The sequence below is a fragment of the Spea bombifrons genome, chromosome 2, assembly GCF_027358695.1.
Source record: "Spea bombifrons isolate aSpeBom1 chromosome 2, aSpeBom1.2.pri, whole genome shotgun sequence".
In the NCBI taxonomy this organism is placed as follows: Eukaryota; Metazoa; Chordata; class Amphibia; order Anura; family Pelobatidae; genus Spea; species Spea bombifrons.
The window spans coordinates 139,367,662-139,439,750 of record NC_071088.1 but is presented as its reverse complement, the minus strand read 5'-3'; the positions used below and the strand labels follow the sequence as shown (position 1 = coordinate 139,439,750).

Below are 72,089 nucleotides of genomic sequence, written 5' to 3'. Positions count from 1 at the left end.
TAATACTTAACGGCCACAATTGGGAACCATCATGGTTTTATCGACGTTGGCTTACAGGGGTTCGATGTCACTCAACAACTCCCCAACACTCAACTAGTCAACTTGAAGAGTCGATACCTTTGCTCTTAGGTTGCACACCATGAGTCTCTTGTCCAGTTGGGCCAAGTCAGAGTCAAGTAGAAGAGATTTTTTGAGTCAACGGTTAGGTCTACCAGCCATTCGAGGTTGTGATCGTGTCGATTGTCACGTAGAGATTGTTTAGGTCACCGGTTGAGTCTATCGGCCATTCGAGTTTGTGATCGTGTCCATTGTCAAGTTGGGCTGCCCAGTAGGGTTTAAGAGAGTACTGGGTCTCCTCTTGAGGAGCAGAGTTGATCTTGACCACCTCAAGCCCTCAATATGTCTTTAGTAAATCAAAAAGCAAACTCAGCAAAGACACGATGGTCAACTTTACAAAACTGTCAGGGTTTTACCCCAATGTGGCAATAAATGGGCAGATTCTGAGGGTAACACATTTTGGGACAGAGTCCTTCATGATCTTCTTATGATTTCATTATATCTGAGGATCTCGACGGGTGCTTTTCCCACAGCCGATTTGTTTGGGTCGACAGCTGCTTTGTCTCATCCAAAATTGTTGACAGCCGCCCAGCGGTACACACAACATGTGACAGGTGCCAAATTGTGCGCATAATAATTCACAGGTACCAACTCCTGCACCGAATGACCAGCAGCTGCCAACTAGGGGACACGACATCTGCCGGCTGCCAACGCGTTTTCTCCGGACTCTAATAGGTACTTAAGACTCTAAGAACCCAATGAAGCTTTTAATATTTTAGATCAGATTAAAGCTGGCGCACATAAACAGTTTATTCCATTTTTCCATATTAATCCTTTCTTTGGTTCGAGAACTAATCCCGTTTTTTTGGCAATCGCTCCGTATTGTGTAAACGTTTCTTTCAATGGCTGCAGTCATGAGCGTGTAAGGTATGGGTTTAATTACCCGTTCCTTAAATTAAAAACTTCCAGAGTAAATCACAGAGTTGGTTAACGTAACTACTGGCATCCGAGGGATGGATCTGACCGGCCCTCGGCGGAAGGAAGAAGAATTCTTCTCAAAAGATTTACGACCAAGTCTCCGTGACTTCATCTATGCACCAGTTACATTGTAACAGTTTATTAAAGGGGCGTCCAGCCTGCGGCCCTCCAGCTGCTGCAGGACTACGTCTCCCATAATGCTCTTTCAGCTAAGGGGCTGGCTGAGGAGGATGGGAGATGTAGTCCTGCAGCAGCCGGAGGGCCGCAGGTTGGACGCCCCTGGTTTATTAGATACGTCGGCCCAAAATGTAAAACTGTTAATAGATAAATAGACGTTAAATCGATGCTGAAATTCACTTCTGACGACGAGCAATATGTCCAATATCACGATCTTTTTTTCTGGTTTCTCATAAGTTTTAAGGCTTAAAAACCTTAAAACGTTAGCGCGATCCTTATTATCAAATGCCAGCGTTTAAAAAAAAAACAAAAAAGGTAAAATAAAGTTATTTGGGAGGAAAAAATGGGATTTATCACTTTCCCGAATCCTACATTGTATAGTTTGGAATATTTCATGAACCCATGTCAGGTAAATAAAAAACACAAACAAAAAAAACAAACAGTGTATGATGTCATTTTAACTTCCTGTTACGCCTCCCGGCAGACTAGCCGGGCCGAATGGGGCCGGTCTGCCGGCAGATTCTGTGTTCTGTTCTCTTCACGGTGGTTCGTTTTTGGAATTTTGGCGATTTTACTAACAAAACTCCCGCTATTTTGAGCTCATTTTCGTTAATAGGTTCTTTTGTTCTGCCGAATCTTTGGAAGACTTTTTCGGAAGCCTCGTCGAAGGCGGATGACGCCGAATGATGTAAAATAAACAGAACTCCGGGGGGGGGGCACAAATGTCACCCAGCGGAATGGCAAACATTATAAATAATGGGCTTGGTTTTGTGGAGCTGAAATCCGAGGAGCATACCATACCTATGACAATACGGAGCCGACGGCACCTTCCGCGCCAAACACTCCTGCTAACAGTCACAGGATTACCATCTCGGTACGGAGATTTGCAGGCAGCGTTGCACAAACGTTTAATAAATAACAGACCCGGCTATCAAGATGACGGCCCCTCGGGAGCAGCATTTTTATATTTTTTTTTTTTTTTTTTCAGGGAAAGTATTTTTTTTTTTTTGCAAACGCAATGGCAGAAATCCCAGATTCTAAATGATACAACGAAGGCGATTATTTAAATGTTTCTCGCTGTCTGATAATGCAAGCCAATAATTCTTTGCATATTGAAGAAATAAATCAGCTTGCTTTTCGATTTTCATCACACGGAGAGCTGTTTTCAATAGCAAACACCCTCGCTTATGACATCGATATAGGTGCGTTCTTCATCGAGTCATCGAAGGCAGAGAATTCTTCATTTCATCCAAATGCTACGGTCTGGCCTCTCAATGAAGTGAATAAAGCATTATTATTATTATTATTTTTATTTTTATTCTCTTTTATTTATATAACCCAAGCAACTCCCACTTTTGACAGACTAAGACGAGCCAATACGTTGGGCATGGAGGCTCCGGCTCGCAAGGCATTAGATCACTCTTGATGGTTCAAGTTGAGTTTTTTGACATTTTATAAATGGACATTAAGGGGTTAATTGATTGCTATTTTAGCTTTAGGTTCCAGGGAAATTAACCAAGATCTATACCTTGCCAGCCAATTGTTTTGGAGATATTTAGTTTTAGCTTTAACCTCGCCGAATGTCACCACTGAGAGTTCCCAGTCTGGATGGAAGAGGCTCAGGACGCTGCTTGGAGCAGCTGGACTCATAAGTCTCCAACTGAAGATGTTGTCCAGATGTGCTGGTCGCAGACTGTGGGCAGCAGTCGGTTGCAGCCTTAATCTTCCTTTTTGGTGCCACCTGCAGACAAGGCTAGGGGCAAATTCATAAGCAGAGGGCAGAAGAACGAGACTGGGGTCAAAAGGAAGGCTCTGAAGACAGAGGTCTCTGTGCAAGTGTTTCTGGGTGAACGTAAGTATTCAGGAGATCCTCTAGAACTAGGGATGGAGTCTCCAATACAGCTGGCCTGAAGTCTAAAGTGGATGACAGTGCGGGTCTCAGGACTGGAGACTGCGGCAATTGGTCTGAACGAGGTCTGGTTACAAGTAGCACAGGCATCAGATAGTGGAGAGACCTATGAGAGGGTAGATTAGTGAAGGAAGGAGTGAGAGGGTAGTGGAGTTAGGTGAGCAGTATATGTATGTTAGAGTGAGTGTGTGTGCATTAACATGAGTGTGTATGTGTGAGAGGGAGTGTGTATGTGTAAGTGCATGTGTATGTTAGTATGAGTGTGTAAGTGCATGTGTATGTTAGTATGAGTGTGTAAGTGTGGGTGTTAGTATGATTATGTATGTGTTAGCATGAGTGTGTACGTGTAAGTGCATGTGTATGTTAGGATGAGTGTGTAGGTGCATGTGTATGTTAGGAAGAGTGTGTAAGTGCATGTGTATGTTAGTATGAGTGTGTAAGTGTGGGTGTTAGTATGATTATGTATGTGTTAGCATGAGTGTGTACGTGTAAGTGCATGTGTATGTTAGTATGAGTGTGTAAGTGCATGTGTATGTTAGGATGAGTGTGTAAGTGTGGGTGTTAGTATGATTATGTATGTGTTAGCATGAGTGTGTACGTGTAAGTGCATGTGTATGTTAGGATGAGTGTGTAAGTGCATGTGTATGTCAGTATGAGTGTGTAAGTGCATGTTAAAGTGTGTGTTAGAATAAGTATGTTTGTAAATATGTGCCAGGGGCTGGAAGGGGCCACTTGGCTTTACCTGCCCCCCGGGCCAGAAGGCGGCAGCCCTCCCCTGTCAGCAAGCTGTAACTATTCCTGTTCTTATAACTCATTATACCCCTGTACATTCTTCTCCCAGCCCGCGTTTAAAGGCATCTATGGGCTCTGACAGCACCACCTCTGCGGGAAGTGAATTCCACATCTTCACGGCTCTTATTGTTGGCCTTCGAACCCCAGCTTATCGCTCTGAGATCAGATGGAGAGCAGGCTTTATCGAACACTAAATAAAAACGTAAACAGGCTGATGAAAGCGGGAGAAGTCGGCTCAGTTTACGGAGCGGCAGCAAAAACGTGACATTTACTTAGAAACAAAGTACAAAAGCATCCAGAGCGACCACATCGTCTCCGCAGCAGATGCATCGATAGAGACCGCCACTTCTACTCATACGCAGCGCCGTCTGTCGCCAGCGAAACCTTCACACATTATGCCCAAAAAGGCGCCTTAGATCGAAGAGTTAAAAAAGTTTCAAACTCAAAGATCAGTCATTGGAAGGATATTCTGGGTTTTAAAATAATGAAAGCAGCAGAGACTTTTTACAGGAGAGACATTTAAATACATGAGGGGCAGGAGAAAAGAGACTGGAATCGCAGAGGCTGAGATGGAATGGGAGGGAGATTCACTTTACTGAGAGGGAGGTAGATAAGTGGAACAGCCTCCCAGCAGAAGTGGTAGAGGGTAATACAATGAGGGAATTTAAACATACATGGGATAGGCATACGGCTCCTGAATCTAAGTACCCACGGGGGGCGGGGGGTGTCTGGTGTTATGAGTGGGAGTCCAAGATGCAGATGGGTTGCAGTAGTTGGACCCCAGTATACAACACAAGGATAAGTCAATAAACCCAAACTGTACCTGCAGGACTCATGGTCAGGCCTGGTCTGATGGCACTGTGCCGATGGAGATTCGGATGGGAAGGACAGGGCAAGAATAAAACCACAGTATGAGAGGAACAGGCGGGCACCTCTAGGACCGGACACTGACGCTAAACCTGTGAAGATTTAGTTGATCGTACGGCCACAGGATGGAAGCTGCCATCCCTCCACGGCACTTTACACTTTACTAACCCGGACCCAGAAAACAGACCCCAAAACGAATCCAGCGGAAACAGAACCAAGGTTCCTCTAATCTTTATCAAATAGCAACCAAACACACGGGGCAGGTTAAATACAACGAACAGAGAAACATATACTGGGGGCTGGACTTTAGATTCGTACAAATTGCAAATTAACCAAAGAAACAGAAAACAAGGCAGAAAGCTCAGAATTTTCATATGAAATCTGTGGGCCCCTTCACTCACACTTTCACTCACTCTCTCACATTCTCATTCTTGCTCACTCTCATGGGCGTAGGAACCCCTAAAAATCTGGGGGGGATAGCATTTTTTCTGGTAGGGTATACCTGACCATTTCACCAAAAGGGACTTTATGACATCACATTATAAATACATAGACATTAATATGAAGTTGGTCCCCCTTTGCCTCTATAACGGCTTTCACTCATCTGGGAACGATTTCCACAAGATTTTGGAGAGTTTCTGTGGGGAATTTTTGCAGCCATGCCTTTATGGGCCTTGTTTTGTACACTGGGGCAGTCATGATGGAATAGAAAAGGACCTTCCCCAAAACCGTTCCCACAAAGTTAGAAGCATAGTGCTGTCCAAAAAGGTATATCACCTACAGCTCATAAAACGTTCTACTGGATGAATGGGAGAAAATTCCCACAGAAACAGAAAAATCTTACAACCACAGATGGACCCCACTGGACACGGCCACAGAGACTACTATGATGTATTGAAGGATCCATCTAAGACTCCTAACACGTCATGCACACAGGAACATATCCACACACTTAGACACTTGAATAACATACATACACACACTAACAAAAACAATCCCACCCTAATATACCTAGACACATGCCCACTATAACACACCTGGAAACATACTAACATACCCATAAAAAGAGATGTGCACAATAACATACCCACAAACATACACTATCACACCCAGACACGCATTCAAACACATCCTTCACTTACTCTGCCTACCCCTAGATTAACTCGTGGTGCTTTGTATTAGTGATGCCCCAGACCAAGTAGCACCCCGAAATATTCTCTTGTGTCCGAATGCTGTGACATACAGTGACACACACACTCATTTTAACCAGAAATAGGCCTGGATTTAACCCTAGGTGCCCCTGAGTTAAACATGTGTTACAGGGAATCATAATCTTCCCTTTAAGTACGACATGCCTGCTCATACACACATATACACTATCCATACACACATATACACTATCCATACACACATATACACTATCCATACACACATATACACTATCCATACACACATATGCACTGCCCTTACGCATGCCTGCCCACAAAAACACACACATACACTGCAATTGCCTGCACATACACACTTGCCAGTACTCACACATATGCACTACCCTTATACACGCCTGCCCAAACATACATAAACTGCTCACACACACACACGCCTCCCCATAAATATACACTGCCTTTGCACATACTTACACAGACGTATACACTATAAGACAAATACACTCCTTATATACACACACATATACACTGCCCATACAGACGTACACATATACACTGCCCATACACACGTACACATATACACTGCCCATACACACGTACACATATACACTGCCCATACACACGTACACATATACACTGCCCATACACACATACACTGCCCATACACACATACACATATACACTGCCCATACACACGTACACATATACACTGCCCATACACACACATACACATATACACTGCCCATACACACGTACACTGCCCATACACATATACACTGCCCACACACACGTACACATATACACTGCCCATACACATATACACTGTCCACACACACGTACACATATACACTGCCCATACACATATACACTGTCCACACACACGTACACATATACACTGCCCATACACACGTACACTGCCCATACACATATACACTGCCCACACACACGTACACATATACACTGCCCATACACATATACACTGCCCATACACATATACACTGCCCATACACACGTACACATATACACTGCCCATACACATATACACTGCCCATACACACGTACACATATACACTGCCCATACACATATACACTGTCCACACACATATACACTGCCCATACACACGTACACATATACACTGCCCATACACATATACACTGTCCACACACACGTACACATATACACTGCCCATACACACGTACACACGTACACATATACACTGCCCATACACATATACACTGCCCATACACATATACACTGCCCACACACACGTACACATATACACTGCCCATACACATATACACTGCCCATACACACGTACACATATACACTGCCCGTACACATATACACTGCCCATACACATATACACTGCCCATACACATATACACTGCCCATACACACGTACACATATACACTGCCCATACACATATACACTGTTTTGCACATCAGACCGCCCCCTCGTCTTGCACATCAGACCCCCCCTCGTTTTGCACATCAGACCCCCCCTCGTTTTGCACATCAGACCCCCCCTCGTTTTGCACATCAGACCCCCCCTCGTTTTGCACATCAGACCCCCCCTCGTTTTGCACATCAGACACCCCCCCTCGTTTTGCACATCAGACCCCCCCCCTCGTTTTGCACATCAGACCCCCCCCCTCGTTTTGCACATCAGACCCCCCCCTCGTTTTGCACATCAGACCCCCCCCCTCGTTTTGCACATCAGACCCCCCCCTCGTTTTGCACATCAGACCCCCCCCCTCGTTTTGCACATCAGACCCCCCCCCTCGTTTTGCACATCAGACCCCCCCCCTCGTTTTGCACATCAGACCCCCCCCCCTCGTTTTGCACATCAGACCCCCCCCCCTCGTTTTGCACATCAGACCCCCCCCCTCGTTTTGCACATCAGACCCCCCCCCTCGTTTTGCACATCAGACCCCCCCCCCCTCGTTTTGCACATCTCTTACCTTTCTCTTCTTCTCTTCTGCTTTCTGCTTGCTCTTTCTCCTCCCCTTCTGGTGGTTTGCCGCTCTAGTGCAGTGCAGCTGCGCAGAGCTGTTTCTGCTGAGCGCCGGGGCTGGGATATAAACGTCATATCCCATCGCCCGGCACTCAGTGACAGACAGCACACCGGTAAGTGTTGGACTGGTTAGGGAAATCCCCAACCAGTCCTGCACGCTGCAGCTGCTGATCGGGCAGCTGTGCACCGAGGGCACTGGGGGGGATTGCTCTATTATCGGTCCCCCCCGCATGATTTCCTGGGGGGGATCTGTCCCCCCCGTCCCCCCCGGTTCCCACGCCCGTGCTCACTCTCTCACATTCTCATTCTTGCGCACTCTCTCACGCTCTCCTAATTTTCCCCTACCTTCTCTGCCGACCAATTCCGCATCCTCGCGTTCTTCATCTTCTCATCTTTCATCTTCTCTCTCCTTTATCTCTTTTATCTTTCTATCTTCTATCTCCACGGACAACACCTAGACGGGCCGGTTGGGTCTGACCTGCCGGCGGGTTCTAGGTTTCGGCGCCGGAACGTTCTTTTATTAGAACCAGGCTGGAATAATGTATTTACTGGCTGTGAAAAGAAAACAAACATCGTGTTCTGCATCTCACGGCAAGGAAGGTAAGCCGCTGGTTAATAAACGGGGAGTTATTGTGTCTTTGCGCGCGGATTGGATTGTTTAATTGCGTAACACTTCATTCCGGATATCTGCTGCAGCAACGATATCGCCGATAGGTTTACTAAGGAGCTAACAGTACGGGCCGAGCACCGAGAGGAGCCGCTCCGCTTATCCCGACACACAATATATTCAGAGGAACATAATAACCGAAGAAAGGCAGAAGTAAATCACTCACGGCTGATGTTCCTGCTTCTTTCCTTTTTTTTTTTTTGGAAATACAAATAAATTAATGATTTTAAGATTATTTAAAGATTATTGTGCCATTATTTTTAGCTGTATTTAAAAACCAAAAAAAAACAAAAATATCCGCCTTATTTTATACGCAAAAGAAAAATTGGTTTCCCACAACATCAGAATATCTGCGATACCATGATATCAGTTGAAGTCTAAGCATTATCTTGAAATGCCGTACTGATAGGGTGGTAAATAAGTGGAACAGCCTCCCAGCAGAGGTGGTAGAGGGTAATACAGTGAGGGTATTCAACATGCAGTTTAAAGACTGCTACTTTGTGACGACCTGATCTGGTCCCGCGGCGTGGTCTCTTTGGAGACAGTCCAGCGATGTCATTTGCAACGGGCAGGGAGAGAGACAGCTGATGGCTAGGCCACGAGTAGGAACCGACGGTGGGTTTTTCTGGGTAGTGGACGGGGTTAGGTAAAGTAAATGGTTAACGTTGAATTAACCTGTTAATGTTCTCGAAGAGTGTTCTGATTTCTGTTGGTAGAATAATGGAAAATGTCTAAGTGGCAAGGAAGGGGTTAAAACTGCCACCCTTTTCTCTTAACCCTTTTTTGCATTGTTCTACCCAGAGAAATCATAATTAAGAGTTAAGTTTTAATTTGTCTGTTAATGTTTCTGGTTATGTTGTCAGTGTCTGGGTGGGTATGTGTTAGCGTGAGTGTCCGTGTGTCTGAGTATGTCAGTGTGTCTGGGTATGTTAGTGTGTCTGGGTATGTTAGTGTGTCTGGGTATGTCAGTGTGTCTGGGTATGTTAGTGTGTCTGGGTATGTTAGTGTGTCTGGGTATGTTAGTGTGAGTGTCCGTGTGTCTGAGTGTGTTAGTGTGTCTGGGTATGTTAGTGTGTCTGAGTATGTTAGTGTGTCTGGGTATGTTAGTGTGAGTGTTTATGTGTTAGTCTGAATGCGTGTGTCTAGCCGTGTGTTAGTGTCAGTGTGTCTGGGTATGTTAGTGTGTCTGGGTATGTTAGTGTGTCTGGGTATGTTAGTGTGAGTGTCCGTGTGTCTGAGTGTGTTAGTGTGTCTGGGTATGTTAGTGTGTCTGAGTATGTTAGTGTGTCTGGGTATGTTAGTGTGAGTGTTTATGTGTTAGTCTGAATGCGTGTGTCTAGCCGTGTGTTAGTGTCAGTGTGTCTGGTTATGTTGTCAGTGTCTGGGTGGGTATGTGTTAGCGTGAGTGTCCGTGTGTCTGAGTATGTTAGTGTGTCTGAGTATGTTAGCGTGTCTGTATATGTTGTGTGTGTGCATGTTGCTGTTAGTCTCTGGATGAGTGCGTTAGTGTGAGTGTCCGTGTGTCTGAGTATGTTAGCGTGTCTGGATATGTTAGCGTGTGTGCATGTTGGTGTTAGTCTCTGGATGAGTGCGTTAGTGTGAGTGTCGAGGTGTGTCTGCTAGCATAGGTGTGTGTGTGTGTGTGGATATATTAGTGTGTGTGAATATGTGAGTGTGTGTCTTTGTACACGTGTGTTAGTGTGAGTGTCCAGTGTGTGTTAGTGTGAGTGTGGGTATGTTAGTGCCTGTGTGCATGTGTGTTAATGTGTCTATGCAAGGAGGCAAACTGGGGCTTGAGCGGCCTTGAAAAAGACCCTGAAGGGTTGAATATATTGTTTTTTTGTGGTAAGATAACCATGTAATGGCTTAGGATGATAGGGTTTAGAGTACATAGAAGCTTGGAGTGCTATAGAAGCTTTTTAGACGTTTAAAAAAATCCTAAACAGTAAAATTCTAACAAACATACCGCATTTCTTTAATGTTTTACGGATTTTTTTATTTTTATTTTTTTTAAATGGTGACAAAATGTTGCTTTTCATCTCTGATTTGATTTTATTATTATTTACATTATTATTCACTTTTTTGGAGTTTGAAACATTTTTAAATAATGACATAGTTATTTGCAAAATGCATAGCTTTACAGTATGTTGATCAGTATTTTGGTTTGGGGCATTCTTAAGGAGTGATTCTGTTATACGCACGTGATTAATTCATAGCTTTTTAACCGAGCGAAACTATTAAGGATTGTTTTAAATTAAAAATAATAATGATGTCCCCCACAGATCCAGTTGGCTTAGAAAATCCCTGGTTATCATTTATCGGTTGTCAGTTATTATAATGAGGACAGAGCAGCCAGGCGGTGGCTTTTGGAATACACAAAAAAATAATTACAATTTTTTAAAGAAAAAAAAATAGATTTTTTCATTTTTAAATAGATTGATTACGGAAAAAAATCAATAGAATGGGGAAAAAAAAATAGATTTGCGTAACGGTTTAGAGATGAATGTGGAAGATTTCCTTAAATGTGATTGTAACTGAGGGAACGGTTCTTGGGATGGGACGTTTAAATCGTTGGCTCGTGTTTTATCGGGGCGGCCGTTGTCTTGTTATTCGGTAGCCTTGATTATGAGGGTGAATTCCATTGTGAAGAGATCATTGTGTCCTCCGGGAGAGAGACCAAAAAAGAACCTATCTGAAGCATTCTATCCCCCAAAAATACGTCAGCACTTTAACCAAATGGCCAGGGTCTTTAAATTATGGTTAAATGACGTCCCCACGCTTGCTTTCTATTGGTCCTCGGAACTGTCCAATGGAAACTATCCTTCAAAATCCCATTAGTGATACAAATTCTTTATGTTGATATCTCAGACAAAATGAGTTGATTCCTTGATTACAGATACATTCCTTTCCCTCGGAAGCTGTTACATTATAAGTAATATATTGGGGGGGGGAATAGCGAAGGGCTTGTCCTGAGAGCGACAGAAGAAGTCTATTGTTGTGCGTTATTCAAGGGGACCCCCTCCATCGTGTGTTAGAAGAAAGTGTAAGCTAACCCTTTCAAATTGGGGGCTAAAAGTTTGGGTTAGCGTTAACGGTTAAAATAAACTGTTTGGGGGACACGTTTTTTTATTATGTTTTCATTACGTTTATTTTGCGCAAAAAAATATTAAGATGCGTCACGATGTCTGTTCTATTTTTCAATGAAGGGCAGCATAAAAATTCAGGATTTAAACACAAAAAAACTATTTAAATTTTATATTTTGGATCTCAAATTATTCTCTTATTGTTAACTTCTTATTTTACTTTCAATAACAGAACATTATCTAAAAATCCAGAAATATAAAGCAGTTTATTTTTAAGCATTTTTTACATTAAATTAAAGAAAATGTAATGGACATTAAAATTAATTATAAATGAATTATTTATTTATTTATTTGAAAGGGAAAAGTTAAAACGTACTCAGAGAATAAGCAGATGCTGATAAAATCATTGCATTTTAAATACTAAATACTAACAAATATAATATTATTGTTTTATTATACCTTCAATGAGCTTTGGCTTACATTCTGGAAAAAAAAAATCCGTCATTGAAAAATATTTTATAATTTTTTTATTTTTTTTGTATTTTCATTGTAAATTTTCAATGTTATCGCTACATGTCTGAATCCTTTTGAAAAATGGGACACAATTTCATTGTACGGGTGCAGCTAATTCATCTGGCTTCTGTTATCTGATTCACTTTAAGTGAGAATGGTGGGATGCCATCTACAAATTTGCTCCGGCTGACAAGAGATATCAGTCAGGCCCCCAAAAAATACTAAGCAGACGCAGTCCATGGGAAAAGACGCAATCAGTCCATCCTCTTCAAATAATCTTCCTTTAAAATGCCCGTGGCCATTTAACATTTTAAGATGGTATTTTCCCTTTAAATCCCAAGGGGGAGTAATGACACATACAGAAGCCTGGTATCCTTAAAAAAAAAGAAAAAAGGAAAAAAAAAGAAAAAAAAAAATTCTTAATGCTTTCAGACACTTTGCTAATGTTTCTTCTCGGATTCCCGGAATATTTATCGCTTGTCACTGGGGTAAAAATATTTTTCTCCTTTTCATTATATGATAATGATTTCAGAAAAAATAATCTGCCCCCTGCTCCTGTTCTAATAAAAACTCCAGAGGGGATATTTTCTGTTTTTGTCCCAAAAAATATTTACTGGCAAATATACAAAAAAATTTTTTTGGAAATGTAACTTTATTAAAAAAAATTTTTAACTGCTACCCTTTTAGGAGAAGGAGCTCGCTTAGAAGAGTTATCTTGCGACAACAATCAGAGAGCTAAACTGACCTTATTATAGAAGCTGGCCAGCCATTTCTGTCTCTTGAGGAAGAGCGTTTGCGTAGGTTATCGAGTTAGCTCCGTAGGTTACGTCAGCTGGGTTAAGGATTCTGGAATAGACATTCGGGGAAGACCATGTTTCTTGCAACAATGTCACCAGTGGAGGTCAAGATAGGCCTTAGACCCCAAGGAGTGTCCCTATGGGGGGTCTTCTGGAGCACCCTGTCCAGGAGAGAGCTGCCGGTGTTGTGGATGGGCAGCCTAAAGCTTGTAACGAACAGCACTGTTGGAAAACCAGAAAGCTTTCATACCAAGTTCCAAGAGACCACATAACAGGCACATAGGTAGCTTGACTAATGGGTAGTAGGTGCACATCGTTAGCAATCATGGGCAACCTGAACCGCCACAGCCGAGACAATCCTAGATACACAACTCATCAGTGGCTGACCTTGGAGATCAAAGCAGAAGGACCCAGGGTTCTAGATCAGCAACATAGATAGGATTGTATACTTACTGACCGGACGTGCCACCATCATGGTTGACCTCTTCCAGAGTTGACTTGGTTTGTGACCAGTTCATAAATAACTGGGAGACCACCCATGGAGATATTGGGGAGACCTAATGATCAGATGAACATTTGTCGACGGGAGCTGGAAGCAAGTTCCTTCAGAGTTCCGATGCTGGATAGAACTAGAAAGTTTCATAAGGTGTTCGGGGGATCCCAGGGTGATAGACTTGAGCTCAAAATAAGTAAATATTTAAGAGTGGAATAAATTCGGGGTTAGCTGAGAAGGATTTCAGGTCATTCCGCACCTCACGGGATTTTAGCAGCCTTTGTAGTCCGCTCAGTTCCATCTGCATTCCCGCGACGAGGTCATCACGGAGATTTCCCCTCGTCTAATCCTCATCTATTGGAAAATGAGCCTTTTAAATTTTCCTAATTGCGTGCACCTGCTTGTGAGTTTGACCGACCTTGAACGCGAGTACCCCTTACGGTAATTTGATGATATCACTCTATAAACAGATGCCTTTTTTTTTTTTTTTTACCTTACATTACATAACCGTTTGGAAAGAAAACAAAAACGATAACAAAAAAAGGATATTTCAGACAAAAAAAAAAAAAAAAAGAACTTTTGTTACCAAAGCAAAACTTTTAAACCAGAATAATCTGCATCGATAGAAAAATAAGTGATTTGAGAAAAAAATGTTCCTTTCTCACAAACTTCTAACCACGGCCCGATGCACACGGTATATTCTCGAAGGTCTCTAACTTAAAATTCCGGGGCAATTTGACCAAATTCTTCCGTTGCCATTGATTATAGAACGCTGACGGCACTTCAAACGGCCCAAAGAGGAGCGCTTTAAGGGAGAGGGGGTATTTAAGTGGGGCAAAACGTGGCAGGTCTCAGGAAATAATGAAATTGACTCCGGGGGGGGCTCTGACCCCACCACCAGTGTGACTGTGAATTTAAAAAAAATGAGCAAAAATGTGCATTTACAGCTCTAATTTTGTTCTAGCCCTAAGGGGTGGCAATGGCATATTCTGGCGGCTAAGTCTTCGGGATAAAAAGACGAAGGGCTGTTGAAGAAATGTTTACATTTCTAATTAATAGAGTCTCCGCGGAGACATCTGTGCCGTATTTTCACCCCTCTTTTGCCTCTTTTTGTTGATTTTTGTAAATCTCGCTGGCTGTTTTCACAGCGGAGCGGCCTGAGCGAGGAATGCGCCGAATTATTTTCCTCAATAAGGAGCAGCGGGAGGCTTATTTGGCCGGGGTCCAGTTCAGAAGCCGATTCGGAGATCAGAGGCGTCAATATACTCCGGTTACTATACGTCGGAAATCAACGGAACCGAGACACCTACAGCTCAGTAAATGTGATGGAATGTCGCCCCCCCCCCCCCGCGCGCGTGAAAATAAAGTCTCCGAAAACACTGCTGGCTTTTTACCCCTAGATTATGTTCATTGCCAAAAAGCATGGCCCGTTTTGGTTTATGAAACTATCCAAATATTTCCCGTCTTCCCATCGACGCCCAAGATTTAATCCTGTAATCTTGCTTTAAAAATGGGGAATTTCGCTTATATTTACCAAAAACGTAGTATTTCCATCGTACTCAGCAAGATTCTAGAAGCCAGGGGGTCTCCGCCATATTCAGCTGTCGCGTCTTCTGCTAACTAGCCTTTGGATCATTGAAGAATTTAATAAATTTTACCCAAATCAATAACCAGAGACTAAAAAATGGATTTTCTGAAAGGAACAGTCCAGGTTGGTCCCTCTGTGAGCCCTAAATACGTTTTGCCTCCTCCCCTGATGCCCCTCTCCCCTCCCCTGATGCCCCTCTCTCCTCCACTGATGCCCCTCTCTCCTCCACTGATGCCCCTCTTTTCTAGGAGGTCAGAATGTTTGCTGGGTATGAGGGGATCGCAGGGTTCTACAGCCCTAAAAGCCCCGATAATGTGTATAGAAACAGCGGGAAATAGCGTATTAAACTGGCCCTTTAAAGCCGGTGGCCTCCAAATTACGTAAGTGCAGCCGACGGTTAGAAACGAGTTCTTATGCCACATGCTGCACCACTTGATCTGGCGCTAGGGTGCCACCCGACCACCAGGAGTTTAGGCCTGGCACAAAGTCACATAAAAAAAGGGAGAAAGCCCCGCCCTTAGTCCCGCCTCTCACCACACCCCCTTATTAAAGTGTTCCTCGGAAATGGGAGAAGTTCGGGATACAAGTCGGAAATCTATAAATCAGGGGTCATTGATGTTGCTGCCGACCTGATTTGAGAAAAACAAATTTAAATAATACATGAAAAAAAATGATAATAAACACGATAATAAAATGATAATAAATGAAAATAAAAATGATAATAAAAATGATAATAAATTAAAATAAAAATGATAATAAACACAATAATAAATGATAATAAAAATGATAATAAATACGATAATAAATGACAATAAAATGATAATAAATGAAAATAAAAATGATAATAAACACGATAATAAATGATAATAAAAAATGATAATAAATGAAAATAAAAATGATAATAAACACGATATGAAATGATAATAAAAATGATAATGATAATAAATGTAAATAAAAATGATAATAAATGATAATAAAAATGATAATAAACACGATAAGAAATTATAATAACCATTTAAATAATAAAAAATTAAACATTTCTGTATCTAGAAAACTATTTCTTTGAATTAATTATGGATTTGCCATTATTCTGGAATTTTTTTAACCAACCAGAGCTTTCTTCGCAAATGAATCTAATGTTTTCACGTCTCGTACTAATTCCACATAATGCACTATTTGACGAGTATATTTAAAGCAAACCTTTTTTTTCCTGTAAAATGGGTTCTAAAGCAGACATTCTAGAAATGTGGCGGCGAAGGTTAATTTATCAAAGTAATTGTCTTCCCTTCAGCCTGGTGTATCTCACAATTTGATTTTTTTTTGGGGGGGGTGGTAAGGAAGCGTTTGTTGTCAATACGAGATGAGTGATTCACGTAGCGTCTGCGCTGGGAGTCGGGATGAAGGACCTTTCACTTTGTCTACTGTTTGTCTGGATACATTGTATCCGCTGATTATTCACGAAATAACAAGAATTATCATTGCAACCTGAAAAATAATGCAATGAAAAATGTTAAAAAACTAAAATTGGTTACAGTCCTATGCAAAATAAAATAACGCATAGTGTTTACAGGTTCAAATAAACAATATATATGTATTAACCCCCCCTTATGTGTATCCCATGGGAGCAGCCATCTTTATTTCCCATTTTCAGCATCCGTATCATTATTCCTCCCCATTAAGTTATCTCACCCCTGTTGTTAAGTTGCTGATTGGTTAAGGTCATGAGAGGCAAAGGGAGAGAACTTCAGGATAAAATATTAGTAGGTAGACAGTATTGGCAGGAACCCTTTACACCGTGGGGTAATTGGCACATCACACGTCCTGATGTTGGAAAAGTCTGAAAGGAACTTGTTTAGGGGGTGTGGTTAGGGGTGTGTCTGTGGGTGGGGCTTTACCCAGACTTTTTATGTGGCTTTGTGCCCTATTGTGGGGTATTTGTGAGCACGGCATTTAGAAGAAGAATAATGGGGTTTATTTCCCCCGTTTAATTTATAAAGCCGCTCCCTGCTGTTTCTATACACATTATCGGGGCGTTTAGGGCTGTAGAACCCCGCGATCCCCTCATACCCAGCAAACATTCCGACCTCCTAGAAAAGAGGGGCATCGGGGAGGAGAGAGGGGCATCAGGGGAGGAGAGAGGGGCATCAAGGGAGGAGTGAGGGGTATCAGGGGAGGAGAGAGGGGCATCAGCGGAGGAGAGAGGGGCATCAGGAATTTGAGGTACTGGCTAAGCTAAATAGGGACACGAGACTGATATCTGATGGCCATGCCGGTTACCGTTTGGTTATATGTGTCATATGGCTTCCAGTTCCCAGATTTGTGACCATTATTACTACTATCTTTATTTATATAGCGCCAACAGTTTCCATAGCGCCTCCTACGATACATCCATTCAAGGGGTCTGACAAACCTAGAACTCACAGACTAAGACCAAAAGGGCACGGCTCCTAAGCTTACAATTTAAAGTAGGTAGCCATACGCGGTTAAAAGACACACCGGAACTCATATATAATGATATCAGATTAATCTAATTTACTAATGTGATCTGGTGTAGGCCCGGTGGGCTGGGGCGCTGGCCTTAAAGTGAAAGTGCAGCTTTTATTCCTAAATCTAGGCCCGACCACCATCCCCTATCTTAATACCCAGACCCCCTCGAGCAGAGGTAGCCAACTTCTGCCCCATCATTTGCCACAAACACTTACTCACATCACCTCAGCCAAACCGCCAATGGAGGTTCCCGCCACAAGCTAAAATATTTTACCTTATATATACATTTTCATATTATATCTAGGCCAATATCTATGTAATATGTATAATTTAAAAGCAAATTGTTTTCGACGTATTTAAATGAGGCGCGCTTAGGCCCAGATAAAGGTATTTACTATTTATATCGGGAGAAATATATTCACAGATAATAGGAATTGTGCCTTTAATTACCTGCAAATCCTCTTTCTTTTATAGACACTTAAAAAAAACAAAAATGACAAAAAAAAAAAAAAGAAGAAATTCTGGGCTTTAACACCGAGACATGTGGGTTTAATAAAGGATTCTGTAATGACTGGGCTTTCGGCCCCTGTATATTGTTCTGCATGATGGATCTTTTCAGACTGTCATCTTTGTCTAAAATTGGGAATAGAACGGGACGGATTTTTAAACAGCACCATATGCACCGTACATTAACGCGGGACGCAGGAAGCAATTACGGGACAGATTTAAAACCGTTCTCTTTTACATTAAGAGTATCGCTTCCCAAAGCTTTTCTGCACGTATCCAATAAAAAAAATAATAATAAAAAAAATATATATATATATATAAAAAAAAATATATAAAATAGGCATCCAAGAGACTCAACTCATTAGCGAACCGTGCTATGGCGGTACTTGGCCCTCTAGCCGAATTATTTAGTGACGGTTACAGCTATTTACTATAAAAACCCCCAAATTCCATCTCATTTCCCGGGGTATTGTCAGCCTCGTGGATCTTATCCAATGGGAACGCTTCGTCTCCGCGAAAACCGTTTTCCTTCACGCCCGTTCGCAACAAAACCCCCTTTTTGTTATTGTTAGAGAAACAATAAATCCTCAAGCGTTGGCGAAATGCTCCTTATAGACATCGCGGGTTTCTGTAACGACGCGGCTTCGAATAAAGGAGAAGGGGAGGAAAAAAAGGAGCAAAAAAAAACGTTAGGGAAAAAAAAATGGTAGATCGGTCGTAAAATCTGTTTTTTTTCTTCTAACAAGCAATGTCTGACTAACGAATACATTGTAACACGAGCTACCCACCCAAGCTTTAGACGTGGCTTCCTAAAAATACGTTGAAGGGGTGCATTGTTACACGACTAAGTCACCGTGTAGCAGTTTAATATCATTTTGGATACATAGTAGCCTTTTTTTCGGCAATCTAGCTCCTTCCCAGAATCTTCCGACCTCTCTACGTCTCATTAATATCATGTAAAGCCCAATTGTTGGGTTTTTTCATTTTTTTTTGGCATACTCACTTCTATGGACTCATTTTATTATTTTTTTAAGTTAAAAAACATACTTTTTCTCCCGAGATCAGGAGATGCGTACCAACTTTTCAGCATATTTAGATTACGCCGTGAATTAAAGGTGCGACCGTCAACGCTTGAAATCCCGTAGTAATTAATTCTTTTTTTCTTTTTTTTTTTTTGCCAGCTGAATTGAAAACCCGGGTTTTGGGCCAAGGAATTGTAATCGGCTCACCATGTCCCACCTTAACTACTGTGACCTCTGTCTCGTTGGCTTAATTCAGTCCGTCCAAAATATTGCTGCCAGACAAAATTAGCTCACTCCGTATTCCTTTTCTGCCAAACCACTATTTGGATTCCTAAGCTGACGATAAAATAAATACCCCACAATGTAACCGGTTCCCACTTTATAATAGCCTTTGACTTAAATGCCCTTTTTTGACTTTTTTTCCGCAGTTCTGCTGCTGCCATCGCATTTCTCACTAAACGCATTCACTGCTGCTATGTAAAGCTTGTGGGGGGGGGGTCTGTTTGGCCGGTGTAACTATTTTGGAGATAATTTGTCTAATGAATCAGTGGCAGTCTGTGGCAGAGCCAGTATCATTTAATCAATGTCCTGTCCTTAACTTCTCCATGTTCTCCTGTCCACCTACACGCGTGTCAGTTACACGTACACATCATTGTTTTATGGCGTTTAATCAATCCATCTTTGACCTCTCTGTGTGCTCTTTGTGCACATGCGCAGGTTTCCTTCTAAGCCCCCAACACACCTGTACTGGTTGAAGTTGCAGCATGATGCCCCATTTCAGTTAGAGTCACCATTAAAAGGGGAGGTTTGGTAAAGGGTTAACAGGGTTACTCCTGCAGGAGCACATTTCCACTTTTTGCCCATTTCAGGGAAAGCAAAATTCTGACGGATCCACTTTATTAACAGGAGAACAATCACTTAATGAGGAGGAATACTCAGAACGGGAACAAAGCCCCTAATGTAAGACAGCTGGCAGATATTGTTGTGCGCAGGAGTGTTGAGGGGCTGCCAAATAGCATTGTGTGCGCAGGGTGAGGAGGGTGAATCAATAAAACAGATACAGAGAGAGAGAGAGTAGAGAGAGACAGAAGAAAGAAGGGACAGGGGGGCCAAGGGAAAAAATAAACCGGGAGAGAGAGAGAGAGGAAAGAGGCAAGGAGGGATAGAAGGAAAATAAAGGAAAGGTAAAGAGAAGGGAAAAGAGAGAGACCTAGAGAGAAAGATAAATGATAGAGGGAGAGAAGAAAGAGAGAAATAATGAGAGCGGGATATAAAGAAGATAGAGAAAATTGTGTTTACGCAATGAGGGCCAGTGAAGGGATGCTGGAGAGCGTTGCGTGTGAGGGAAGGAGAGGGGCTGCTGGCTACTGTTATGTGCGGATGGAGGAGAGGGGATGCTGCATAGTGTTCTGTGTGAGGCGGGGGGGGGGATAAAAATGAGACAGAGAGAGAAGAAAGAGTTAAAGAAGGGGAATAGAAAATAAATAGGGATGGTAGAAAAAGAAAGACAGAAATAGAGGGAGCAAGAGAAAGAGAAGGAGAGAGAAATGCAGAGGGTGAAAGAAGTGACAGAGAAGAAAAAAGATAGAGAGAGAGAGGGGGAGAAAATAAAATATATACTTTGTATAAACATAAAAAAGCAGAAATTTACAGAAAATCTGGTACACAGGATTTCCCAATAAAGTGTAATTATTCCTATTATTCAGATATTATTCGTTATAATATTTTTTTATTACAATCATACCTGGGAACTCTGACCTGGAGTCTCCGGGTAAGGCTCAGATTCTCCATGTCTCTGAGTCAGTTTCTTCTTTCTGTGGGCCTGGACCAGTTTTTGGCTACACCCACTCGCCACCCATGTCCCGCCTACTCCCTGCCCACTTTCCTTGCCTGGCTCCACTCCCACATTTAAAGAGCTAGCCACACCAAGACACAAACCCAGAATACGGGCTCCAGGTAGTTCACCCTGTAAAGTTCCAAGGCATGCATTTAACAACTATGTCCAAAGCGTGTTAAAGCTGCTGTCCCACCATTAGACAAAACCATTAGTATCCCTTCTTCTGTGTCACATGACAGCTAAGCTTGTTCCCTATCATTAAAGAACCCGATCTGCATTGCATTACATCATCAGTTTAAGCCCCCCAGTGCCAGGCATTGTCATTATTCAATCATAGAAAAGATGATTGAGGATTTAATTAACCCCTCAGCTGCCAGTGGAGGAGCTGGCCGCTTTGGCATCCGTTCCGTCTGACTCTCCTGCCAACGGACATTCTTATTTCGGGAGTATTTTTTTTTATTTTTTATCAGCCCATAAATTCATCTTTAGTTCACCCGAGTTAATGATTAAAACTTGGCAGCATCCGCATGAACTGAACTAATTGTTTTCCTCCCTCTTTATTGTGTCGTGACCTGCTTGTCAAACTCTTACTGCTCATCTGTTCTACACATTCCAACGCAGGTTTTAATAAAAAGACATTATGAGTCATTTTTACCACCGTGAAGAGCGAGGGTTAGACTTTCCCCTCAAAAATCTGACAAATTTCCTTTGATATTTAACTTTTTTCCTGTTTTCCTCTTTTTTCCCTCCTTTTTATGGCTTCAGGGTCCCTCTATCACTAGTTCCCTCTCCTCTTTATCTTGTTGTCCCATAGAAAGGTTGGAGACCAAGCCTTGTCCTAGGATCCTGGTCAGTAGCGTCGTCCGATGTGACCGCAAGAGGTTCTAGATCAAGAGGTGTCAATCAAGAACAATAGACGATGATAAAGCTGGAAGCAGGAGGAGAAGTGGATGCAGCCGACAGCTGGACGTGAGATGCCGTATGTCTTAATGCTCATATAGTGTGTGGCCAGCCATTTCTAGCCGGTACTTGCCCGGTGTGACATATGGCCCATCCGGGTCTCCTAGAAACTTCCTAGGTCTCCCTCTACCAGGAGAGTGGTTTCGCTAGCAGGCAGGGCTAGTTGCACCCATGGGCGGGGCTATCCCTAGATAGTCTGAAGTGGGCTGGGAGTAGGAGTGAAAATGGGTGGGGAATGAGGATGGCCACTCCCCTGCCCGGAGAAACTGAAATGTTACCTGGAGACCCCGGGAAGCAGGGCTTCACCCATAGACTCCAGGTCAGACCCGGAGAGACTTCCCAGGTGATAAACCGACGTCACAAGTGTGTGAATCTCCATGACAACCCTTTGATTATTTTACATTGTGGAATATGAGAAATGTGGCAAAAGGTGACAAAACTTTCAGTTTCCAGTCCTGTCCAGTTTTTTGTTCTTTTCCTTCCTTCTTGAGCCAAACAGCTCCCAGTAACATAAAGGGGAGGAATAATGAGACAGAGAGTGATTTGGTGGTTTAAGCGCATGGACTTAGTTCAGGCGGGAGCCGTGAAGGGGATCGTTCCCATAGAAACAGCAGTGTCAGACTACTTCGGATGTGTCAGACTACGTGAGAAATGTGAGGTTTGATCTCAATTCATCACTCAGTTGGCTTTCAGCCTCTAAAGAATGACTCCCAGCCCCCCTTCTGGTAGCTTCAGAGGGAGCGCCATTTAATAAATAATGCCCGCTGTCGTTAGCCGGTGTCCCACCCCGGAGACAGGTTTCAGCCCCTCGCGTCTATAAATCTCCTCCGAGGATACGGTTTGGGGAGTAAAGTGCTCCATAAATCCAGATTCCATTCATCCCTATTGTAGTGAAAATCATGGCCTGGCCGGGGCATCGCGTCGGATGCTCGTTACACCAGTTCGCAAGCACCGGTTTCCAGTCCTCTATGATAAAGGGCCCTGTAATTCTTCTTTTTTAAAGGCTATTAAACCGGCGTCTGGAAAAACTGAACACGGCCGGAGCGAGAAGCTTCCAGAACGCTGAGCCCCGCTTCCAGCTCCGGTCCGGAGGACTCCATGACTGATTCCATAAGAAACGAAGGACGGTTTCCTGAGCAACGGGGGGGGGGGGCACCGAAAAAATAAAAATAAGAAAGGCCGGGGGATTATTGCGTCCGACCAGCAGATAACTTTTCTCATAAAAAATTATCTTTAAAGGTTATTTCTAATTATAAAAACATCTACTTTTTGAATTAACGCTGAAATATGAAAGGATACATTTGTCATCTCACTGATTTATCTATACATTGTACAGGGGCCGGTCACTGATTTATCCATACATTATACAGGGGCCGGTCACTGATTTATCCATACATTATACAGGGGCCGCTCACTGATTTATCTATACATTATACAGGGGCCGGTCACTGATTTATCCATACATTATACAGGGGCCGCTCACTGATTTATCTATACATTATACAGGGGCCGGTCACTGATTTATCTATACATTATACAGGGGCCGGTCACTGATTTATCTATACATTATACAGGGGCCGGGTCACTGATTTATCTATACATTATACAGGGGGCCGGTCACTGATTTATCCATACATTATACAGGGGCCGGTCACTGATTTATCTATACATTATACAGGGGCCGGTCACTGATTTATCCATACATTATACAGGGGGCCGGTCACTGATTTATCTATACATTATACAGGGGCCGGTCACTGATTTATCCATACATTATACAGGGGGCCGGTCACTGATTTATCTATACATTATACAGGGGCCGGTCACTGATTTATCTATACATTATACAGGGGCCGGTCACTGATTTATCTATACATTATACAGGGGCCGGTCACTGATTTATCTATACATTATACAGGGGCCGGTCACTGATTTATCTATACATTATACAGGGGGCCGGTCACTGATTTATCTATACATTATATAGGGGGCCGGTCACTGATTTATCTATACATTATACAGGGGGCCGGTCACTGATTTATCTATACATTATACATTATGGTTTCTAGTATTAATAATATGGATGTGAGTGCGGCGGGGGCCAGCAGGCAGCACTCCCTGAGCCCCCGGCCTCGAAACACAAAACCCTTCCTCGATTCCATTAATATTTCAGCGCAAAATGAAATGCAGCTGAATGCACAGAGAATAAACAGCATTACGAGGGTCTTCGTCGTATAACTGAGGAACATTAGCGCGTTTTTACTTTAATTTCACAAATTGGCCATAAATTTAGCGAAGGCGTCGGGGACCTCGGAGAGTCATCAGAACCCGAATGTACGCGGAATGAACCCGGCCGGGCTAAACCTGCGCATAAATTATAACCGCGAACAATAAAGGAAATCTCTGGAGGGCGGATAATGTGAGGAGGAATAAATACAAATAAATGAGTGAATCACACAGTATCCAATTACTTTTAATTAGATGCAGCGGAGAATATAATAAAGTGCAAACAAAGTGAATATTAAAAGTGTTGAAATTAATTGTTTAAAGGGGCAGCAGCATATTTCCCAAAATTCCAAATGACCAAATAAGGGCATTTCTGTTGCAGGTAGCTGGGGGGGACTTTTTAAGCGACTGAATGAGGCATTAAGATGGCCCTTTGGACCTCATTCACCAGTTAAAGCCTTCATGACGTTCCATATGCCAACAAATGTGCCAGAAAACCTGCCACGAAGGCTTGGTACGCGCCCATGCGCGCCGCTACTCTCACCCAAAGCAGTCCCCGGGAACCGGCATTCACCCCTCGCAACAAGATGTGGTGATCGACCGAGGGTTAATTTATGAACGGAAGCCTTGCGTATAAAATGAATGTGAGGCTCCTTTCATGGGGAGTGAGTGCTGCTGATCGGTCGCCGACTGATCAGCAGCCTCAGAAATGTTTATTTATTTATTTATTTTATTGGTGCCTGAAAGATAAAACGGCGCAATCACTGCCTGCTATCATGTAATAAAAAGTAAAAAAAATAAAATAATAAAAAAAAATAAAATGTAAAAAAAAAGTGTGCCAACCGATTGCCAGCTGATCTGTAGTTAAATTGTCATGCAGGGCATCAGGCATCATGCCACCGCCAGCCACCCCTCCGCTAATTTCATCAATCAATCAAAATCAATCACAAATAAAATCAATAAAACTAAGAAAAAAATACCCAAGGCCCACATTTTATTAAAAAAAAATTATTATTATTTTTTTTTTGTTTTTTTAGATACGGTCTGATGCAGGCGCACGAAGTGAAAAACAACAAAAGGGCCAATATTGCGCCCATCATCCACTTGCAACCCCCGATTAGTCAAACAGAAATAACACGGGTTTTCCGAACGAAGAAAGACAGGTTTTTATTTAATTTTTAATTTTTTTCGCTCTAAAAAAAAATAATAAACAGAATTAATATCCAATTAAACAGTAAATAATGAATATTCTAGAATTTCTCAACTTATTGTGTAAAACGCAATCGTGAAATTTAAACTATTCCGTTCTATAAGTAAAAAAAATCGTTATATTTTTATAATTTTTTTAAAATTAATTTAAGGCTTTTTTTCCTGAATATATTTTGTTAAATTTATCCGGAATTTTTTTTTCGGTGATACAAATTCCAGTGAAATGTTTGGCAAACAGAGAACGACCTTTAACAGTTAACACGAGATAGTCGGCCGCTATCTGGAATCTGTTTCCTCGCAGGAAACAATGCTGAGCCTTCAGAGACTCTTTCATCATATCTCTGACATAGGCATTTTTAATTGTTTTTAGGGGGGTTTTTTTGTATTTTTTTTCTTTTTGTTCTTTCATGGCTGCTTAAACGTGATTGCTTTCCACCCAGCAAGTCTGTATAAACAGAACTACCCGCTATAATGAATGTCTTCCGCAAACGCAAGAACCCTACCGCATTTCAGCCATTTTTAACCCCTCCTGTGCTTCCTCCGCGAGCTGTGAGGATTTTTTTTAAGTTATTTATATATATTTATTTATATTCTTCTCTATGTAATACGGTTAAATTATTAAAATTAACCAATTGATTAAAAATTTTTTTTTTTTTTTAAAAAAGGAAATGGTAGGACTTGGGTAGCATTTTAATATTTTTTATTATTTTAGTGTCATTTAAAAAATTCTGTTAAAAGTTAATAAAATTAGATTTTTTTTATGATATGTCATTGTACTGCGTACCAGAATATGATGGCGCTACAAAAATCATAAATAACATACTTTGAACTTTTCATGCCCTAATTTTACCCAGGGTGCCATAGTTTGTTTTTTGGGGGGGCGAAGGTAGATCCATCCGGCCCCCGTCTAGTCGCCCATTGCTCCTGCTGTAACGACTCAAACCTTAATCAGTCGTTGGTCTCGTCTTAGATTCAGGAGCCGTATGCCTATCCCATGCATGTTTAAACTCCCTCGCTGTATTACCCTCTACCACTTCTGCTGGGAGGCTGTTCCATTTATCCACCACCCTCTCAGTAAAGTAAAACATCCTTATATTACATCTAAACAATTGGGAATTCCTACTTTGCTCATCCCGATGAAAATGGCCGTTCCCTTAAAGAGAATTCCCCCTTGAACCGCTGAATTATATTAACTCGGGCCCTGGGTTGCCCAGGGGCAGGAAAGATGCCCAAAACAATGATTACACCTTGGAGCTTTATAGCTCTGGCTACCATCAGTGGGTGGTCTTGCTGACATCGCCGGTGGTCCGCTGACATCCATGGGCCGCCCCGCTGACATTGAGGGACACACAGTCGTTGAAGTGGGAAATGCGCAGGGAGTGGAGTGGGAGTGGAGTGGGAGTGGGAGTGGGAGTTTTCTCTCAAGGTTTCCCAGGCATGAGCATCATGCCGCCGACTTGCGTTACTTCATTTCCCCAGTTGGGCCCAAAAACATACATTCCGTTGCTTTACTCAGTGATATTTGTCAGCCCATGTAAAGGGTTTGTGAACAGACATTCCTAAATGACATCATAATACTTAAATGACATCATAGAGTGAGAATTTTCAATCTTCATGTTTAGGGCGCTTTTTATTTTGATTTTTATTTTAATTATTTCCAGATTTCGTTTATTTTTTTTGTTCTAATTAATCCCAATGTATTTTTATTTGCCAACCAAGCATTTTAAAATTTACCCAAGTTCACCTTTTTTTAAAAAAAAAAAAATAATATATTAATAATATATAATAATAATAATATTAATGAAGTTTAAAATAAGTGGTTTGGAGAGTCCATTCTCTTGAGATAATTAACGCTGAGTTATGGTCAGTAATGAAAAACAAAAAAAATAAAAATGATTTTCAATTTTTTAGTTTTTTTTGCGTGTTTTCATCCCGATGTTTTTGTCCTTTCTACGCTTGGCTTTGCCATCACATCGTCATTTGGCAGGATCTGGGGAGATGTGAAGCCTTCCTCGCCTCTTCTGTTCCTTCCAGGGTATCTCGCCCCCCCCCGGGATTCTCCATCTCCATGACGATAATGATACGTCACTGGGGGCCGAGAGACACTTATTTGTCATTCGGACGTTATTTTAATAACATCAGACTGATTTTTTTCCTGCAGATCATGTTCAGAAGATATACGTTTCTATCTTTCCATACGACATTGTCGGACTCCCCGCAGGTATTTATATATTATGTATAAAGCTTTAGTGAATGAGGACGATGTAGTTTTACTTTATATGATAAGATCGGCGTTCGGAGAGATGAAGCCCATGGAGCAGCGCAGCTTAGTGGAGCGGGCCTTCACAGAGCTAGTGGGTGGGCTTAAAGGAGTAGTTTGATTGGTGTAGGTTGTTGTGGGTGGGGTTAAGGGTGATAGGTGTATAAATGGGAACCATTTGGATGAGGTTTTTCCTGACCTGGGTTGTCCCACCGGCCCTCCGTTTATTTCACGGTGGGTCTTTTAGTGGTTTGTTACCCCCGTTGTGTCTCAGCAGCGGGGGTAGGTTGGTAACGGTCGCTTGGTGGAGCGGGTTTTGGTTTGGAATAACTCATTTGACTCGGTTCAGGTTGTTGTTGGTAGGTTTGGAGCTGGCCTGTGGTTCAGAACCTGGGGGGTGTAGGGGGTCTTGGGAAGCCCCTGCGTTGGTTCTTTGGTTAGGTTGGTGGCGCTTTGTATGTGGTGGGGGTGCCAATAATGTTAATATTCTTCATAATATTGGGGGTTAAATGTTATTGTTGTTCGGTTGAATGTCTGTTTTCACAATGACTTTGGAAAATTGTAAATTGTTAATAAAACTCCCAAGAGGATCTCCGCATTAATGAAATAAACGGAGATTCACAATAATTATGTCGAGTTTTATGCATTTTACAAGAGACGTGAAAAAAAAAAACTCTTCGTAGGTTCTTGGGGTGAGTTTTGTGTTTATTTGTGATCAGAGGTCCGTGATCAAGACCCCCAGCGCTGTATACAGTAATATAACCCCCCAGCGCTGTATACAGTAATATAACACCCAGCACTGTATACAGTAATATAACCCCCCAGCGCTGTATATAGTAATATAACCCCCAGCACTGTATACAGTAATATAACCCCCAGCGCTGTATACAGTAATATAACCCCCAGCACTGTATACAGTAATATAACCCCCAGCGCTGTATACAGTAATATAACCCCCAGCACTGTATACAGTAATATAACCCCCCAGCGCTGTATACAGTAATATAACCCCCAGCACTGTATACAGTAATATAACCCCAACGCTGTATATAGTAATATATCCCCCAGCGCTGTATACAGTAATATAACCCCCAGCGCTGTATACAGTAATATAACCCCCCAGCGCTGTATACAGTAATATAACTCCCCCCAGCACTGTATACAGTAATATAACCCCCAGTGCTGTATACAGTAATATAACCCCCAGCGCTGTATACAGTAATATAACCCCCCAGAGCTGTATACAGTAATATAACCCCCAGCACTGTATACAGTAATATAACCCCCAGCGCTGTATACAGTAATATAACCCCCAGCCTTGTATACAGTAATATAACCCCCCAGCGCTGTATACAGTAACATAACCCCCAGCACTGTATACAGTAATATAACACCCAGCCCTGTATACAGTAATATAACCCCCAGCGCTGTATACAGTAATATAACCCCCAGCGCTGTATACAGTAATATAACCCCCAGCGCTGTATACAGTAATATAACCCCCAGCACTGTATACAGTAATATAACCCCCAGCACTGTATACAGTAATATAACCCCCAGCGCTGTATACAGTAATATAACCCCCAGCGCTGTATACAGTAATATACCCCCCAGTGCTGTATACAGTAATATAACCCCCAGTGCTGTATACAGTAATATAACCCCCAGCGCTGTATACAGTAATATAACCCCCAGCACTGTATACAGTAATATAACCCCCAGCGCTGTATACAGTAATATAACCCCCAGCGCTGTATACAGTAATATACCCCCCAGTGCTGTATACAGTAATATAACCCCCAGTGCTGTATACAGTAATATAACCCCCCAGCGCTGTATACAGTAATATAACCCCCAGCGCTGTATACAGTAATATAACCCCCAGCGCTGTATACAGTAATATAACCCCCAGCGCTGTATACAGTAATATAACCCCCAGCGCTGTATACAGTAATATAACCCACCAGCACTGTATACAGTAATATAACCCCCAGCGCTGTATACAGTAATATAACCCCCAGCGCTGTATACAGTAATATAACTACCCCAGCGCTGTATACAGTAATATAACCCCCAGCGCTGTATACAGTAATATAACCCCCAGCACTGTATACAGTAATATAACCCCCAGCGCTGTATACAGTAATATAACCCCCAGCGCTGTATACAGTAATATAACCCCCAGCGCTGTATACAGTAATATAACCCCCCCAGCACTGTATACAGTAATATAACCCCCAGCGCTGTATACAGTAATATAACCCCCAGCGCTGTATACAGTAATATAACCCCCAGCGCTGTATACCGTAATATAACCCCCCAGCACTGTATACAGCAATATAACCCCCAGCGCTGTATACAGTAATATAACCCCCAGCACTGTATACAGTAATATAACCCCCCCAGCGCTGTATACAGTAATATAACCCCCCAGCACTGTATACGGTAATAACCCCCCAGCACTGTATACAGTAATATAACCCCCCAGCACTGTATACAGTAATATAACCCCCAGCGCTGTATACAGTAATATAACCCCCAGCGCTGTATACAGTAATATAACCCCCCAGCACTGTATACAGTAATATAACCCCCCAGCACTGTATACAGTAATATAACCCCCAGCGCTGTACACAGTAATATAACCCCCAGCGCTGTATACAGTAATATAACCCCCCAGCGCTGTATACAGTAATATAACCCCCCGCGCTATATACAGTAATATAACCCCCCAGCGCTGTATACAGTAATATAACCCCCAGCGCTGTATACAGTAATATAACCCCCAGCGCTGTATACAGTAATATAACCCCCAGTGCTGTATACAGTAATATAACCCCCCCAGCGCTGTATACAGTAATATAACCCCCAGCACTGTATACAGTAATATAACCCCCCAGCGCTGTATACAGTAATATAACCCCCAGCGCTGTATACAGTAATATAACCCCCCTGCGCTGTATACAGTAATATAACCCCCCAGCGCTGTATACAGTAATATACCCCCCAGTGCTGTATACAGTAATATAACCCCTAGCGCTGTATACAGTAATATAACCCCCAGCGCTGTATACAGTAATATAACCCCCCAGTGCTGTATACAGTAATATAACCCCCAGCGCTGTATACAGTAATAACCCCCAGCGCTGTATACAGTAATATACCCCCCAGCGCTGTATACAGTAATATAACCCCCAACGCTGTATACAGTAATATAACCCCAGCGCTGTATACAGTGATATAACCCCTCCCAGCACTGTATACAGTAATATAACCCCCAGCGCTGTATACAGTAATATAACCCCCAGCGCTGTATACAGTAATATAACCCCCAGCGCTGTATACAGTAATATAACCCCCAGCGCTGTATACAGTAATATAACCCCCAGCGCTGTATACAGTAATATAACCCCCAGCGCTGTATACAGTAATATAACCCCCCAGCACTGTATACAGTAATATAACCCCCCGCGCTGTATACAGTAATATAACCCCCAGCGCTGTATACAGTAATATAACCCCCAGCGCTGTATACAGTAATATAACCCCCAGCGCTGTATACAGTAATATAACCCCCAGCGCTGTATACAGTAATATAACCCCTCCCAGCGCTGTATACAGTAATATAACCCCGAGCGCTGTATACAGTGATATAACCCCTCCCAGCGCTGTATACAGTAATATAACCCCAGCGCTGTATACAGTAATATAACCCCCAGCACTGTATACAGTAATATAACCCCCAGCGCTGTATACAGTGATATAACCTCTCCCAGCGCTGTATACAGTAATATAACCCCAGCGCTGTATACAGTAATATAACCCCAGCGCTGTATATAGTAATATAACCCCCAGCGCTGTATACAGTAATATAACCCCCCAGCGCTGTATACAGTAATATAACCCCCCAGCGCTGTATACAGTAATATAACCCCCCAGCGCTGTATACAGTAATATAACCCCCAGCACTGTATGCGGTAAAGGGCCTCCCCGACAGTAGGAAAAGGGGAATATGACTGCTGGGCCGGTTTAAAGGATGCCAGCAGTTTAGTGATTGGTGCCGGTAACATTGTTTCAGGGTTTTAAGGGTTCATAAAGGCGGGTTGTTGGTTAATGTTTGCGTTGGTTGTTTTTGCTGGCATGGGGCAATAAAGCTCTGGCTAATGTCCTACCCACATATTGGTGTCTGTCTTTATTTAAGGGGTTTTATCTCATTTTGCCCCAATAAACCCCCTTTATCTGCAGATCTGGAGCCGCCGTTGCTGTCAGTCATGCGATATTTTGGGTGACTTTCCCGGCTCAAACCCCACACTGAGCTGATGCTTTATGGCGATGAAGTCCGTTCCTCCATAGACTTTCATTAGTCAGAGAGTCTGACTGGGTGATTAAGACCGAGCCGTTCTATTGTTCCCCACAGGCAGTATGATAAGGAGTCGGGAGGTTAGTAGATTGGGGGTCAGATAACAGAGCGAGAATCATACAAACGGCTAATATGCAGCTGCCTGAAAACTTTCTATTATGGGGTAAAAACTAGATCTGGTTTAAAAAAGAAAACAATAATTGCAATATTCTTGGAAACGTATTTTTGATCTGATACCAGGAATAAGAAAAAAAACTGTTAGGAGTTCCCTTTTAAAGAATGACCTCTTGTCACACGCCAAAGCCAATTCATCAAGTGAATAAAAAGACACATAGCGATTGTTTCCCCTTAGATCTCGTTTCCGCGTACAATGCTCCTTTCTTTACCCGAACAGCTGCCCCAGACACCGACCGCCGCTGTGTTGATTTTAAATTAAACGCTTGATGACATTATTAACAATTTTCTGGAGTTAAAAAAGAAAAAAAAGAAAGAAAACCCTCTCACATGCGCGTCTTACGTTTCATACTTAAAACATACACCGTTTAAGGGAACATTCCAGGAGATTCCCAGAAAATAACCGGTTAATATAAAAAATATAAAGCCATATGTTTCTTATCGTCTAAACACCAAAAGCCAGCCTCGCGGAATTTCAGCGTTCGAGAGGATTCCGTACGACAAGAAAGCACAAGGTTGAACAAACTTTTCAAGCTCAACCAAGGTTATAAAAATTTTTCCGGAATTTGCCATCCAGGAATTTTTTTTTAGACTTTTTTTTTTTTTTTTTTTTTTTTTTGACAATTCACATTTTTTTTACATATCCCGGTGATGTAGAAGTCAGTTATTTTTTTTATTATTATTATTTTTTTTTTTAAATCCTTTTGGAAAGAGCAGCAGGAGGTTTCTAAGCGACTAAAGATAGTTTTACAGCCTGCGTACGAAAGAAATAATGATTTATTTTGCCTTTTCAGTCTGGTGCCATGAATTTAAATAGCGTCCGACAACAAAAATTCGTATTTCCATTTAAATTCAGCGGCTAGATTTTTTTAACATTTTTTTTTAAGGTCTATATATGTCCCTGTTTTTATTCAAGTCTATGTTTTGACTGCTATGTTATTGGAAAGGGGGATCCGAGTGTCCGTGAAACAGAGGAGTTCTTAGTAAAAATGCCAAAACTGCACTCTGGATGCCATTGTGGTTTCGTGGAAATTACCCCAAAATCTTACTTTTTCAGTTTGATGAGAAACTCAAAAAAAGTTATTTTTAATCCAAAAGTCATGGATAATTAAATGCTCGGCTATATGGGGGGGGGCATTCAATAGCCAGGGGAGTTTTTAATATCATCTGACGCGGAGAGTTGGCCAAAACACCTTCTCTGGAGTGAATTTCTAAGACAGTCGGAGTCTTTTGTAGAAGTCGATTCCTCTTTATGGGTCCAATAGGACGAAGACGTAGTCACATGAGCATACCTGAGAACTCTCCTGGGTTTAGCGCCACTTCTCTGGATCTCCGGGTCAACACCCGACTCCTCTGGGTCACAGGAGAGGGGTCCTGACACGCCCCACTCCCCGCCCATTTCCCCCTTAAATGACGGGTTTCCTGCGATGTCAGCGGCACCGCCCACTAACGTCAGTAGGCACTACTCGCCGCGTCCCGCAAGGATAGGCTCCGGGTAGCTGGAGCCTACAAGCTTCCAGTTATGCACAAGAGCTTTGGGGACCCCAGATAATGGCGTATTTACCATCAGCGTTGCCCTAATCCAGGGCTGCACCACTGTTCTTACTACTGGGCGTCAGGATATGATGTCATATCCTGGATCTCCACTTTTAAAGGAAACCACACACCATGCCGACTTGGCGTAGCCCTCCATAGTATGAATGGGCCGGTTGGGGAGATCCGTGATCTCCATTTTAACTGCTCCATTCAGTAGATGGCGTTATGAGGAGCCTGATCAGCCAATAAGAAGCCTGGCGCTCCCCCCTCCTGGACCTGCTACCCTACGCGACCTAAGTCAGAGTACGCCACCTACCCCAGTCCCCAAAGACCAATAAAAGGCATCGACTTCTAATATAAGCTGTTGTTCTATGAATCAGGGACTGACGGGGTTAATTGGGTGTTGAAATTGTTGCATTGCCCTCGTGTCAATTTAAATGAAGCGTCAGAACTTTAACCTTCTCCTCCCTCTCACTCCCACCGGAGCGTCTGTTGGAGGGGTGAAGCCTGACGTACACCCAGAGCCCCCGATTGATTAAGATCTGAGCTCCAATAGGAAACGACATTTGCTTCTTACCCAACATAGACGTAAAGCAGACCCCCTAACATCCCATAAGTTCCTGTAACGGAACCTCGCGGGGGGCATATAGAGGGCTAACAATTTCATATATATGTCACAATCTAAAACTAGACGGTCAGAGGCTTAGTATGTTTACTTAGCACTTTTCCGAGAAGGTAGTAGGTAAGTGGAGCAGCCTCCCAGCAGAATCAGTAGTGGTTAAAACAGTGAGGGACTGTTGAGCACAGCAGCTGCCCCTTGGCTAAGTCAAGCTAATTCTCCTGGCGTTGAATGATCCGTCAAACGAATTCCGTGCCTGGCTGTCGCTTTAAATAAAACCTAACACTGGATCGAAATTAGTTATTTTCACGAAACTATTCCAAAGCGAGCCTCGGTAGTTAACCCTTCTTTCTAATCACCGTCACTAAGCAACCGATTTCTAACACAAAAAACGGTTACTTTCTGAAATTTAACAGGCTCCGCCGTACCCTTCCCCGGCCCCATTAGTAACCCCACGGGGTGAAGGCGTAAGGCAGATTGACAAATTCTGCTTTATTTTAGTTAAATCGGGGTACTTTTCTCAGTAAAGAGTGAGAGAGAAGCAGGAACCGATTCTTCGGGACAATTCTAAAAAGGGGCAACCGCCATCATCTTCCATCATGGACGCTCCAGACCATCAGCCCTCTTGTAGTGTCATTGTTAAGCGAGTCGGTCACTAATTTCCCTCTCATTCTAATGGGGGCTTCCATAGTTGACTTCAGCTGAGTGTAGGGGACAAAGTACTTTAATATCAGATAATCTGTCAATAAAACTGTGTTTTGCCAAAATCTATGACTCTCCGCACCTGACTCCCCCCCCCCCGGAGTAAAAACATATAAAACATATAAAGAATTCTAGATCCCTCCTCGCCTTTGGTGTCTGTAGGTCCCAATTATATGACGCGCTACTTGTTATGTCTCGTTGAACAGCCGGCAAAATGCGACGGCGCTATATAAATAACGAACGTAAAAATACGGTGTCCACCAAAAAAACACAACATTATTTTATTGACATTTTGACCTCTGGGAAGAGTAAACCTGACGCGTCAGGAGCGTACATTTCGAACAATGGAAGGTCATACAATGGTCCGTCTTTTATGAACAATGGACGTTCGACCCGCTGATACCGGAAAGGTGGCCGGTTGATCATTAGTCGTCCAAAAATGATCTTCCAGGAGCGAATCTCCTTTGGAATTCAGCCGTTTACGTTAAAAAAAAAACAAAAAAAAAAACAACTGCGTTTCAGTGACACCCCCAAGAACTAATTTTTTTTTTTAACCAAAGTGAACACCTCATAAAATATTTACAAAGCTTCGTTTCATAAAATATTATAGAAAATTAATATAAAAATATATTGTAAAAACCGTTTTATATATTTACCTTTAGCATTTTTTTTCTTACAAATTTTGAAGCTATATACTTACACTTTTAATTATATATATATATAAAAAAAGGTAAAAGTAACAGAAAAACAAATAAAATAAAATAAAAAAAAAGAAAAAAAAAAAAAAAGAAGCAAATGCTATATTTATAAATATCTCTGCATGTTATGCATACAAAAGAAAAATTTGTACATCCGCCGACAGTGGGTCAACGCCGTCGTCAGGACAACCGGCTGAGATGCTTGGAACTTGGCTGTTCACACATAAAGTCTTCTTCTGTGGGATTCCGAAGGTCGCAGAGGACCCCCCTGGTAACGTGAGACCGAATGGGACTGATTGCACCTTTCCTTCATCGCTGCTACTCCCCGTGTCTCTTTTCGAAGTCGTATCTCCGATTGCCAATCCCCCCCGGAACATCCGTCTTAAAAATATCATCTTTTTTTTAGTATTGGTGCTGAAAGCGAGCGGTTTCTACGTGACTATTTACAATGTTGGGTACGTTTTCCGTAATCTAGAGTAGCTACAGGTCTATCCGTCCTTAAAAACCAGAGTTCATGTAAAGAATGTTCTCGAAATTCTGTTCTAAGCATTTTCCCCCCACCTATTCAGCATTTTTGGCACATATATAGTTTTCCTTTTTAGTTCTGCGTCCATTAAAGTCGGTCGAGGAGAAGTCCTTTCCGGTTCTGCTTTTCGGTTGATTTTTCTGGAGCCCAGGACTAAGAACCTCCTTTGGCACATTTAGTTCTTTTTTTTTTAAGGTATTCTTCCTTGAAAGTTGGTGAAAGAGAAGTCCTTTCCGGATCTGGAGCGCGCTTTATGGATTTTATTCTTTTATTCTTTTTTTTGTTTGTTTGTTGGCGATTCTGGAGCAGACGCTTCATTTGCAGACATAGCGCTCGACAGTCCTCTCGCACTTTTTGCAGGTCACGTAGCAGCACCAATGGTATTTGCAGTGACATCTTTCCACTACTTTGTCCGTGTACGGGTTGTATCCGCGACCGCAGCACATTAAATCGCAACTGTCGCTGCCGTTGGACGTTTTATTGCATTGTCTGGAAGAAAAAGGAGAAAAGAGAACATTAATCCTTTGAGCTTCAACATGTGGCATTATTTGTGCACAAAAGGGGGGCTTGGAAGAAAGCTGGCAGGAGATGTATCAACGTATCAAATAAAACAACCACATCAGGACGTATAAAATACATTGTGTGTGGCTTAAATGTCCTCGCGTGCCATCGGAATAAATAACGCGCATGTCCAGAATACAGCGGGATTCCAGCGCCAGATGGAACATGGGGGGGGTACCATAAATGTATTTTTTTTTTAACTTCCAATGGCACTGATACTAATGTGCTCCTAAAATCTCAAGTAAATTAAGGTTTTTAAAGGTAAATATTTAAATACAATCCGGCGTCGCAAAATCTCACTCTAAAAACAAAATCCCCCGAATTATTACACCGACTGAAAAACAAATAAAAAATCCACGGAACTTTCAAAGATAGTTGGTTGTTTTCTTTTTTAAACCGGAAGCAGTTCTTGCCCCATAATATAATGTTTTTCAGGCAGCTGCCTTTTAGACATTGGTATGTCCCAGCAAGCTTGGTTATCAGAGAAGTCCGACTGGGTGATTAAGACTGAGCAATTCTATTGTTTCCCACAGGCAGTATGATAAGGAGTCGGGGGGGGGTTGTCTAGTAGATCGGGGATCAGATAACAGAGCGGGAATCAAACAAACGGCTGATATGGGTATATTATGGGGCAAAAATTACAACTGGTTTTATTTTTATATTTTTTTAACCTGATACTAGAAATAACTCAAAAGTGAACAAAATTAGAGCTTTACTAGATTTATTTCAAAACAGAAGTTGGATCATAGCTTCCTAGGATTGATGAATTTTATTTTCTGATCTAATGACCCGCAGTATGAGACAAGAAAAAAAATTCCTCGCTTGAAGCCAACAGTTAATGTTCCATGCTATCTCTTAAAGAGTCCAATTTTTTTTTTAACATCTAGATAATGACCCAAAACATGCAATAATAGCAGTAATTTGCTAAAGAAAAAATGTAAAATTAGGTCTTCAGTACAAGAACAGCTACGTAAAAAAAAAAAAAACCAGATCTCGCTAATCCCGAAAAGCGGTCTGGAATTCTTTGGATGGAAAAATATGAGAAAAGACTCCAAACAATTCAGATGATCTGTGGAATATTTTGGAAAGAAATCCTGAATTGAATTCCGCGAGGTTTCATTACAAAATTGTTTAGAAGAATTTGTTATGGTTTATGAAGTGAAGGGGAAAAATACTCACAATTAAAGCAAGGCATATTTTGTTTAATTTTGGTTTTTTGAATAGAGCTTATTTTCCATAAATATGCAGTTTTGCGGCACATAATTTTAGTTCCTTTATGCTCCAGCAAACACGACTTAAATGAACTCTTAAGGGCATGCATATTCATGTCTGTATTATTCTAGCCTGAGATCTTACAAATGAATAATGTATATTCATGGATATTAGATTTGATATATTTTCTGGAATGCCAAAAAATGCAAACTTCTTTTATTCCAAAGAGATTAAAAATTAATGTAAGGCTACTGGGATAACTGGTCTGATATTGTTTTTTAATCTTTTACAGTCATAATATATAATAATATTTTGGAGTTGCCACCTGGACAGTATTTTACCCGCGCAGCCAGTAATCGTTTTTTTTTTTTTTGAGTGAGTAAGAGTGAGTGAAAAGATGAGTTGGGAGTTACGCTGTAGCACCATCAAAGTCTGGCTTAGTAATGGAAGCTATGCTGTACCACCATCAATGCCTGGTTCAGTATATAGTAATGGGAGTTATGCTCTACCACCATCAATGTCTGGTTTGGTATGTAATGATAGGAGTCACACTGTACCACCGTCAATGTCTGGCTCAGTATATAGTGTTAGGAGTCATACTCTACAACTGTCAGTGCCTGGCTCATTATATAGTCATGAGACTTACTGTACGTTGTACTGCTGTCTGCCTTGCTATATAATAATAGGAATCATGCTGTACTACCGGCTGTGTCTGGACTACTGTACAATGATAGGGGTTATATTGTACACGGTCTGTGTCTGGCTCACAATATAATAAGAGTTGTGCTGTACCACTGTCAGGCTGTACCTGAACCAAGGAGCCTGAAGGTTTACCCTCACCAATTTACAACTATGGCTGGTATTTTTTTAGGAAAAGGTTGCAACTCTAAATCTGCAAAACCTTGCTATCATATCTCAACTGAAATGGACATTCTGGGAGTAGAACAGAGAAAAATGCCAAAATTGATTCAAGTAGAATAACAAAGAAAGGAAAAAAATATCTTTCTCCTTGAGTATAACCCCCAGCGCTGTATACGGTAATGACCCCCAGAGCTGTATACAGTAATGACCCCCAGCGCTGTATACAGCAATATAACCCCCCAGCGCTGTATCCAGTAATAACCCCCCAGAGCTGTATACAGTGATATAACCCCCAGCGCTGTATACAGTAATATAAACCCCAGCGCTGTATACAGTAATATAACCCCCAGCGCTGTATATAGTAATATACCCCCCAGCGCTGTATACAGTAATATAACCCCCAGCGCTTTATACAGTAATATAACCCCCAGCGCTGTATACAGTAATATAAACCCCAGCGCTGTATACAGTAATATAACCCCAGCGCTGTATACAGTAATATACCCCCCAGAGCTGTATACAGTAATATAACCCCCAGCGCTGTATACAGTAATATAACCCCCCAGCGCTGTATACAGTAATATAGCCCCCAGCACTGTATACAGTAATATAACCCCCAGCAATGGGGGGTCTGACATCAGCAGCCTGTGCACTCAGAGGGAACCAAGAAGCGAAGATACCCGTCAAAATTTTCACACGGCCTAAACTAACACTAGCCAGCTAAACACAACATTATGTACCCTACGAGCTACGCAGCCATACTAACAAAACAAAATGGTGAGTGCCCCCCCCATAAGGAACGGGAACCACAGGAGAGAACGAGCTAAAAAATTACAAGATTCTATTTGGTTTTACTAGTTTTTAGGATTTAAATGTCTGTATTTTTGTTACCCAGCATGATTTGCCAATCTCATGCCATAAAGGTAACCGGTCCAAAACATGCTCTACATTTTCCATTCCGGTAGAGGACTGAAAACCAGATACAGCTCTGGAAAAAAAAAAGAAAGAAAAGAAAAATCTCCCTTTTTTATTACTTTTTTTTTTTTAAATAAATATAACCGAGGCAGCTGTTTTGAAAGCTAGAAGTTTTGACAAGCGCTTCACGTATATTTTATGATAATGTTAATCATATCGTGTAATATCGCGCACATGTCTCCCGTGTAATATGTTGGGGTCGTAAAAAAAAAATAAAGGCTTGTCAAATCAAAGGCTCTCCGTAAGATGAAACGCAGGCCTATATATATATATATATATAACAGATTTACTATTCACTTATATAAGTGGGCAGGGTGGGAGATAAGTGCTTCAATCTCTCAAGCCGTGTTCACAACCGCGATAACAAGATGTTGGCTGCGGACGTCCGAGTCGTACAAGAAAAGCGAGGACATCCATCTTGATAAACGCCGTCCAAAAGCGCAGATGATATTTGAGAAACCGAGAGAGACGGCAAACGCGGCTTTACTCTCAAGTATTTACAGCTCCTTCCTGCCGCGGGAGGAAAACAGAGACAGGTCGACGTGTCTTTCGCCTGCGCGATGTCTGGAGAGTCCATTCCAGAGTTGGCAATCATCGAGCCCGAGCGGTTAGCCGACCGGGGGGTTAACGTATCCAAACGACGAGATCATTAATCACGCCGACCGAGCTCAGATCGGTGCATCCATAATGGCCGCTTCGCCTATACACGTGCTATACGTGCTTATACTTTGTTTAATAGTTTCATTCATTATAAGACTTTGATTTTTTTTCGGGTAAAAAAAACTAATTCTACATTTTTTTTTAAATTAAATAAATTATATAATTTATAAATTATATAATCGATAGTGGGGAGAGCTGTGCTCATAGGTTGCATAGCCCTCTGGCACCATTGCTCTGCACAGCCAGGGGCTCTGGAGAAGGAACGGCTAACTGGGGGGTAGTAGGGACCAATGATCCGTTTGGGGTCTTGTTAAAAAAATCACTCTTTTCACTTTGATCCCCACTGTAACCCCAACACACAGCCTGGCGAGGGGGTCATCAGAGGTCCCAGCAGGTTCTGGATAGACCCTCTGGGAACTGGTGGCTTCTGGAGGTGTCTGCGCTGCCGACGGAGGATTCACGAACAGAAGTCTGGGCATTTATCGCTATTAAAACTTATCTGGAGCGTGCGACAAACTCTAAACTCTCTTATTTCACCCTAAATTCCCGCATACCGGCGGAGAAACGTCCTTGATGGTGCAAAGACCTTAGGACGTACAATTACATCATCTGGGTCATCTAGCACACGATCTAGATCCCAATAATTGTACAGCCCAAGCTCATTAATACATTCAAATATATCAGTGAAATAGATACCTTAAACTGCTTCTCGTAGACAAGAAAGATCTAAATCTTTGAAATAACATCAAATTCTCAAATTTCAACATTTTTCTGCTGCACTTATGCACTGAAGTTTGGTTTCTGGACTAAAATCTCTACCCATTTCAACCCCCTCTCCTTACAGGAAGAACAGGAATGTTACAGTCCATACATCCAAAGGGTCTGACAAACCTAGAACCGACAAAGAGCGATACAAAGGGCAATTAATTCCGACTCCCAAAGGCCGCGTTCTCCCTATCAAGATTGTGCCTTTTAATCACCAAAGACACCAAAACAGTTTGGATCTATCAACGTTTTTTTGAGCTTCAGATTGCCGTACACTAGAACATTATAAATTATAGAACATTATAAATCAAAAGTGCCGTCAGATCTAGAAAAACGCGCTTTTCCCAAACTGAAGAAGTAAAAACATTTAACGACGGTTACAACGTATCTCCCAGATTCCGTTCTAATGAAACAAGACACGCCACCAACGTTCCTCGAGAGCAACGTCCAAATCCACAGCCATTATTTTACTTTTTATCAAACCTGATAATGTGTTTTGCAGGCGAGGGGGGGCTCTAGAACCTCATTAAAGGTAAGTTATGGGGTGTTTTCCTTCAAAGGTGCCCAAACATTAGCGTAGAAACCATTCCCTACAGCAGTAAGATGTACTTTAAGCGTTGACCAGCATAAATCCAGAAGGGTCTTTCAACGTACAAATCCTTTGGGTTCTTCTCAAGATCGGTTTTCAGAAGAAAATACAATTCCAGAAAAAGTTAAATATCTTCATAAATTCGGCTCGCTACGGCCAGAAACAAAGTTGCCTTTAATTGTCCAATTTTGAAATCATTATTTTTGTTTTTCCCCCTAAATATTAAATTGTTGGTGTTTTTTTTTTTTTTTGAAGCAATTTTAATTAAATGAACTTGTGAAAATAAAAAATCTATTTATAACATTTATAACACTTAATAAAGTGCAATGTCGGGAATAGGAAATTATTCAGCTCAAATTTCAAAAAAAAAAAACAGAATAAAAAGAAAAAAAAAATAATTTCCAACTGCAAAATATTTTTAAAAATTAGCAAAAAAATGTTTGTAAAAAAATTGTTTGTCTAAAAACCTGAACACTTATAAGAAATTCCAAGGAATTTTTTTGAGTTGGGAATGTGGAAAAACCCATCTGAATAATAACACAGAGTGGATGTTCCACGCCAGGGCACGTGCACTCAAATATGGTGCATATCGCTCGTTGTTATGTTGCTGATTACTTCTGATTGGTTCAGGCAGCCCTTGTCAGGGTTGGGGGAGGGGAGGCAAAGGGGGAGACCCTCAGGTAAGGATAATTCTGGCTTTGCTACAGGCTGCTGCCAATATCAACATCACAGTCACATCGTCATCTAGGTTGAAAAAGAGACACAAGTCCATCAAGTTCAACCTTTCTGTTGATCCAGAACAGTTTCCCCCTAAATTTTCTCTAAAACAATGTTAAAACATTAAAAGTTGTGTAAGCAAAAATTCTACTTTAAGAAAAACCCTGGTATGTTCACAAAAAAACCCCAATAATTATCCAATATCATGCTGTACTTTGTGTTTTTTATATTAACATGTTAACAACTCTATTCTAGACTTTGAAATTAATTCTAGAATTTATATTAAAATGTTAACAACTCTATTCTAGACTTTGAAATTAGTTAATTCTAGAATTTATATTAAAATGTTAACAACTATATTCTAGACTTTGAAATTAATTCTAGAATTTATATTAAAATGTTAACAACTCTATTCTAGACCTTGAAATTAATTAATTCTAGAATGTATTAAAATGTTAACAACTCTATTCTAGACTTTGAAGTTAATTAATTCTAGAATTTATATTAACATGTTAACAACTCTATTCTAGACTTTGAAATTAGTTAATTCTAGAATTTATATTAACATTTTAACAACTCTATTCTAGACTTTTAAATTAATTAATTCTAGAATTTATATTAACGTGTTAACAACTCTATTCTAGACTTTGAAAATGTCCTTGTAATAAAGGATTCCTATTCTAGTCCAATAAAAACATGATTTCCAATCCCTTGGAACAACTCTACTTCTGAAATCTATTTTACACTAACCCTGTTAATGTAAGCATGAATCATACGCGTTCTAGAATGTTTTTGCTTTCTCAGGCCGATGAAAATGTTCATTAGCATAATGTATAGCCACAAATCACTGGATCTGATTACGTTAGACACTGTTTACACATTTCTGAACGCAGAGAAATATACATGTCTTTAACTCACAAAATAAAGAGACGCTCTCTATAGCAACGTAAATCGATCTGTCAACCGTATCCCAAGAAAAGAAAAGAAAAAAAGCCACATTTTTCAAGAACAGATCCACAGAAACCATAACAAAGACGACAACAAAGGGTATTCGGAAGTTCTAAAATACGTCGGCTGTATAACAAAACAAAAGAAAAAAAAGTATAAAAAAACACGGTATTCCTAAATGTGTAGTTTTTCTTAAAAAAAAAAAAAAAAGAAAAAAATCATTGAAATCTAAAAGGAACCCAAGATGGGAAAACACAACCAAGAATCGCATTGCAAGCGATGATTCCAACATTTTTAACATATATTCATGTTGATCTATACAATCACTAGCCGTTTGGTTGGTATAATGCATAGATTGTTTAATGTGTTCTCAGGCTACACTAATACATTTCCTTTAGAAGCCTATTAAGACTGTTTAAAAATCTAAAATGTTTGTGTTGTTTGTGTTTTTGATGGATACATTTGATCTATGCGGACAGCATAATTCATCGATCAAATAGCCAACTGAAGTGTTCCCATGCCCTAATGATTATTTTTTTTCTTTGGAAGTCATGGAGTTATTGTGAATAAATCGTAGGACATCGTGACAGCGATAAGGACCATCTGAATGTTTTTCTCACCTGTCATGCGTTCCTGGTGACCCCAGCTTTTCGTTCTTCAAGCAAAAATCGGGTGAGCTCTGAAGGTATACAAGTTCTGTTTCCTGCACTGGACGTATGTCGATATCCTTTGGAACCAGCTGCTTTCGTGTGCCCATTGGCCGGTGGACAACCTTCGTCGCGGACAGATACTTTGTTTTGAGGTCCATCGCGATTTCCCGGAGTTCCTGGAGTCCTCTCCAGCAGGTCTTGATAGAACATGATCCAGAAACGCCATGGCACTTACACTTCATCTCTAGGGAGGCTTTCAACACCTATATAAAAGGAGGAGACATGTTCATATCCACCAATAACAAGACTGCCGTGTAAAGCAGAACTTTTCAGTGTTGACCCAATGGGTCCACAAGTGGCTCTTGATGTGTGCTCTCCAGTGGTTGTACCAGTAGATTAAGAAACCATGGACAGTTAGCGGGTATGAGAGAAAACACTAAGGAACTCTGATCTTTAAGCAATAAAAGCTTCATGTTATATAAATAACAGATCCAAAAATGAATTGTGTAAAAAAAAAGTGGTCGCCTACAAATGTTGAGGCTGTCAAGACCCAAGACTTAAACATGACAACATGTGACATCCCTCCAAAAATCATGATAAATATTAAACATGGTTATATCGAGGAGAAGACAATGTTTTTGTTCATAGACATGATTCGAAGACTTTGTTTAGATCGCGCAAGGAGTTTACCTGTCTTCCGACTTCACTGTTGTGAAGATGCATGAGCTTATTGGCCTGCGATCCTGACTTTTTCATCTTCATCGGGGCGTCGGAGAACTTGGATCCCATCAGAAGACCGTAGTTAAGGTTATCTGCACAGCCTCCCCACCGATAACCAGGGCCAGGTGACTCTCCAGGGATGGGTCCGCAGGAACACCCTGGGATGTCCCCCGTGGTGCAGGCCCTCGCGATAGTGTGGCTGATGGTGGCAGCGGACATGGCATAGACAAACGCAGACTCCCTCGTACCTAGAACCCACACAGAAATACCCCAACTGTTAATATGGTCTGTTGGTCCTAGAGTTAAAGAGGAACTTTCTCAGTCCCAACTCTTACTATACCTACGGTAATTACATTTATAGGACGCTACCTATAGCGTTGGTCAATCAGTGCCATTTTGGGGGGGGCATTGAGTTTAAAAGGTGACCTCGTGGATCAGTGGCAACCTGTGGCAGAGTCAGCATTATCTAATTAATTGAATGTCCTGAAGTTCTCTTCCTTCTCCTCCCCAGACTTAATGAACCAAGGCACATGTTTAATTACATGGTACATGCATCAACTAATTCTGAGTTTCTATTGGTTGGAACACCAACCAATCAACAACAAATTTCCAAAGATGCGTTTCTTAGTTCATGTAACAAATTTCATATCTGGAAAACCTGTGAAATTCCTGTGATTAATTTCACGGAATTTACCAAGAAGTTAAGAAGGAAGGATTTTTTTTTTTTTTTTTTTTTTTTTTTAGCAAAAATAGGTTTCTGTCCTAAAGTGAGGAGCAACATAATTTAATGGGGAGGAAAAATCATGCAGATCACAAGAACAGGAAGTTAATGGCTGTAGGGAACGGGCATAAAAAATAAATTAAAAAAAAATTAAAAAAATTTAAATAAAAAATTAAAATGTAAAATACAAATTTAAAATAAAAATTTAAAATACATTTTTTTTTAAATAAAAAATAAAAAGGAAAAATAAATTGTAGTCCCCACCAGTGCCGTATACAGGAAATGATACCAGCAATGCCAGGTATGTTATTTTAGTGCTGAAATTATAAATATTATAAAAAAGCACAAAAAGGAGGTGCTGATATTTTTGTGTTCCCTGTGCAGGAAATGTTACTATTTCCTTGTGATGTTTAACTCCTGTTAACCACATAATGAGGAGGAATAACAGAAAACGGTATGTTCGGGCCTCGTTTTCTTCATTTTTGTATTTAATGCTAATGAATGGCCGCTTCCTCAGAAAGCTCATTCATTACTAATTTCCTTTCAACCCCGGCTTTTATGTCCCCGTTTCTCACATTTCCAGCAGTTAAGAGCACAGAGAGGCATTCAGAGGTTTTTTTTTTTCCGGCGAGTGCCGTCTCCATTTCTTACGGAATGTCGGTGATCTCTTTGTTTTTCCATCTTTTCTCGCTTTCGTTTTAAAATTAGTTCCATTTGTATTATTTATCGATTAGACCATCACATGGATCAGCCGGAATCGAAAGTTACGAAATTCCCATCTTTAAAAAAATTAAAACTTTTAATAAATCTACCGACAGCTTTCCCTTTTTTCAAATATTTTATAGAAATATAAGATTTTTAGCCAAAACTAGCACAATATTCAGCTTCCAGTTTTAAACTCCTCATTGTAATCAGCTGTAACTAATAAGGAGAGATAACTCAATGGGGAGGACTAATCATGCAGGAAATAAAGATGGCTGCTCCCATGGTATACACATAAGGGAGGTTTATAATACATGTTGTTGCCCAGATTCAGCCTTTTCCCTCCCTTTTTGGGCTAGATTCCACAAATCAACCCATTTGTTCTGACACTACCCATTCACCCCCAAAAATTGCCCATCTACCCCCCCAATACCCTGCGGTCTAACAGTCTTTTATAGCTGGGAACTTTATGGCTCCGGCAACCTGGAGCACCCCCTTGTGCGACGTGGGCAGGAAGTCCAGCTGACGTCAGTGGGCGGTCCCTCCGATGTTGGTGGGCGGTCCCGTTGATGTGACGGGCTGTTTAAGGGGGAAATGGGAGGAAAGTGGGACGCGTCACAACTCCACTCCGATGACCCGGGGTTTTCCTGTGTCGTCCCGGGGACCCAAAGAAATGTCCCTTCTCCCCCCCGGAGTCTCCGGACAAAACCCGGAGAATTCCCAGCTATTGGTGGATCAGGGGCGGAAAAAAAGACTTCATGAATGGGATGTATTCCTGTGTAAAATTGTTAAACAAAAGAAACCTAGAACCTGCCAGCAGATCGGCCCCCGTCGGCCCCTTTCTCCTTAATCAGTCGTTGGTCTTGTCTTAGATTCAGGAGCCATATGCCCACCCCATGCATGTTTAATACCCTCGCTGTATTAACCCCTGCTGCTTCTGGAAGACATTAGTAAGCTCGTAGCTGCTCTCCCACCCTCCGTCTTTGGGACTCGCGGCTGACGGCATTCGCTGAGGTCCCACCGAGGTGTTTACATGGACGCGGCTCATGTATCCAGCGTAAGCCGCACAGGAGGCTCCGGTAAAGAATCCGCAGAATTCGGCGACCGTGCGCCGGCTTCTCATCTGTAAAAGTTCACCGCCGCATGCTGGGAGGGTCATGTGACTGCCGTCCAACTCCCTCATTCTTGGCTTTCCTTCTGACGCTCTCTGTGTGCCCACCTGGAACGCCTGTCACTCTGGCTCTTAAAACACACTCGCAAGCTAATGCCATTTGGCACCGACACACGCGTGTCCTGTGCTGCTTAACCCCTTCCGAGTAATAACGAGGGACAGATCCATCTAGACACAGAGTTTGTAGAAGGGGCTCAAAGAAGCATCTATCTGGCGTTGCCGTGGTTACAAGGCAAACCTTGTAAAAAATCCCAAATGTCAAATATTAATGTATAATATATAATTCAAAGACCAACGTCCAAGAACAATGACCTACGAGGTAGATACAGATATGGTGGGTTTTGGGGCTTTACCCAGACTTTTTATGTGACTTTGTGCCCTATCGCGGGGTATTTGTGTAGCGGGGCATTTAGAAGAATAATAATGGGGGTTTTTTTTACCCCGTTTAATTTATAAAGCCGTTCCCTGCTGTTTCTATACACATTATCGGGGCTTTTAGGGCTGTAGAACCCTGCGATCCCCTCATACCCAGCAAACATTCTGACCTCCTAGAAAAGAGGGGCATCGGGGGGGGCATCAGGGGAGGAGAGAGGGGTAACATGGGAGGAGAGAGTAGAGAGCATCAGAGGAGGAAAGAGAGGCACAGGGGAGGGGAAAGGGGCATCGGGGGAGGAGAGAGGGGTAACATGGGAGGAGAGCGTAGAGAGCATCAGAGGAGGAAAGAGAGGCACAGGGGAGGGGAGAGGGGCATCGGGGAGAAGAGAGGGGTAACAGGGGAGGGGGCATCAGGGGAGGAAAGAGAGGCACAGGGGAGGGGAGAGGGGCATTAGGGGAGAAAAGAGGGGTTATCAGGGCAGGAAAGAGGGGCACATGAGTTTGGAAACCAAAGAGGGACTGGACAAACTAAACAAGGACACTTGGGACTCACGAACCTGCCCTGTCGTATGATCCTTTGGCACCCAACAGGGGTAAATGTTTACGGCCGACATCAATACAGCCTCCGCTGTTTAATCGTCGATCGCCTGTTTGATGTCACAAAATCCCCATGCGCCGGGTCAGGAGTTCACCGCGCGCCGCCAGCTATCGGCTTGGAAAACGCTGGTTTAATAAATCGCGCCAATGATAAATAACCCCGAGCAAACCACATTATTTTCTGTTCCTTATCAAAGGAATGTTATTCTGATAAAAACAACCAGATTAAAAAAAAATGCAAAAATTTTAATTTCATTAAAAAAAAAACGGGGAGAAGGAGGTACCTGCTATCAGTTATGGGTGAAATCCATGCTGATTAACCCTTATTGCCCCTGATGTATGTGAAATGTATTTCAAATATGTATAGCGCGTAAATGGTTAATTTATAAAATCCTTTTTTAAACATTTGTGGTATAGCTTATATATATATATTACTCAGTTAAAATCACTGTCAATTTGATCTATACCATTTAACCCCATCAGTGCCATGGGGTAAAGAATATTGCATAATTTTGCTTTTCTATGTGACCATTAGGGCAAAACTAGCAAGAAAACAGGAAAATATTCATTTGATGATGTCACAACCTATGCATCGACTTACATGGAACTTGAAAATTGCCATTTTTAGTTTTCACCCCTCCCCCTCTAGTTAAATCTGATGAAACTAGATAATTTATGTTTATACTTCAACGTTGTTTTAAAAAAAAAAACTATATATATATATATATATATATATATATACATAAAAAAGAGTTTTCATCAAAACAGCAACACTGGGGTGGGTTGTTAACCCTTTAAGTCCTGGGGGTGGTTTATATTACGTCTTTGCATTGCTTCAAAGTACCGTATTACACCGAAAGCACGCCAGCCAGCCGAGCGATGCCTTTGAAGTTGGGACGCGTTAGGATTCTATTCTTAGAATCTGTTGGACTCTCCGCTTCTCGGAAGCCAAATTTCAAGCAGGAATCACCCCCCCCTCGCTGCCTTTAATCAGCAAATTACACGACCGTCCCTTTAAATCTTTATGCGGAAAGAAGAATCTCGTCGCGTTATAAATGTTCCCATTTCAGAGAAAGTATCACACGGCATCATTCTTTTTTTTTTTCATTGACGTTTTTTTCCGACGACATTTAGAAATATCGGCCCTGCATGGAATCGGTTTATGGAATTGGGGGCAATGGTGCCGAGCCATGACCCGTAATTACCTAGGGTGGCAGGTGCAAGGAGTGTAAGGTGGCCTATTTATACCATGAACGTAGAGAAGCGGCCCCTCTCCCAGAGTCTCCGAGTGAAACCCAGAGGGTTTCCAGTTATGGATATGACAACATATGACATCATATCTGAGCACTCTGAGCACATGTAGAGCAAGTTACAAAGTATCATGGGGGGGTTCTGGCTGGTTACAGGCGTCCATTGTGTAAAGCAGATGGTTACGAGGGAGATCTTTTATCTCCCCAGCCGGTCTATTGAAAAGCCCACCCCGAACCTCCCACCTTAGCCCCCCATTTCTTAGCCCCCCCCCCGTTTATGTGGCGACTAAGAAAAACATCAAAGTAAAATTATCATGATTTAAAAAAAATCTGATATTTTAATTAATAAAAAAAAAAAATATGGAATTTGCACAAATTCAAATTCCATATGTGGCATATTTTGGCCAATTTTCCCGCGCGATAAACTCCTATTATTACATCTTCTGGGAGCCGTACAGCTGGAGGGTCCGCGGCTGCATTATAGCGTTAAGGGATTTAAAACAGAAATAAGTGTGGGGGTGGGGGGTTAATATTTAATTGCCGGGTTTTACCTCTCTCTAGATCCTGTTGGAAGTTTGGTGCCAGCTCGATGGTGGAGCAGTTCCACCTCATGTCTGAGAAGGCCTTGACGCACGTTTTCTTCACCTCCTTGGCCGCCTGGACGATGGTCTGCATGAGCTCCAGGTTGGTCCGGCACAGCTGCATTTGGGAAGAAACCAACCCTTCCAGCTGCTTGCAATGCTGGGTCTGGTTCAGGGCGAGCGACAGCGGGGTCTTCGACAGAGCTCTGCGGGAGGAAGCAGCGTAACAATTTAACAATTCGGCTCTGAAAATTTCATTTAAAAAAAATAAATAAAAAGATGAGAATTTTTCAATTAAACCAATCGAGGAAATTTACCAACAAAATATGAATTTAAAAATCAAGAGAAAAATTAAAAATGTATTTTTAGGGATTTTATTTTTTTCCCTTCCTTCATGTAGAGCGTTAGCAGTTCTATCGCCGCACTTCGCCCCAAACCCTGCATGTCCAGGGTGCACCGAACTGCAATAATCCAGATTAAAAAAAAACAAAAAAAACTAGAACCCGTTTAATGCGCATGCCAGGTCTTAACTGGTCCCTTTGGGACCCCAGGATCAACCACTTACTGGAAGAGCCTCCCAGAAGAGGTGGTAGAGGGTAAGACAGTGTAACCATGCAAGGGATAGACATACGGCTCCTGAATCTAAGACGAGACCAACGACTGATTAAGGTTTGAGTCTTTACAGCAGGAGAAACGGGTGACTAGACGGGGGCCGAATGGGGGCCGCCATTTCCTTTTTCATTATTGCCTTTAGAACCAGTTAGAAACGCAGGAATAAAACAGGAGGAATAATCGGGGTAGGAACTGTGTGCTTATTTTGGGGTAATGTCTACCAAGATTGATGGAGGTGGCCGGTGGGGCACACAGACTCATGCCGGTGAGACAAAAACAATCGTTTTTTTTTTCCACGTCGCGTCTCACCTTTTCATTCACGCGTCAAGGTGGCGCGTATCGGGTAACAGAGAACAAAGACAGGGGCGTCTCATGAATCTTAGTCCATCATCGGGTCAGCGGGAGCTATTAAAGAGACCCACTATCCATAACCTCTCTTTGGGGCGTCGGGTTTCAAAAGTCCGTGTTGTTGTGAAAACCAAAGAGGCCGAAAAAAAAAAAAAAAATACTAAATAAATTCTTTTTCAAGAACAAAGAGATTGGGACAAAGCCTCCTTTTTTTTATTTTGAAACTGTGAGAACAAAATTGTAGGTATGAATCCAATACCTGTCCTATCAGACAGAAAAGGAGATGTACCAGAAACCACCTGGGAGCGCCAGATCATTTAAATATATAGAATAAAAAGAAAGGTATGACTACCGAGCGGGGGAGGGGGGGTAAAAACACTCCCGGAACCACTAAATAAATATATATAAAATATAAAATAGTTTATATAGATTAGAATATTCAGTTTTTTATTTATTAAAAATCCACAATTTATATATACCATGGGAGCAGCCATGCTCTAATGATCTGCACGATTATTCCTCCCCATTAGATATAATGTCATTCTTATTATTATTATTATTATTTCTGTGTGGATGTAACACAAAGCTTGTGATTCACATCGAAGCCACACAAATACCACCGTGTATTGGTCCTCGAGATGCTCTAAAGACGCCTGGGATACTTTTTAATGCACCGACTTCATAGGGTAAGAGGTCACTTGAGCGTCCAAGACCTTCTTTAGATGTCTTCTTCGTTACATCTGAAGAAAGGACACCTGAGGTCTTGAAAGCTTACATGACCCTGCTATTACCCTGTTGACCTTGGCCCGCTGAAAGGTATCGATTGCCAGAGCTACAATCACAAAACAGATCACCGGGAAAAAAAGAATCATCACTCCAGCTCCGTGAAGATCATCTCACTGGACGTCCTTCCACCAGGACCGCCGCCATTAATGTCCTACGATGACAGACGTCTCCTGCCTTTTCTTGCCAGCGAAGGCCGACGCTCAGCGCCCAAAAGCAGACATCAGGTCACAATATCTGAATACCACGGCCTGTCCACGCCATTTACTGATACATTGTAACTCAGTATCTTCTTTTCCTACGCGTTATCCCGTAATCCGTCATCGAGAGACCCCTCCCCCCACAAGTGTTTTAAGGATCTTCTTGTCGAAAGGTCTCGCCCACCTGTGAGGGAATCATTTACTAAAATGTTCCAAGTTCCAATGGTTTACAAGACCTTTTTTTCGTTTTTAACGTCACTTTGCTCCTTAGAAAGGTCTTTTTACTGAACGGAATCCTTCGGTTGGTTGTTATTATATCGTCTTGGTTACTGTAGCTGAATTTTGGGGAGCCAGATGTTGGGTACTGTTTTTTTTTTTTTTACAGTTGACCTTCCAAATTATCCCCATTTTTGCCAAAGTTCTATTGAGATAATTTGGCTCATTTGTTTAGTTCGACCCAAGCCGCCCCCCAGGATGTGGGCGAAATGTAGAAGATTATTACATCATATCCCCTCGTCAGTGTGTAGCACCATTATTAGAACCAGACTATACTAGGCTGAGGATTTCATGCAAATTCTCCTCCGTTTCCCATGATCCCTCAGTGCAGACTGTATCCTAGCAGGAAGTTGTAAGCCGCTTCCTGTTATCTCCCTCCCGTCAGGCCGAGCAGGAAGTTGTAACTCGCTTCCTGTTATCTCCCTCCCATCAGGCCGAGCAGGAAGTTGGAAGCCGCTTCCTGTTCTCTACCCGCATTGTTTTAGCGGATGGTGTATGAGCCTCTAGCGCTAGAGATTGTTTCCAGCCGCGCAGGTCCCTCCGTAACGCTGTTATCACAGATATCTCAGGGCGACGGGGTGATTTATACCCCGTGACGGGGCAGGGAGATGGCTGTTTATGAAAATGAAGCACAATTAGTAAGTGTGGTCTGAGCCTATTTGGCCGGTTGGGACCCTTTTAAGGATTAACCGGCGCACACAATGGATATCAAGAAGCTTCATTTCTCAGATGTGTCGTCTGTATTCACGTCGCTTTAAGAATAGCCGATTTAGGAGACGGGGACCTATTCTCATGCGCAGAGTGAGACCATTATGCTGAGAGTTTAAATATTAACCTTTAATTGTGGTAGCCTGCAACCATCAATCTAACAACTCTCAGGGCAGCAAAAGCACAATCCCCGAGTCGGATAATAATGACAAAGCCCGAGAGCCCTCCGCGTTTAACATGAACGATTCCTATAACGGGAGAGGAGCGCTACAATAAACACCGGGGAAGAAAAAATTCATACCCAGATTAAATAATACCGAGATGGAAGCTAATTAAAAGAGCATGACGACATTAAGGGTTATAGATGCCTGGAGCGGACTACCAGTGGAAGCCGTAAAAGGGACTGAAGAAAGAATTAAAAAGTAAAAAGTGATTCAAAATTCTGCTGGCCGCCGTTGGTCAGGGGGCAGAAGCCAATGTTTTGTGGATAATGTACCTGTTTGGAAAGGGTTAACAATGAAGGAGTATTCTGTTGATAGATGTTATTCGTCCTATAAAATAACATTTGGGAAGGACGTGAGTTATGGGGAGGAAAAAGAATGAGTGTCACAGAGAGCTGATCTCCAGAAGCCCCCACACAGGTGTTATTCTGGGAGTTTTACATCTGGCTCATACCTCAAATACCATTTTAATCATTACTGTCATCTGCCCCAAAACGCATTAACCCTCCAAATGCCAACGCCCATGCAATGCCTCAGGGGCAGATCGTCCCATATCCATAGTAGAAATGCCCCTATGGGCCCCCAATATCTTCGAGCTGAAGCCTCACAACACAAGAATGGCTGCTCCTACTGGGTGGGAACACAAGCCATGTGCTCATGAACTTATATTGTGCATGCGTGCATGCATTTGTGTATGAGTGTGTACATGTGTGTGTGTGTGTGTATGAGTATGCTGTGTTATGTGTGTATGTATGTGTGTTATGTGTGTGCATGTGTATGTCTGTGTGTATATGTGTGTGTATAAGTGTGTGTATGTGTGTAAGTGTGTATGCGTGTAAGTGTGTGTATGTATGTGTACGTATTTCTGTGTGTGTATATATGTGTGTATGTAAGTGTGTGTATGTGTGTGTGTAAGTGTGTGTATGCGTGTAAGTGTATGTCTGTGTGTGTATATGTGTGTATGTAAGTGTGTGTGTATATGCGTGTATGTGTATGTCTGTGTGTGTATGTGTGTGTAAGTGTGTGTGTGTGTACACACCAAAGGCACCAGGAGTGAGTGGCTATGAAAGAGGGTCATCAGGGGAGGACAGAGGGGTATCAGAGATTTGGGGACTGGTATGATAAATGGGTAGAGTCTCTGATGGGCAGATTTAATTGACTACTCTTCAAAGTATTAAAGTAGATTTATTGTAATTAAGTTTTGTTCAGAAAACGACTTCTTTACGAAATATCCAATAATAATTCAGCCGTAAACACGAGGCGGGGGGGGGGTTGTGTGGATAATCGCATCGTCTTCATTGGGTGCCCTTTAGAGCCGGGTAAAGGCAGCCGCAATCATCTTGATTTGTTTAACAAGTAAATGTATATTAAAAAGTATCTCGGAAGAAAATAAACTCGTTCACGGAAACGTTCCGGTAATTATCTGCATGATCGACGCTCAATTGTGTGTCTGCCGTGTTTTCAAAGCATGACCGTTTGTATGTAAGGATCACACACGCTGCCGTGACTAACGCGCATTGTGCGAAAGCGATCGCCCGGATCATCCCATTTAACGTTCATCCCGCGCAGAATTCCCTGCACAGGACGGGGTTCCTTTTGTGTCTGACGAGAAGTCGCCCGAATAACAGAATTTATTTATAGGATTTTTAAAAGTCATGGAAGTACGAAAGGGCATCAAAAAAATAGCACGCGGCCGACACGTAATGATCCCAAATAATAATAATAATAATAATAATAATACAATTAATATTAATTTTATTTTTATTATTTATTAGCACGTTATAATACATCCGCTGTTATTAACTGAAAATTTTAAATCATTTTTAAGGAAGTTCATGCAATTTTTTCTCCGTCAAGTTAATAGATTTTTTTTAAAATTTTGTCAACATTTGGTAAAAATAATCATTATTTTATATACATATATATATATATATATTATATTATTATTATATATTAATTATATATTATATATTTAAAAAAATTATGGTATTATTATTATTTTTAAAAATATTATTATAAATTGTTACTACTTAGCCAAAATGTATTATATATTGATTCATTAACTTATTCATAAAAAGAAGCTTTTTTAAAGTTATAAATAAGTTAAATATTGATAAAAATCTTTCCACGTGCGGGAAAAATGCATAATTTTATACTTGGTGATAAAGAGTCTAGAAAATGCTTCATTTGGTAAATTTGGTTCTTTTAATACAACAGCAACAAAAAAGGAGAATGAAACAGAAAATGTTTAACCCAAGCGAAGGAGAATTGTAAAGCGCTTTTGGAAAGCCGCATAAATCAGGCTTCAAATAAAAGAGACAATGCGGGTAGTGAAAAGACGGAGACAATAGACGCTCCCAACAAGGAACCTTTACTGTCTGACGCAGCGAATAACATCCAGGGCAGGGTCATCCTCTCTACAAACCCACCAAACGCCTCTCTACAAACCCATCAAACGCCTCTCTACAAACCCACCGAGCTCCTCTCTACAAACCCACCGAGCTCCTCTCTACAAACCCACCGAGCTCCTCTCTACAAACCCTCCAAACTCCTCTCTACAAACCCACCCAACTCCTCTCTACAAACCCACCCAACTCCTCTCTACAAACCCTCCAAACTCCTCTCTACAAACCCACCAAACTCCTCTCTACAAACCCACCAAACGCCTCTCTACAAACCCACCCAACTCCTCTCTACAAACCCACCCAACTCCTCTCTACAAACCCACCGAGCTCCTCTCTATAAACCCACCAAACGCCTCTCTACAAACCCACCGAACTCCTCTCTACAAACCCACCAAACGCCTCTCTACAAACCCACCAAACGCCTCTCTACAAACCCACCAAACGCCTCTCTACAAACCCACCGAACTCCTCTCTACAAGCCCAACAAACTCCTCTCTACAAACCCACCAAACGCCTCTCTACAAACCCACCAAACGCCTCTCTACAAACCCACCGAGCTCCTCTCTATAATCCCACCAAACGCCTCTCTACAAACCCACCCAACTCCTCTCTACAAACCCACCGAGCTCCTCTCTACAAACCCACCGAACTCTTCTCTACAAACCCACCAAACGCCTCTCTACAAACCCACCAAACGCCTCTCTACAAACCCACCGAACTCCTCTCTACAAGCCCAACAAACTCCTCTCTACAAACCCACCCAACTCCTCTCTACAAACCCACCCAACTCCTCTCTACAAACCCACCAAACGCCTCTGTACAAACCCACCGAACTCCTCTCTACAAACCCACCCAACTCCTCTCTACAAACCCACCCAACTCCTCTCTACAAACCCACCGAACTCCTCTCTACAAACCCTCCCAACTCCTCTCTACAAACCCACCAAACTCCTCTCTACAAACCCACCGAGCGCCTCTCTACAAACCCACCCAACTCCTCTCTACAAACCCTCCAAACTCCTCTCTACAAACCCACCCAACTCCTCTCTACAAACCCACCAAACGCCTCTCTACAAACCCACCGAGCGCCTCTCTACAAACCCACCCAACTCCTCTCTACAAACCCACCAAGCTCCTCTCTACAAACCCACCGAACTCCTCTCTACAAACCCACCAAACTCCTCTCTACAAACCCACCGAACTCCTCTCTACAAACCCACCCAACTCCTCTCTACAAACCCACCAAACGCCTCTCTACAAACCCACCAAACTCCTCTCTACAAACCCACCAAACGCCTCTCTACAAACCCACCAAACTCCTCTCTACAAACCCACCAAGCTCCTCTCTACAAACCCTCCAAACTCCTCTCTACAAACCCACGCAACTCCTCTCTACAAACCCACCAAACTCCTCTCTACAAACCCACCAAGCTCCTCTCTACAAACCCACCGAGCTCCTCTCTACAAACCCACCAAACACCTCTCTACAAACCCACCAAACTCCTCTCTACAAACCCACCGAACTCCTCTCTACAAACCCACCCAACTCCTCTCTACAAACCCACCAAACTCCTCTCTACAAACCCACCAAACTCCTCTCTACAAACCCACCAAGCTCCTCTCTACAAACCCTCCAAACTCCTCTCTACAAACCCACGCAACTCCTCTCTACAAACCCACCAAACTCCTCTCTACAAACCCACCCAACTCCTCTCTACAAACCCACCAAGCTCCTCTCTACAAACCCACCGAGCTCCTCTCTACAAACCCACCAAACACCTCTCTACAAAGCCACCCAACTCCTCTCTACAAACCCACCAAACGCCTCTCTACAAACCCACCAAACACCTCTCTACAAACCCACCCAACTCCTCTCTACAAACCCACCAAGCTCCTCTCTACAAACCCTCCAAACTCCTCTCTACAAACCCACCCAACTCCTCTCTACAAACCCACAGAGCTCCTCTCTACAAACCCACCAAACGCCTCTCTACAAACCCACCCAACTCCTCTCTACAAACCCTCCAAACTCCTCTCTACAAACCCACCCAACTCCTCTCTACAAACCCACCAAACGCCTCTCTACAAACCCACCGAGCGCCTCTCTACAAACCCACCGAGCTCCTCTCTACAAACCCTCCAAACTCCTCTCTACAAACCCACCCAACTCCTCTCTACAAACCCACAGAGCTCCTCTCTACAAACCCACCAAACGCCTCTCTACAAACCCACCAAACGCCTCTCTACAAACCCACGCAACTCCTCTCTACAAACCCACCCAACTCCTCTCTACAAACCCTCCAAACTCCTCTCTACAAACCCACCCAACTCCTCTCTACAAACCCACCCAACTCCTCTCTACAAACCCACCCAACTCCTCTCTACAAACCCACCCAACTCCTCTCTACAAACCCACAGAGCTCCTCTCTACAAACCCACCAAACGCCTCTCTACAAACCCACCAAACGCCTCTCTACAAACCCACCAAACTCCTCTCTACAAACCCACCCAACTCCTCTCTAAAAACCCACCCAACTCCTCTCTAAAAACCCACCCAACTCCTCTCTACAAACCCTCCAAACTCCTCTCTACAAACCCACCCAACTCCTCTCTACAAACCCACCCAACTCCTCTCTACAAACCCACCCAACTCCTCTCTACAAACCCACCCAACTCCTCTCTACAAACCCAACAAACTCCTCTCTACAAACCCTCCAAACTCCTCTCTACAAACCCACCCAACTCCTCTCTACAAACCCACCAAACACCTCTCTACAAACCCACCCAACTCCTCTCTACAAAGCCACCCAACTCCTCTCTACAAACCCACCAAACGCCTCTCTACAAACCCACCCAACTCCTCTCTACAAACCCTCCCAACTCCTCTCTACAAACCCTCCAAACTCTTCTCTACAAATGGGGAACGGTTTGCGGGATAATAAATGATCAGGGAAGACTAAGAGATCTCAATATGTACGGCTTGGAGAGGTAAAGAGAGAGAGGGGACGGGAGAGAAGGGAGCGAGGGGATGGGAGAGAAGAGAGCGAGGGGATAGGAGAGAAGGGAGCGAGGGGATAAGAGAGAAGAGAGTGAATGGGTGGGAGAATAGGGAGCAAGGGGATAGGAGAGAAGGGAGCGAGGGGATAGGAGAGAAGAGAGCGAGGGGGTGGGAGAGAAGACAATGAGGGATGGGAGAGAAGGGAGCGAGGGGATAGAAGAAAAGGGACCGAGGGCATAGGAGAGAGCGAGGGCATAGGAGAGAGCAAGGGCATAGGAGAGAGCAAGGGCATAGGAGAGAGCAAGGGCATAGGAGAGAGCAAGGGCATAGGAGAGAGCGAGGGGATGGGAGAGAAGAGAGTGAGGGGATAGGAGAGAAGGGAGTGAGGGGATAGGAGAGAAGAGAGAGGGGATGGGAGAGAAGGGAGCGAGGGGATGGGAGAGAAGGGAGCAAGGGGATGGGAGAGAAGGGAGCGAGGGGATAGGAGAGAAGACAGCGAGGGGATAGGAGAGAAAAGAGCGAGGGGGTGGGAGAGAAGACAGTGAGGGATGGGAGAGAAGGGAGCGAGGAGATAGGAGAGAGCGAGGGGATAGGAGAGAGCGAGGGCATAGGAGACGGCGAGGGGATGGGAGAGAAGAGAGTGAGGGGGTGGGAGAGAAGACAGTGAGGGATGGGAGAGAAGGGAGCGAGGGGATAGGAGAGAGTGAGGGGATAGGAGAGAGCGAGGGCATAGGGGACGGCGAGGGGATGGGAGAGAAGAGAGCGAAGGGATGGGAGAGAAGAGAGCGAGGGGATGGGAGAGAAGGGAGCGAGGAGATAGGAGAGAGTGAGGGGATAGGAGAGTGAGGGCATAGGGGACGGCGAGGGGATGGGAGAGAAGAGAGTGAGGGGATGGGAGAGAAGAGAGCGAGGGGATGGGAGAGAAGGGAGCGAGGAGATAGGAGAGAGTGAGGGGATTGGAGAGTGAGGGCATAGGGGACGGCGAGGGGATGGGAGAGAAGAGAGTGAGGGGATGGGAGAGAAGAGAGCGAAAGGATGGGAGAGAAGGGAGCGAGGGGATGGGAGTTACATTTAAATACATAAAGGGGTTTAATAAAGTACAGGAGGGAATTTATTTCAAAGCAGGAGAAAAGTTACAAGAGACCGGAATCTAACACTAGAGGGTCGGAGACTGAGAGGGTGGTAGATAAGTGGAACAGCCTCCCAGTAGAAGTGGTAGAGGGACTTTACACACGTCTGATACAATAATTGAGGCACCAACATGGCCTACCTCGCGTCCTTCTTCTAACATCATGGAATGTAAATAATGTTACAGTTTAGCTAAATACTTACAGCCATTTGATTCCCCGGCAAACTCTCGTATCCAAGACGAAGGCGAAGAAAGCGACAACCAAAAAATGGACCCTCATCTTCAGAGCCGATAATCCCCCGAATTATATCGCCTGCGCTGTTAATTTCCTCGATTTCTTTTGTTCCCTTAAGATTCCTCTTCGGAGAAGTGAACCTGCCGCAAAAAAAAAAAAAAAAATAATACATTTTACTATTTATATTAACCATTCGATGTCAAAATACACAAAAAAAAAGAAAAAATATTTATAATTCCGATCATCCAATTACGGGATTCCGACTTTGGAATTTTGTTCCATTGTTTCTTTAAGACATTTTTATTTTTTTTTGCTAAAGATTTAAAATAAGGACGAGACGCAACGTATGGCTTGAATTATTTTCTGATTGCTTGTTTTTTTTTATTTTTTGCCTTTTAACCCCCTGCATATGGTACAATTCAAATTTCTGTTTATTTTCTTTTTTTTATGTAGGTTTACGTGCCAGGGAAGTGAAAAATCAATTTAAAAAAAAAAAAAACCCTCCTAATCCTCCGGCTTTCAGATTGATTGTTAGAGCGGAGGCACTGAGGTCACGGGGACCTCTTATACAGAAAACGTCCCGGCCTCCTACACGCTGACATATGGCTGATACAGTAACGTGTAACATGTAACGTATAGCGTGATTACCATTAGCGTTATTACCACCTCATTAACTTCCTCACCCCGATACACAAACACAGGAGGCTGCGTGCATTACATCCAGAAAACGGAGTGCGGAGACCCACATCAAAGGGTTTCTTTCGGCTATACTGCAGTATATGATCATTCCAGGTGGCTAAGGATTTACTTTACTGAGAGGGTGGTAGATAAGTGGAACAGCCTCTCAGCAGAGGTGGTAGAGGGTAATACAGTGAGGGTATTAAACATGCATGGGATAGACATACGGCCCCTGAATCTAAGACGAGACCAACGACTGATTAAGGTTTGACTCTTTACAGCAGGAGGAACTAGATGGACAAAAATTTGTAAAATAAACTCAACGGGGTTCTGGGGTTCTGGGGTTCTCTGTATACCAAGTTCTAGCGAGACTGCGGTCAAAACATTCGTTTTGTTTGGCTCGTGTGTTTGCGGTATATTTAGGACGTGCGACGCTCTGCAATAGTCCAAAGTACCTGAAACCTGCAAAAAAACCTGAAAACTAATAGAATGTTTCGGGGGATTTCCCCAAATCAAGCCTTTTCATCCAAAACTGATGGATGAATTTCCTGCCATGCACTGCATGGATCCTCATTGATCCTCGGGGGTGGAGCACAAACCTCCACGCGGGATTGGATGGATGGGATGTCATTAAAAGCCAGCCACTCCTTAAATCCCACATTCTCACTTGTCTCCTCCCCTACTGACTGCCTTTGTCCATTAAACCATATCTCCCAAGTGTCCCGATGCTCAGCCATCAACAACATAGACAATCCCTGGCACCCAAGATTCACAGAACACGGAAGACCCGAACCTCTTGTGTTGCATCATCTGGTATAACACGAGGGAACGATATTATATACAGCTCATTCTACTGTTCTCTTAAAACCAGAACCGACTGAGAGTTCTGGGAGTTAGAGTGCATTTACATATTAAAATAACTTACGTTATGAGTATCCCGTGGGGGCAGCCATTCTATCCTCCAGTTCTCAGGATCCGCAGGATAATTCCTCCCTATTAAGTTATCCCTAATCTATTGTTAAGTTGCTGATTGCTGTTGATTGGTTCAGGCAGCCCTTGTAAGGGTGGAAGGGAGGGGAGCTTATAATAATACTGGGTCTGCCACAGACTGCCACTGCCCTCATCATCCATAAATCATTCCTTCTGATTAAAAAAAACAAACCCAGCGCTATATACAGTAATATAACCCCCAGCGCTGTATACAGTAATATAACCCCCAGCGCTGTATACAGTAATATAACCCCCAGCGCTGTATACAGTAATATAACCCCCCAGCGCTGTATACAGTAATATAACCCCCCAGCGCTGTATACAGTAATATAACCCCCAGCGCTGTATACAGTAATATAACCCCCAGCGCTGTATACAGTAATATAACCCCCCAGCGCTGTATACAGTAATATAACCCCCCAGCACTGTATACAGTAATATAACCCCCAGCGCTGTATACAGTAATATAACCCCCAGCTCTGTATACAGTAATATAACCCCCAGCGCTGTATACAGTAATATAACCCCCCAGCACTGTATACAGTAATATAACCCCCAGCGCTGTATACAGTAATATAACCCCCAGCGCTGTATACAGTAATATAACCCCCCAGCGCTGTATACAGTAATATAACCCCCCAGCGCTGTATACAGTAATATAACCCCCAGCGCTGTATACAGTAATATAACCCCCAGCGCTGTATACAGTAATATAACCCCCAGCGCTGTATACAGTAATATAACCCCCATCGCTGTATACAGTAATATAACCCCCCAGCGCTGTATACAGTAATATAACCCCCAGCACTGTATACAGTAATATACCCCCCAGCGCTGTATACAGTAATATAACCCCCAGCGCTGTATACAGTAATATAACCCCCCCAGGGCTGTATACAGTAATATAACCCCCAGCGCTGTATACAGTAATATAACCCCCCAGCGCTGTATACAGTAATATAACCCCCAGCGCTGTATACAGTAATATAACCCCCAGCGCTGTATACAGTAATATAACCCCCCAGCGCTGTATACAGTAATATAACCCCCAGCGCTGTATACAGTAATATAACCCCCAGCGCTGTATACAGTAATATAACCCCCAGCGCTGTATACAGTAATAAACCCCCCCAGCGCTGTATACAGTAATATAACCCCCAGCGCTGTATACAGTAATATAACTCCCCAGCGCTGTATACAGTAATATAACCCCCAGCGCTGTATACAGTAATATAACCCCCAGCGCTGTATACAGTAATATAACCCCCAGCGCTGTATACAGTAATATAACCCCCAGCGCTGTATACAGTAATATAACCCCCAGCGCTGTATACAGTAATATAACCCCCAGCGCTGTATACAGTAATAAACCCCCCCAGCGCTGTATACAGTAATATAACCCCCAGCGCTGTATACAGTAATATAACTCCCCAGCGCTGTATACAGTAATATAACCCCCAGCGCTGTATACAGTAATATAACCCCCAGCGCTGTATACAGTAATATAACCCCCAGCGCTGTATACAGTAATAAAACCCCCAGCGCTGTATACAGTAATATAACCCCCCCTGGCGCTGTATACAGTAATATATCCCCCAGCGCTGTATACAGTAATATAACCCCCCAGCGCTGTATACAGTAATACACCCCCCAGTGCTGTATACAGTAATATAACCCCCCAGCGCTGTATACAGTAATATAACTCCCCAGCGCTGTATACAGTAATATAACCCCCCCTGGCGCTGTATACAGTAATATATCCCCCAGCGCTGTATACAGTAATATAACCCCCAGCGCTGTATACAGTAATATGACCCCCAGCGCTGTATACAGTAATATAACCCCCAGCGCTGTATACAGTAATATAACCCCCAGCGCTGTATACAGTGATATAACCCCCCCCAGCACTGTATACAGTAATATGACCCCCAGCGCTGTATACAGTAATATAACCCCCAGCGCTGTATACAGTAATATGACCCCCAGCGCTGTATACAGTAATATAACCCCCAGCGCTGTATACAGTAATATAACCCCCAGCGCTGTATACAGTAATATAACCCCCAGCGCTGTATACAGTAATATAACCCCCAGCGCTGTATACAGTAATATAACCCCCCCTGCTTGTCAGTCGTGATATTTTGGGTGACTTTCCCGGCTCAAACACCACACTGAGCTGATGCTTTATGGCAATGCTAATGAAGTCCATTCCTCCATAGACTTTCACTAGAGAAAGTCTGGCTGGGTTATTAAGACTGAGCCATTCTATTGTTCCCCACAGGCAGTATGATAAGGAGTCGGGGGGGTAGTAGATTGGGGGTCAGATAACAGAGTGAGAATCATACAAACGGCTGATATGCAGCTGCCTGAAAACTTTATATTTTGGGGCAAAAAACTACAACTGGGGTAAAAAAGAAAACAGCGATATTTATGAAGCAGTATTTGTAATCTGGGAATGAAATAACTCGATGGGGGATCTGCTTTACATTTAAAAAAATATTTTTTTCATGACAGACGGAACAATTCTTCTGCCGCATAACAAAAAAGAGTGTAAAGATAAACTGGAGATACCCGGAAAGATGCATTCCGCTTATCATATAGTAGGGCATTACACCTCCGTCCAATAGATTGCAAGCTCACAAGACCAAGGCCTCTCCTACTTCCGGTTGTGTCACGTGTTCATGTTATATTGTCAGTATCATAAGTATTGTACAGCGCTGCGGAATATGCCGGCGCTATATTAATAAACGTAATGTTATCTTCTTGTACCGCTGCAGTCACATCTGCATTTAGAATCTATCACAAAGCTAATGGCGGCCCTCGTGGAACCCGTCACTTGTCAGGAGGTAGAGATATGCTGAATGAAGTCACCTGTATTCAAGCAGGGATTCCAGTTGTGATATAGCAGGGAGAAATGCACCAATGGGGAGGGTCAGATATCATAAAATCAGAAGAAATTGGGAGGGGAAAAACTAAAGAATCTGCCCATTCACCGCCAGACTGAGGTAAAAATCCTCAGAAACTGCCCATTCAAACCAAGAGCCTGGGGTAAAAACGCGACATCATCGTGACATCACCTTGAAACCCTGAGACTGGGGTAAAAACGCGACATCATCGTGACATCACCTCGAAACCCTGAGACTGGGGTAAAAACGCGACATCATCGTGACATCAATTAGAAACCCTGAGACTGGGGTAAGAACCCTCAAATTCTGCCCATTCACCCCGACACTGGAGTAAAACCCTGTAAATCTTCCCATTTACCCCGAGAGCCTAAGACATCATTATGACATCATTGTGACATCAGGGGCTCTGCACCAACGGAACTCTCCATCTACACATAAGCAGCACCTAAGCCTGGTTGCTGCAGGATTGTGCCTGTTGGCAGCTATGAAGTACCAGGACCGTTATCTATTTATCTGCATTCAAAAGGGGCCAAAAGACCCCAAAAATCCCGCGGGTCTCGCTGCAGACGCGTTACATATTCCACGGAATCATCAGAAACCCCCATTAACCCCGCGCGCTCCGATAGGTCCCACTCACTGCGACAGATGCCTCCTTACAGAGCAGCAAACGAGAAGCCCTTCCCGGATTAAAGGATTGCCGTCCGAGCCGAGCCTGCATTCCACAGCCTATACCTCAACAACTACAACTCCCATCATGCACAGCCAGTCCCAGCTGGAGGGCCAAAAGTCAGCCCAAACGGAGCTCTTGTTTTGTTGTATTAGTATCAGTCCACCTGCTGTCGTTGGTCTCGTCTTAGATTCAGGAGCCGTATGTCTATCCCGTGCATGTTTAATCCCCTCACTGTATTACCCTCTACTACCTCTGCTGGGAGGCTGTTCCACTTATCTACCACCCTGTCAGTACCTCTGACTCTCTAGTATGTTGTAACATTTCTTCTCCTTTGAAATAAACTTCCCTCCTGTACTTTTCTTCTTCTCCCCAATCTCTCTCTCCTCCGCCTCTCTCTCTCCCATCACTTCTCATCTCTCTCCCGTCTCTGCCACCTTCTTTCCCCATCACCTCTCTCTTCTCTCCTTCACCTCTCTCCCCCTGTCTCTTTCTCCCATCCCCTCTCTCCCTCTCTTCTCTTCCCCATCTCTCTCTTCTCTCCCCCCATCTCTCCCTCTCTTCCCTCCACCGTCTCTCCCTCTCTTCCCTCCACCGTCTCTCCCTCTCTTCTCTCCCCCGTCTCTCCCTCTCTTCTCTCCCCCGTCACCCCCTTCTCTCCACCAGCTGTATATATGGATGTGTAGGAGATCCGCAAACAGTTTGATAGAATTGGTTTTTATTATTAAGCTCCACTCCACTCCACTAACCTCATGAGATGCTTCATAAGTCACCTGGGGACGCTCACAACTGTTCAAGGGGGCTGATTTAAATTAGTTACAGCGTATGCAGGGAGAACAGAACCTTCTTTACTAAGAGGGTGGTAGATAAGTGGAACAGCCTCCCAGCAGAGGTGGTAGAGGGTAATACAGTGAGGGTATTAAACATGCATGGGATAGACATACGGCTCCTGAATCTAAGACGAGACCAACGACTGATTAAGGTTTGAGTCGTTACAGCAGGAGAAGCGGGCGACTAGACGGGGGCCGGATGGGGGCCGATCCGCCGGTGTTTCCTAACAGACTTTACAAGAAAAAAAAGTTACCAAAACTACAAAAGAAAACGTGAACGTATTACAGATAATCTTTTAACTCTTTAAAGGCTGGCGGTGTGGGCTTTTGCATTGTACGCACGCACAGGGTTAAATGACAGCCGAGAAGGATAATCCTTTGGAACAATGACCGAGAGACTCGTGTGACGCGCGACGCGTTTAAGAGTCCCTGTGCTTGGTGTCACAGACGCCGGAGCCTCTTTTCCTACTTGAGTCCTCTAACAATTTACTTTTTAATGCTGGAAGCTTTTTTCTTTTTTGGGGGGGATTACCGTCTGGGGCGGAAAAACCATTAGAACGGCCGCCTGGAGAGCCTCGCTGAAAAGACTTAATCTCCGCGGGGTCCCGGCTTTGTTACATTGGAGCCAAAGCGATAGCCGTCGCTCCTCATCGGGGCACTTAATGCACTCGCAGCTATTTTAAGGCCATTTATCTCCCGAGGACCTCCTCTGTAGAGGCATTTAGAAGCCCGGGCCCTCCGTCTGTTAGCGCGGCCGTGGTGTGGCGCGATACTTTGCATAGACGTTAATTACATTGGCTTTCCTTTGTTAATTGGGGTGGAATTACTGGGTCGGCTACATACAGAAGTGCCTTCAACGTTTTTCACAGCAGTGTTAGAGATCTCATTATCGGGGGGGGGAGGACGGGAGAGACGTTTAAATACATAAAGGGGTTAATAAAGGACGGGAGGGAATTTATTCCAAAGGAGGAGAAAAGTTACAACAAGAGACCGGAATCTAACACTAGAGAGTCAGAGGCTGAGATGAAACGGAAGGGAGTTTTACTTTACTGAGAGGGTGGTAGATAAGCGGAACAGCCTCCCAGCAGAGGTGGTAGAGGGAAATACAGTGAGGGTATTAAACATGCATGGGATAGACATACGGCTCCTGAATCTAAGATGAGACCAACGACCGATTAAGGTAACAAACAGACTTGATGGGGCCGGATGGGGCCGGTCGGCCGGTAAACTCTGGGTTTCTGTGATTGGCTCGCGGATCTGCGCAGTGCACTAAGGGGTTAAACCTACAATGTTAGAGATTGTTAGAGATGAAATAGATGTCATTTTGTGAGGCGCTCCGTCTGGGTTCACAATGACTCTTCTATTCCGCGGCGTCCGGATCCGTGGAGCGAGGGCCGCGCTTTAAAGCGACCTGATGAAAGTGATGGTGTGTCTGGCGTTAATAATACGAGGCGTATTTAGGAGAGGTGAGGATTTGGGTCACGGCTCAGGCTGCTATCAAGTGCACTTCCACCCAAATCAGGCGCAGCTATCCCCGTGCTTAGCGTGATGGGAGTTCGTCTCCCCGGGACCGGGGCCTGGGAGCAGACACAGAACGGCCTGGATTAGAAGAAAATCCGGAAAAAATCCCTAAACATGGGGAAAAAAAGAGGCCAGGATCTCCCATATTCTTGCGCTGTACCCATGGGTTATATTATATTATATTATATTATAACCCCTTATAAATATAAAACAAATATATATATATATAAAAAAAAATGTATCTATAATGTCTGTATTCTATACATCTACATATATAAATACACAAATATATATAATAAATACATAGGGAGGCGTATCCTGTAGATAATATGTATATCACTGTATATGACATGTCTGCTGTTATGTATATATAACGAGAGATCTATATATACAGACACATATATTGTATATAATAAGTATATTACTGTATATAGTACATCTATTATCATGTATATATTTATGCATACATAGCAAGACACCTTTACAGATAAAGACTCGCATCATGTATATAATATGTGTATTACTGTATATATTACACTCTATTATGTATATATTTATGTATATATAGCAAGAGACCTTTATATATATAGTTACACTTATAATGCAGAACTCACTAATATGTATCTCACTATATACAGTACATATATTATATATATATTTATGTATATATAATAAGAGACCTCCATAAATATGTAATATATATTATTATTTTGTTGTTTTTTTTTAAATCGCCATCGTATTCTGTAGCGCTGTGCAATAGGTAAATGTCTATTACTGAATACAGTATGTCTATTATGTATATACTCATCCATATATAGTGAGAGACCTATATATATATTAGTTGCACTTATAATTTAGTAAAATATGTATATTGTTGTATATATATATAATGTATATCATATGTAAATTACTGTATACAGTAATATAATATATATATATAAACCTTTATATATATATATATACACTTACAATCTAGTAAAATATGTATATTATTGTATATATAGTATATATAATATAAATATCTATATCTATATACCTTTATATATATACACTTACAATCTAGTAAAATATGTATATTATTGTATATATAGTATATATAATATAAATATCTATATCTATATACCTTTATATATATACACTTACAATCTAGTAAAATATGTATATTATTGTATATATAGTATATATAATATAAATATCTATATCTATATACCTTTATATAAATATACACTTACAATCTAGTAAAATAGGTATATTATTGTATATATAGTATATATCATATAAATATCTATATCGATATACCTTTATATAAATATACACTTACAATCTAGTAAAATAGGTATATTATTGCATATGAAGGAACCCCTCTCTCTATATGTGTATATATATATAGATAGATAAATATATATATATATAATGTATATCACATGTTTATTACTGTATATAGTAGGTCCTCACAATGTGAAAGAATCCCCCCATTTATCTCTCGGGTTCTGCCCATGTTAGACGTGTTTATGTCTTAAGGATTCACACAGTTTCTTGTATCAACAGTCAGCAGCTTGAGACAGCAGATATTTCACTTTTCGGTAAATAAAAAGCTTTTGTTGGAGAATTCTAATAAATAACCTGATGATCCGGGCAGCTGCAAGTTCCCCATCTAAATGTCACTTTTTTTTTTTCCTCCTTCAGTTCTTTTTCTGCCTTTTTTCACAATCCCCTTAGAACTCCCCTTTCTTTATTTGCAACAAAAGTCCTTCTTCTGTAGGGATTCCCCTCTAAGGAATTCTGTTTATTGTTCTATCCCTATTGTTTTCCCCATTATCTGTGTTTTTTCCCCCCTTTTTAAGCTTTTCTTTAACTGATTTGCCATTTCCCACCCCCCAAACCCCTCACTTTCACTGCCTATTAATGAATACACACTCATTAAATGAACCTTACTACTGCAAAAAAGATATACTTATCTACCAGGAAAAACACACAAATCAGCTATAAACCTAAATTTAAATACCCCTAAAACAACACAATGCAAAAAAAAATCCCAATCCCATGTATACAATGTAACAAAACTATCACATATTTAAAAGAACTACAGAACATTGCTATTTAAAGTTACAATGTAGCGAGTAATGCCAAACTCCTGTTATTGAGACATTTTCCAGAATCCCCCCCCCAAAAAAAACCCCAACTTTGTAATCTGTCAAACTGACCCAGACTTCAGAAAGCAAGGGGTTAATGAAGTATTTTTGGGGTAAAATATCTCTGTATAGGATGATCACAGGGGAAAAAATAATGTGTGTGTTGGACAGTTTTTGTGTTTGTAAAATAAATAAATAAATCAAGAATTTTAGTGTTTTTTTGTGGGGGGGGTTAAAAAATAGAACTTCTCTGCTAAAATCCCCAGTAAGTTTTTTTTTGGGGGGGGGGTTTCTTTACTTTCTCTGGAGCTGGGTTTTACTCACCCGGTGTAAGGAATCCCAGTAAGGTCTCCCAGTTGAGTCTGTTAGGAGCGCAGCTCCTTCCAGTTTAGTTCTCCCAGCTGAAGGAAGGGTTGTGAGTCCTCAATGCCCTCTTTTCCAGAGGATCTTCACAAAGTGTGGACACAGATCCATAGCACAAGGAGGTCGAACTTCTCTGAGGAGAGGCAGATCATGGTATCTGCGGGGAGCAGTGGCAGGGAGAGGAGGAAGGTGAAGCTCTCCCTCTCTGGAAGTGAAGTTGTGTGGAGGATCTGAAGTTCTCTTAGAAGATACTGCCAGCTACAGGCTGTAGGAGTCCCCTGTGCTCAAGCAACCTGCTTCTATCTCCTTATATATGACGCTCAGGGCTTTCATCTCAAGGAGTGATGTCACACACCATTACCATAACAAAGCAAGCTGGATTTACTGCCCCAAACAGGACAAACGAATGTTTGATCTATTGAGAGGGTTTGCAGGGATCTGCTCCCTTCCATCACCAAGAGGTGTACTGATCCTGCTGCAGGTCAGGTACCTCTGCTATGGGGGCAGTCCAGGAATGGGGTGGGAGGGTAGGAGGGACCCTGGTGTAAGTGTGTGTAGGAGGAAGCATGGGGTCCAGTGCCAGATGGGGGGGGGGGTCCAGTGCCAGATGGGGGGGGGTGAGGGTGCAGTGTACTGGAAGCTTGATCCTGTAAGTGGGCTTCAGCTTTCTTCACACATATATGATCTCTGAAACCTCCCACTATTAAAAAAGAATGGAAATCAGGGAATTCAAAAGGAAATGTCTTTTTTTGTTAATATTCCTGCTGGGCCAATTCATTCATAAACATACACTTTAAGTTTGATTGATAGTTTGTGAAGGTATGTATATGTAATAATGTACATAAATACCGTATGATTAATGTAATATATATATATTATGTATAATATTATATTATTATAAAAAATATAATATATGTATAAATTAATATATATAAAAAAATAATATACATATATAAAATATAATATGTATATATAATATATAATATATAATGTATATATAATATATAAAATATAATATATATAAAAATTTATAGATTTTTTTTAGCGCTTTCATATTCTGCAGCGCTGTACAATATATAATAATTAGTTAATTAGTTTCCAATAATCATGAGATTCATTCAGAAAAATTGCTTACCAGAATCCTCCCCACACAAAGAATTATTTTTCCTAGTTTTTTTTGGTGGCATTGTACTTCTTAAGTAAAGAAGGGACCCATGTTGCGGCGGGAAAATTCCTTCAAATGACAAAAAAAAGAACAAAAATAAAAAATAATATAGCCCTAGCGTACACCTGTTAATAAAAAAAAGAAGAAGAAAAAAAAAGAAGAAAATGTAAGTCAAAGCCCCCCAAAAAAATTCACCAAGAAAAATCAACTGCGACCACTGAAAGAAATCACGACATAAAGCCACCTTCTAGATAAAAAATACTAAAATGGGGCAGAATGGAAAGTTACCCCCAATGCCCCTGGCCGTAAAAAAAACAAAATGTTTTTTTGTGGTTTTCGACACTGTACAAACCCAACCAACAAAGCTTTGTTTGTTAACTTGGACAAAGCTGACACTACAAGCAAGTCGAGCGCCACGGAGCGGTGGGGCCCAGGACACGTGGTATCTATACATTTCCATTTCACTATATTTATGTCGGTTGGGGGTGTTATGGAATTGCCCCAGGGCCCCACCTGTTCTTAATCTACCCCTGAAGAAGGAATGAATAGCTGCGAGCAACAAATATCTCTCACTAAATTGAATTTATTATCCAACAGCCATTGCTGGTTTCCATCCTCAAAAGAACTGGCGGAAGCCACTTA

The 72,089-nt window shown here is 42.3% G+C and overlaps 1 protein-coding gene across 1 annotated transcript; it reads right to left on the bottom strand.

Moving 5' to 3' along the window:
* Positions 1-35,257: 35,257 nt before the first annotated feature.
* Positions 35,258-70,623, bottom strand: WNT11 (Wnt family member 11). The gene is made up of 6 exons (XM_053456714.1): positions 70,244-70,623; positions 60,164-60,335; positions 50,251-50,486; positions 44,854-45,131; positions 44,134-44,426; positions 35,258-36,714 (listed from the first exon to the last, which is right to left on the bottom strand). Exons 2-6 carry the CDS (start codon positions 60,238-60,240, stop codon positions 36,540-36,542), a joined length of 1,059 nt encoding a protein of 352 aa, XP_053312689.1. The 5' UTR covers positions 60,241-60,335; positions 70,244-70,623; the 3' UTR covers positions 35,258-36,539.
* Positions 70,624-72,089: the final 1,466 nt, after the last annotated feature.

Coding starts and splice junctions, on each gene's coding strand:
- WNT11 (XM_053456714.1), bottom strand. CDS start 60,240: ATGAGGGTCCATTTTTTGGTTGTCGCTTTCTTCGCCTTCGTCTTGGAT. Junction 50,487..60,163: donor TGCCGGGGAATCAAATGGCT/GTAAGTATTTAG, acceptor TTCCTCCCGCAG/AGCTCTGTCGAAGACCCCGC. Junction 44,427..44,853: donor ACAGTGAAGTCGGAAGACAG/GTAAACTCCTTG, acceptor CCTTTTATATAG/GTGTTGAAAGCCTCCCTAGA.